Below are 60948 nucleotides of genomic sequence, written 5' to 3' on the forward strand. Positions count from 1 at the left end.
CTCACTGCATACTAGAAATACATTTAAATTCATCCATGACTCCAATAGGGTTCAAATGTGAGAGAAAAAATTACTAACTGATTAAAGGACAAATTACTACCTTTAAACCTTATGTACTATTGCTGAAAGACAGCTTACAGAATTACCTAACATTAATACTTGTTTCTGAAATTAGTAGGAATCTATAATTTAAAGACATGCTTGAAGAAAGATCTTTAAAATCACAATATAGTAATAAAACTCCCCCCACCCCCTCCAACCCCCTTTGAGCTGTGTCTTAGTTGTGGCACTCACAATTTTCATTGCAGCATACAGGGTTGTTTTTTTTTTTTTTTTTTAGTTTAGGCATGTAGTGTCTATTTCCCTGAGCAGGTATCAAACTCAGTTTCTCTGTGTTGTGGAATTTAAACTGCTGGACCACCAGGGAAGCTCCTGTAAACTTCTTTAACACTGACTCCTCAGTAGTTGTAGCATAGGGGTTTAGTTGCCCGGCGGCATGTGGCATCTTAGTATCCCAAATAAAGGGACTGGGACTGGGGCTGGAAGGCAGTCCCCCACCACTGGAAGGCAGATTCTTTTTTTTTTTTTTTTCAGTGTAAACTCATGTTCAATTTAACATAGGCACAGATGTGTAAACTTAGAAATCTATGCAGTTATATGTATATAAGTTTAGAGTACATACATACATACAACTCTGCTGTGTCAGTTGACCTAAAAGATATTACCCCTTCCAGTAGCAATGAGCACATTAGTGCCCTGTGATTTCTAATACCATTATCCAATGAAAGGGCTCCTTGGAGCAATTCTAGTATTGAGGAAGGAAATATGCTGGATGGATCTGGAGCATCTTACAGTGCCAGATAATAAGGAAGTGCTTAAAAACAAAGCAAAATGAAACATAACAATGATACTGATATGCCTGAAGGACATAGGAACCAACTGAAAGCACTTCCAGTGGCCAAATCTGTAACAGTCTGAGCCGCAAAATCAATAAAAAGTAGTATTAGATTATAAGCCAAAGTGAAGCTTATAAGAAGGCGGATTCTTAACCACAGGCTGCTGCTGCTTCTTGGTTGCTCAGTTGTGTCTGATTCTGTGTGACCCAATGGGGTGTAGCCCACCAGGCTCCTCTGTTCATGGAGATTCTCCAGGCAAGAATACTGGAGTTGGTTGCCATGCCTTCCTCCAGGGGATCATCCCAATCCAGGGATCGAACCTGGGTCTCCTGCATTATAGGCAGATTCTTTACCACTGAGCCACCCAGAAAGCCCTTAACCACTGGACCACCAGGGAAGTCCCAGTCCCAGTCCCTGTAAACTTTAAAAACAACTCAGAAAAAAAATAAAAACAACTCAGGACGACGCTTGCTAACCAGTGGTTTAGACTCCAAGCTTCCACTGCAGTGGGCATGGGTTTAATCCCTGCTCAGGGAATTAAGAACCCTCATGCCACACAGCATGGCCAGAAAATAAATAATTATCATTATAAATAAAAACAAAATCTTTCATGTTGAAGGTTTTCTTCAACATTATGCATGGATTGCTTTCCATCAAGTTTCTCATGTTACTTACATTTCCTCTCCGTGGGAGTTTTCACATGTATTAATGGCCACCTGAATTGTTTCCCTGGCTGTTTACAAAGGTTTATCTAGTAAATCCTTTTATGGTTTCATACACTACTAAGATCAGAAAAGTACTTCCTACATTTTTCACACTTTATATGATTTCTGTCTGGTGAGTACTTTGTCTTTGGATGATTGAGAGGAAAAAAGGAAGATTTCCCACATTCCTGTCATTCATAGTGTCTCTATCCAGTGTGAATTCTTTCATCTACTTGAACATAAGTGGAAGATTTTCCCACACATTTTACATTCTTAAGGTTTTTCTCTACTATGGATTCTTTCGTGAACTTTCAAGACATTTGGAGTTCTAAAAGTTTTACCATACTGGTGACATTCATATGGTTTCTCTACAGTGTGACTACTTTCATGTATTTTAAGAGAACTGGGATTAATGATGTTCTCTCACATTCTTTATATTTATAAGGTCCACCTCTAGTGTATGTTATCATGTGTTGCTGAAGAGTTATATTCACTGTAAAGAATTTCTCACATTTATAGGGTTTTTCTCCAGTATGGATTCTTTCATGGTTTTTAAGAGAGCAGGCACTACTCAATACTTTAGAACATGTTTTACATACATATGGTGTCTCTCCTGTATGATGTCTTTTGTGGACCTGGGAGTCATTGAAATAATTGAAGACTTTACCACATCACTTACGTTCATAGCATTTATCGCCTCTGTGAATTCTTTCATGTATTCGGACACTTTTAGGACATTTAAAGGTTTTTCCACATTGTTTACACTGATAGGGCTTCTCTCCATTGTGAATACTTTCATGCATTCAGAGATGACTGGGATAAAAAAATGCTTTCTCACATTTCTGACATTTATTTGCTAAATATCCAGAGTGCGTTACCATGTTTTCAAAAAGCTGAATATTACAGGAAGCTTTTCCCACATTCTTTACATTCATACGGTTTCTTTCCAGTGTGACTCCTTTCATGTATTCAAAGAAAACTGGGATAAAGAAATGCTTTCTCACATTTCTGACATTTATAAGGTAGATCTCCAGTGTGTGTTACCATGGATTTTTGAAGTTATATGCCAAGTGAAGGTTTTCCCACATTCTTTACATTCATAGGGTTTCTCAGCTATATGCATTCTTTTGTGTTGTTGGAAGGATTTTTGATATCAAAAGACTTTTCCACACTGTTCACATTCATAGGGTTTCTCTCCAGTGTGACTCTTTCATGTATTTTAAGAAAACTGCGATCAATGAAAACTCTCTTACGTTCTTTACATTTATAAGGTCCATCTCCAGTGTGTGTGTTATCACGTGTTGCTTAAGGGTTTTTTTCAATGTGAAGGCTTTCCCACATTCCTACACTTGTAGGGTTTTACTCCAGTGTGAATTCGTTGATGATCTTTAAGAGACCAGGCATTATCGAATACTTTAGAACATGTTTTACATACATACCCTGTGTATGCATGATACATACCCTCTCCTGTGTGATGTCTTTTCTGTCCCTGGAAGGACCTGAAATGTTTGAAGGCTTTACCACATTGTTTACATTCATAGGGTTTCTTCTCTTGAATTCTTTCAGGTATTTCAACAGTTTCAAGACTTTCAAAGCTTCTTCTATTTTGTTTACATTGATAGGGTTTATCTCCCTTATGAGTGCTTTCATGCATCTGAAGATAACTGGAATAAATGAATACTTTCTCACATATCTGACATTCATAGGTTTTCTCCCCCGCATGTCTCCTTTCATGTGTTTTAAGAGAACTAGGATGAATGAATGCTAACCCACATTCTTGACATTTATATACCTTCTCGTGGTACTTTTGATGCTCTCCTGGTCTGTTTTCAGCATGATATTTCATGTATCTAGTAAGGGATGAATAATACATGAAGACTTTCCACATGCTCTGCATTCCCATGGTTTTAAATCAAGAGTTCTCTTTACATTGGGAGTTAGAAGAAGTTTGGTGCTTTCTCCACAGGAATTAATATCTTTCTTTTCAGAGATTCTATCATAGGACTTCTGTAAATCATGAGAAAACATTGTTAATTATTTCTTTATTATTTTCCATTTACTGAATTTATAGGAATAGTGAAATTTTCTATCTTGTGTGACTTGGTACAAGTTGAATATACTGAATGCTGTACAATGGAAATTCAACCAACCTTTCAATTAAAAAGTGATAATCAAATATAGGCTTTATGAATACTGATTGCACATGAACTATATTGCAAACACTGAATATTACTATTACTTTTAAGAAAACATTTTTGGTAGATATTTTCAAAAAATAACTATATTTGAAAATGGGACTATTTGTTTTGCTTGCCTCTTTTAAAATTTTCACAGTAGACCACAATTCTCATATGAGAAATGCTTTTAATTTTGAGTATGACTCACCTTAATTTACTCCCCTGGTTTCTGGACTGACTTTCAATGCCATGATGTTTCCATTCTGCTTCTGAAATGCAAACCCAGAATAATGATCCCAAAGTATTAGAAATTACAGAACAATTACTGAATTTTAGGTCCATGATGAGCTCTGACACAGGCCAGTTTCTGTTTCTTTCTTGCTTTATTTTTATTTTCCTCTGTGCTGTGCAGTTTTTTGGGTATTAATTCTCTGACCAGGTACTGAAGCTGAGGAATGGCACTGAATACTCCGAGTCCTAACCACTGAACCATTGAGAATGCCCTTCCCCTTACCCCCACATTCTTAACCAGTGTCCTTCCTTTCCACATTCTACATCTTTGAACAGCACAGACAGGTAAAAACACTTGTTCTCTAACTGACGAATGGAGGTAATTTCTTCATTCTTACCTACCGAGACAATGTTTCTGAAGTTTTCCAACATAACATCTCTGTAGAGTTTCTTCTGTGAGGAATCTAGTGAAACCCACTCCTCCCAGGTGAAGTTCACAGCTACATCCTCAAAGACCAGTGGGTCCTAAAACACCCAAAATGTGTGCCAAATAAGATGCCTGAGACTGACAGCACAGACAATCACACATTACTAGTAGGAATATTATATATGATTCTGTTGGCAATTTGGGACCTTATGTAACCAGGTGGCTCACTGGTAAAGAATTTGCCTGCCAATGCAGGAGATGGGGGTTCAATCCCTGGATCAGGAAAATCCCCTGGGGAAGGCAATGGCAAGCTACTCCAGTGTCCTTGCCTGAAAAAATTCCCATGGACAGAAGAGTCTGGTGGGGTATAGTCCATGGGGTGGCAAAGAACCAGATATGACTGAGCACACACATTTTATGACTTGATCATGAGAATCTTACTCTCCACACTTCCTCTATAAGGTAATAGTATCATTAAGAAACAAAAATTATGTATACATCATTTCTGTGGTCACAGTATCACTTATAGCACAATCATGGCAGAGCCCCAAGAATGTAGGGAAATAACAAAAATGTTTTACAAATGAAACAAATACCATTTAAGGAACATCGAGTTCTTGTAAAAAAAAACTCTTTCATCTTCTTCCTTATGATTCACAATTTGCAGTACACTGTAAGGCAGAGAATTGAGATTGCATGAGGTTTCAATGAACAGACAGTGAAGAACTGGAAACTTTCTTCTACTCCTATCCTCTAACATCAGAGGCCGGGTGACCTGTAGAAATCAAACTTTTAACAAAACTCAGAAAGCCCCACAGTCCCAAGGTCCTTCTGTCTTCTAGAAGAAATCACATGCAGTTCCCTGAATATACATATTCTTCTTCAAGAGCACTGCCTTTCAATTGTGTAATAATTACCAGAGATTCTGCTTTTTTTTCTCTCTGTATATGTAATTAGATGCAGTTAGAAAATTAATTCAAACTTAGACCTTAGACTGAGGAAGAGGCAATAATATTTTAGACCACAAAATTCCTGTACTTGGGTGACTTGGGGCTGCTTTCAGCCAAATTTTAGAAGACATTGTGCAATTACGTGCTACAAAAGCTCTTTCTCATCACACCCTAACAGTACACCCTGGGCCTTTACTGCCCTTAAGGGAGAGGTTAAGAGCACAGTTTACAAGAAAGTTCACCACATCCATAAAACTCCGATGGTGATTCTTCCCAGATTATAAAATACGTGAGGGTTTCATCACTGGCTTCCTCCAAAAAAAAAATAAAGTCTCCATCCTGCAATTTCAGTAGTAAGTCTTCCAAGTAACCACTATGGTTACTGACAGGCGAAAACTTAGTCTGTGATTTATGAATCTAGAGCTTGTGATTCTCGATCTCACAAGAACAAAAATACTCAAAATAAACAAATCTCCAAAACCATCAGAGCAGAACTTCAAAGGGCAAACTGGTCTTAAAACTGGGAAAGAGAAAAGAGAGATGTTTTAAAAACATGACTGACTAACAAACACATGAAAAGATGCTCAACATCACTCATTATCAGAGAAATGCAAATTAAAATCGCAATGATGTACTATCTCATGCTAGTCAGAATGGCTGCTATCAAAAAGTCTACAAACAATAAATGCTGGAGAGCATTCAGAGAAAAAGGAACCATCTTACACTGTTGGTGAGAATGCAAACTAGTACAGCCACTATGGAGAACACTGTGGAGATTCCTTAAAAAGCTGGAAAGAGAATTGCCATATGACCCAACAATCCCATTCCTGGGCATACACACCAAGGAAACCAGAAATGAAAGAGACACATGTACTCCAGTGTTCATCACCTCACTGTTTACAATAGCCAGGACATGGAAGCAACCTAGATGTCCATCTGCAGACGAATGGATAAGAAAGCTGTGGTACATATACACCATGGAGTATTACTAAGCTATTAAAAAGAATTCATTTGAATCAGTTCTAATGAGGTGGATGAAACTGGAGCCTATTATACAGAGCAAAGTAAGTCAGAAAGAAAAGCACCAATACAGTATATTAATGCATATATATGGAATTTAGAAAGATGGTAACGATGACCCTATATGTGAGACAGTGAAAGAGACACAGATGTAAAGAACAGACTTTTGGACTCTGTGGGAGAAGGCGAAGGTGGGATGAATTGAGAGAATAGCATTGAAACATGTATATTATCATATGTGAAATAGATTGCCAGTCCAGGTTCGATGCATGAGACAGGGTGCCCAGGGCTGGTGCACTTGGATGACCCAGAGGGATGGGATGGGGAGGGAAGTGGGAGGGAGGTTCAGGATGGGGAACACATGTACATCCATGGCTAATTCATGTCACTGGATGGCAAAAACCATCACAATATTGTAAAGTAATTAGCCTCCAACTAAAATTAAAAAAAAATAAAAACAAGCCTGAATATGATGTTCTTAACTCCTGTACCAAAAACACTCTGTTTCACCAGAGTCTTTTTTTTTTTCCATTTATTTTTATTAGTTGGAGGCTAATTACTCTACATCATTACAGTAGTTTTTGTCATACATTGAAATGAATTAGCCATGGATTTACATGTATTCCCCATCCCGGTCCCCCCTCCCACCTCCCTCTCCACCCGGTCCCTCTGGGTCTTCCCAGTGCACCAGGCCCGAGCACTTGTCTCATGCACCCAACCTGCGCTGGTGATCTGTTTCACCCTAGGTAATATACATGTTTCAATGCTGTTCTCTTGAAACGTCCCACCCTCGCCTTCTCCCAGAGTCCACAAGTCAGTTCTATACATCTGAGTCTCTTTTTCTGTTTTGCATATAGGGTTATCGTTACCATCTTTCTAAATTCCATATATATGTGTTAGTATACTGTAATGGTCTTTATCTTTCTGGCTTACTTCGCTCTGTATAATGGGCTCCAGTTTCATCCATCTCATTAGAACTGATTTAAATGAATTCTTTTTAATGGCTGAGTAATATTCCATGGTGTATATGTACCACAGCTTCCTCATCCATTCATCTGCTGATGGGCATCTTCACCAGAGTCTAACATGACAAAAAAAGATAAAAAAACACAACAAAATCCATGAATCCTGGCATGACCTTCTTTAACAGGAAATTTCAAGTATATACAACGAAAATAAATGACAGAAAACAGAGATAGAAATACCAAATGGTCTAAAATACTTAAAGTTTTGAAATTAAAAAGAAACAACTTTCCTAGAACTTTATATTAATAGCGAGCATGTGTGCTTAGTCGCTCAGTTGTGTTCGACTCTTTGCAGCCCTATGGACTATAGCCTGCCAGGCTCCTCTGTCCAAGGGGATTCTCCAGGCAAGAATACTGGAGTGGGTTGCCATGCCCTCCTTAAGGAGATCTTCCCAACCCAGGGATTGAACCCATGTCTCTTGCATTGCAGGCAAATTCCTTACCCTCTGAGCCACCAGGGAAGCCCAAGAATACTGGAGTGTGTAGCCTATTCCTTCTCCAGGGGATCTGCGGATTCTTTACCAGCTGAGCTACCAAGGAAGCCCTAATACCAAGCATAGAAATTCCTTCCATTTTTGTCTCAGAATGGCCTCATTTTTTCTTAATTTTTAATAGCAAGTGTAATGATCCTTAAAACTTAAGAAAAAATAAGGCCATTCTGCCATCTATGGGGTCTCACAGAGTCAGACACGACTGAAGCGATGTAGCAGCTGAGACAAAAATGGAAGAAATTTGTCACTAGTATACCAACTTTGAAAGACCTGTTAAAAAATTCACCAGTAAGTAGTGACCTACATGAGAAAAGAATCTAAAGAGAAGTATACATGTATAACTTACTCACTTTGCTGTGTACATTTGAAACTAACATAACACTGTAAATCAACTGTACTCCAATTGTTTTTGTTATTTTTGTTGTTCAGTCGCCAAGATGTGTCCAATTCTTTGCAACCCCATGAACTGCAGTATGCCAGACTTCTCTTGACAGTACAGCCTTGACATACTCCTTTTCCAATTTTTTCTTAATATGGAATGCTTCACGAATTTGCGTGTCATCCTTGCACAAGGGCCATGCTAATCTTCTCTGTATTGTTCCAATTTTAGTATATGTGCTGCCAAAGCGAGCACTCCTTTCCCAATTTTGAACCAGTCTGTTGTTCCATGTCTGATTCTAATTGTGGCTTCTTGTCCTGCATTCGGGTTTCTCACAAGATAGTTACCTATCTTGTGATCTGGTATTCCTAACTCTTTAAGAATTTTTCAGTTTGTTATGATCTACACAGTCAAATGTTTTCATGTAGTTAATGAAGTAGAAGTAGATATTTTTTGAATTTCCCATACTTTTTCTATGATCCAATGCATGTTGTCAATTTGATCTCTGGTTCAAAAATCCTACTTGTACATCTGGAAGAGTTCTTGGTTCAGGTACTGTTGAAGCCTAGCTTGAAGGATTTGGAGCAGTACCTTGCTAGCATATGAAATGAGTGCAACTATACAGTAGATTGAACATTCTTTGGCATTGCCTTTCTTTGGGATTGGAATGAAAACTGACCTTTTCCAGTCCTGTGGCCCCTGCTGAATTTTCCAAATTTGCAGGCATACTGAATGCAGCACTTTAACAGCATCATCTTCTAGGATTTGAAATAGTTCAGCTGGAATTCCATTACCTCCACTAGCTTTGTAGGAATGAAAAGTGGTGTGTCCACTTTAGAAAGCAGTGTGAATATTCCCCAACCAACTAGACTTGCGATATGATCCAGCAATCTTACTCCTGGGTATGTATCCAGAGAGAACTCTAATTTGAAATGATACAGGCACCCAGTGTTCATAGTAGCACTGTTTACAAGAGCCGAGACTTGGAAACAACCTACACGTCCATCAACAAATAAATGGAAAAAGATGTAGTACAGATACACAATGGAATATTACTCAGCCATAAAAATTGAAATAATGCCATTTGCATTATTTCAGCAAAATAGATAGACCTACTACTATTCATACTAAGTGAGGTAAGTTACTCTGAGAAAGACAAATACTGTATGGTCACTGACTTACATGTGGTATCTCAAGTATATCACAAATAAACTTATTTTCAAAATAGAAACAGACTCACAAAGATATGAATAAATTACTGGTATTCAAAATAGCCAAGAACTATTAAAACCCAACAGTAGGAAGACAATCCAATTAACAATGGGCAAAAGATCTCAAAGAACCATTGACCAAAAATGATAGGCAGAGGGAAACTGGAAATATGAAAACATGCTAAACATCAAATGTCAATGGGAAATTGCAAAGAAAACAAAGAGCTAACACCACACAATTATTTAAAGACTGAAAAGCAAAACACTCAGAACACCATATAGAGGTGAAGATCATCTTCATTCACTGCTGCTGCTGCTGTTGTTCAGACACTGGGTCCTGTCTGACTCTTCATGACCCCATGGACTGTAGCCCAACAGGCTATAGCCCCCCAGGTCGGTAGGTGTCCATCCAATATGCTATTAGGGAAGAGAAGAGAAATAGGTCCAGAAAGAATGAAGAGGCTGGGCCAGAGCAGAAATGATGCCCAATTGTGGATGTGTCTGGTGGTAAACATAAAGTCTGATGCTGTAAAGAACAATGTTGCATGGGAACCTAGATTGTTAGGTAAATTGGACAAGGTTAGGTAGGAGATGGAAAGAGTCAACATTGATGTTTTAGGAATCAGCGAACTAAAATGGATGGGAATGGGTAAATTTAATTCAGATGACCATTATATGTACTACTGTGGGCAAGAATCACTTAGAAGAAATGGATTGGCCCTTATAGTTAACAAAAGAGTCCGAAATGCAGTACTTGGGTGCAGACTCAAAAATGGCAGAATGATCTCAGTTCATTTCCAAGGCAAAACACTCAACATCATAGTAATTCAAGTCTATTCTCTAACTGCTAACACTGAAGAAGCTGAAATTGAGCAGTTCTATAAAGACCTACGAGACCTTCTGGAACTAATACCCCAAAAAGATGTACTTTCATCAGAGTGGACTGGAATATGAAAGTAGGAAGTCAAGAGATACCTGGAGCAAGTTTGGCCTTGGAGTACAAAATGAAGCCGGGCAAAGGCTACAGGTCATAGCAAACACCCTCTTCCAACAACACAAGAGACAACCCTACACATGACATCACTGGATGATCAATACTGAAATCAGCTTGATTATATTCCTTGCAAACAAAGATGGAGAAGCTCTACACAGTCAGCAAAAACAAGACCTGGAGCTTACTATGGCTCAGATCATGAACTCCTCATTGCCAAATTCAGGCTTAAATTCAAGAAAGTAGAGAAAACCACTAGACCATTCAGGTATGACCTAAATCAAATTCCTTATTCCACCATCCAGTGGAGGTGACCAACAGATTCAAGAGATTAGATCTGGTAGACAGAGTATCTGAAGAGCTATAGACAGAGGTTGGAAACACTGCACAGGAGGTGGTGACCAAAGCAACCCAGTAAAGAGAAATGCAAGAAGGCAAAATGGTTGTCTGAGGAGGCTTTACAAATAGCTAGGAAAAGAAAAGTGAAAGGCAAAGGAGAAAGGGAAAGATGTACCCAACTGAACGCAGTTTCAGAGAATAGCAAGGAGAGATAAGAAAGCCTTCTTAAGTGAACAATGCAAAGAAATAGAGGAAAGCAATAGAATGGGAAAGACTAGAGGTTTCTTCAACAATACTGGAGATACCAAAGGACATTTTATGCAAAGATGGGCACAATAAAGGACAGAAATGGCATGGACCTAATAGAAGCTGAAGATATTAAGAAGAGGTGGCAAGAATACACAGAACTATACAGAAAGGTCTTAATGACTGGAATAACCACGATGGTGTGGTCACTCACTTAGAGCCAGACATACTGGAGTGTGAAGTCAAGTGGGCCTTAGGAAGCATTACTACGAACAAAGCTAGTGGAGGTGATGGAATTACAGTTGAGTTATTTCAAATCCTAAAAGATGATGCTGTTGGTGATGCAATCAATAGGTCAGCAAATTTGGAAAACTCAGCAGGGACCACAGGACTGGAAAAGGGCTAGTTTTCATTCCAACTCCAAAGAAAGGCAATGCTAAAGGATGTTGAAACTACCATATGATTGCCCTCATTTCATGTGCTAGAAAGTTTATGTTCAAAACCCTTCAAGCTAGGCTTCGGCAGTAGGTGAACCAAGAACTTACAGATGTCCAAGCTGGATTTAGAAAAGGCAGAGTAACCAAAGATCAAACTGCCAACATCTGTTGGATCATAGAAAAAGCAAGGGAATTCTAAAAAAACATCTACTGCTTCATTGACTATGCTAGAGCCTTTGACTGTGTGGATCACAACAAAGTGTGGAAATTCTTCAAGAGATGGGAATAGCAGACCACCTACCAATCTCCTGAGAAACCTGTATGCAGTTCAAAAGGCAACAGTTAGAACTGGATATGAAACAAGGACTGGTTCAAAATTAGGAAAGGAGTACGTCAAGGCTGTATATTGTCACCTGCTCATCTAAATTATATGCAGAGTACATCATGAAAAGTGTTGGACTGGATGAATTACAAACTGGAATCAAGACTGCTGGGAGAAATATTATATCAACAACCTCAGATATGCAGATAATAGCACTCTAATGGCAGAAAGTGAAGAGGAACTAAAGAGCTTCTTGATGAGGGTGAAAGAGGAGGGTGAAAAGCTGGCTTAAAACTCAACAACCAAAAAACTAAGATCATGGCATCTGGTCCCATCACTTCATCGCAAATATAAGGAGAAAGAGTGGAAGCAGTGACAGACTCTATTTTCTTGGGCTCAAAAATCACTGTGGATGGTGACTGCAGCCATGAAATTAAAAGATGCTTGCTCCTTGGAAGGAAAGTTATGACAAACCTAGACAGCATACTAAAAAGAAGAGACATTACTTTGCTGACAAAGGTCCATATAGTCAAAGCTGTGGTTTTTCCAGTAGTCATGTTCGGATGTGAGAGCTGGACATAAAGAAGGCTGAGCGCCAAAGAATTGATGCTTTCGGATTCTGCTGGAGAAACTCTTGAGAGTCCCTTGGACAGCAAGAAAATCAAACCAGTCATTCCTAAAGAAAATCAACCCTGAATAATCATTGGATGGGTTGATGCTAAAGCTGAGCTCCAGGACTCTGGCCACCTGATGGGAAGATCAGACTCACTGGAAAAGACCCTGATGTTGCAAAACATTGAGGGCAGGAGGAAATGGGGGCAACAAAGGATGAGATGGTTGGATAGCATCATTGACTCAACAGACATGAGTTCGAGACTACTCTGGGAGATAGTAAAGGACAGGGAAGTCTGGCAAGCTGCAATCCAAGGGGTCACAAAGAGTCGAACTTAGTGACTGAATAACAACAACAAATGTATATTAAGACCCAGCAATACCACTCTGTGTTATTTGTCCAAATGAGGGCAACTCTTGTAGTCACGCAAAACTCATACAAATACTTGTATGGAGTTAATCCACAACTACCATTAGTTAACAGGTAAGCAACAAACCTGACTCAAACAATCAGTGTTAAATCCCTCCATAAGATCAAATACAGTTCACAGTAAAAAGAAATGAAGTATCAAGCTATGAAAACACATGACGGAAAGCATAAAAGTGTATTGCTATGTGAAAGAAACCAATCTGACAAAGCTACAAACCATATGATTCCAAGTACATGAGGGCCTTCAAGTACTTCTCCTCCCTTCCCCTAAACTCCAAGGCAGCCTTTGCCTGAAGACTCTGAAGGTGCTCTTGACCATCACTGAAATTTTAAATACACAAATCCTGTTTGATCAGTTCAGGAAAATCACTCAAATCCAGTGTTTCCGTGGAAATGAAAGAAGAAAATTATAAGCCACTTCTACTAGTTCTCTCAGAAAACCCCTCATATCTATTCCTTTCAGAAAAAATGTCAATCATTATTTCCAGGGCAAGTTTCTTACTACACAATTAATCATACTAGAATACTTCTTGTCTGCAGGTCTAAATCCTGGAATACCAAAACAAGTTTCCAGAAGAACTCTTCATATTCACTCAGGGAATGAAAAGAGGTGAAACAAAAATTTTTCACAGCACAAAAATGTAATACTTCATATTTTTTTCCTGTGAAATTCACCTCTCTTACCTCTTGGCAAATATTATATACGGTATTTCAAGCTCTAGTAATTAAATACATCTTACAGTGTTGAATAAACTTAAATAAGTGAGTAAATCTTTTGAAGGGGACTAACGTAGGAACGGGCAGGGTAGATTGTCAGGAATAAGTTTAAAAAAAAAACCTCCACAAAAAGATTTCCTATGGAATATCTGTTCCCACTAAAATATCGAGAGGATAAACGATTTCATACAACCTACTTCTAAGGGGTTAATCCCGGCTTTCCGGACAGGTTAGGTATCTACGGTTGCCCATCCCCCTACCCCCCAATCTGCGCCCCGGAAAAATGCCATCCAGGACTCTGCGCAAATAGGATAAAAAATCAAAATATTGAGTTTCTTTGAAAAGCACTCCAGAGATGAACAGCTGATAGATAATTTGAATCGGAGAGGCGAAACTGATTTTGGGAATGAGGGGAGAGATCTGGGAATTTAATTATTTATGGCCAGTCCTACAAATGGCTTCTCGGTGGCTAAGCAGTAAAGAATCCGCTTGCCAATGCAGGCGCTGCGGGTTCGATCCCAATCTCGGAATATCCCCTGGAGAAGGAAATGGCATCCCACTCCAGTATTCCTGCCTGGGAAACCCCACGGACAGAGGTGCCTGGCGGGCTGTCCATGGCGTGGCAAAGACTCAGACACGACTGAGTGACGAAATAACTGGGGTGGAAACCCCCAACTAGAATACCAACCCCCATTTAGAATAACAACTTTCTGCCTTCTGCCTCTATTATCTTGCTTAAACAGCTTTTGCTCACCACCTCCACTTCTGTAGTCTTGCTTACTCATTGCATCGGCGGGAATCTAAGTTGCCTGAGGAGGGGGTATCTGAGTTGCTTGAAAGAGAAAATCCTGAAGACCGGCAAGTCTGTGCTGAATAAAAGATACCCAGAACAAAGTCCGGGCGCTCAGCCTCTGGAGGCGACTCCGCTGAGCCCGCACCGGTGCTGAATAAACCCTGTTGTTCTGCATCTTCCAGTGCCCTTGTCTCTTTCTGGAGCCACGGTTTCTACAACACGACGACAACAAAGAGCTACTAATGGGGGCTAAGGTCTTCGATTTGAGATTCCGCTTCCCTAAATCTTTGGAAAACTCAGGAAACCAGGTGCCCGCGGCATAGAAATGACAGGCTGGGACCCCTCAACCGACACCTAATCTCACCGCTGGACCCTCTGGAACGAGTCTCGATTGTCTACCGAAAACAAGTGAACGTGGTCAGGACACAATCTGGGGGAGAAGAGGGGCTGTGGGAGCAGAGCCGCCGGGAGAGGCTCTGGGGAGGAGGTTCCTGCGCGAAGTGAGCAGACCGGACGCCCAGGGTCCCGGCTGCCCGGCCAACACCCCTGCTGCAAGCCAGCGGGGACTGAAGTCCTAGCGGCGCCCCAGACCCTGGGTATCCCTAGACTCCGGGGATGACCGCGATGCTGGGTCAAAAAGTGGCTGGTTTCCGCTAGTTCCGATCAGTCCCTCTCCGGCGTCCGTAACCTGGGTCAGTAAATTCATCATTTGGAGTTCCCTCCCAAGAACTCCAACGACCAGTGCAGATCACAGGGCTACTGAACGTTGAGAGTAACCAGGCTACGGAATCAGGAAAAACACTAGACCTTCCGCTCAGTGGGAAAAAGGAAGTCCACGCCAGGGGGTGTTGCCCCGCCCACCTGCCTCACCGGACTCCTGGTTGGACAAACTCCAATGCCCCGCCCCTCGCGCCTGAGGGACAACCTGTGGTAGGTGGGATGGGTCTTGTCCCTGCCTGGCACTTTTGCTGCTGCTGCTAAGTCACTTCAGTCGTGTCCGACTCTGTGCGACCCCATAGACGGCAGCTCACCAGGCTCCCCCGTCCCTGGGATTCTCCAGGCAAGAACACTGGAATGGGTTGCCATTTCCTTCTCCAATACATGAAAGTGAAAGGTGAAAGTGAAGTCGCTCAGTCGTGTCCGACTCTTAGCGACCCCATGGACTGCAGCCTACCAGGCTCCTCCGTCCATGGGATTTCCCAGGCAAGAGTACTGGAGTGGGGTGCCATTGCCTTCTCCAGGTACTTTTGCTAGGTTAAGACAATTGTCTCCTGGCCTGAGATCGACTCTGCAGCTCTGCAGTAGTTTGTTTCTTCACACCACTGAACTTTACTTCCATCACCAGTCACATCCACAACTGGGCGTTGTTTTCGCTTTGGCTCCATCTCTTCGTTCTTTCTGGTGTTATTTCTCCACTCTTCTCCAGTAGCATACCTGGCACCTACCAACCCGGGGAGTTCATCTTTCAGTGTCCTATCTTTTTGCTTTTTCAAACTGTTCATGGGGTTCTCAAGGCAAAAATACTTAAGTGGTTGCCATCTCCTTCTCCAGTGGACCACATTTTGCTTGTTTAACTTATATACAGAGTGTATCACAACGAAATACCAGGCTGGATGAAGCACAAGCTGGAATCAAGATTGCCAGCAGACATATCAATAACCTCAGATATGCAGATGACACCACCCTTATGGCAAAAAGTGAAGAACTAAAGAGACTCTTGATGAAAGTGAAAGAGGAGAGTGAAAAAGCTGGCTTAAAACTCAACCTTCAGAAAACCAAGATCATGACATCCAGTCCCATCACGTCATGGCAAATAGATGGGGAAACAATGGAAAAAGTGACAGACTTTATTTTGGGGGGCTCTAAAATCACTGAAGATGGTGACTGCAGTCGTGAAATTAAAACATGCTTGCTCCTTGGAAGAAAAGCTACGACCAACCTAGACAGAATATTAAAAAGCAGAGATTACTTTGCCAACAAAGTTTCATCTAATCAAAGCTACGGTTTTTCCAGTAGTCATGTATGGATGTGAAAGTTGGGCTATAAAGAAAGCTGAGCACCAAATAATTGGTATTTTTGAACTGTGGTGTTGGAGAAGAGTCTTGAGAGTCCCTTGGACTGCAAGATCCAACCAGTCCATCCTAAAGGAAATCAGTCCTGAATTCAAAGGACTGATGCTGAAGCTCAAACTCCAATACTTTGGCCACCTCATGAGAAGAACTGACTCATTAGAAAGACCCTGATGCTGGGAAAGATTGAAGGCAAAAGGGGACAGCAGAGGATGAGATGGTTGGATGGCATCACCAACTTGATGGACAATGAGTTTGATGAGGAAGCTCTAGGAGTTGGTGATGGACAGGGAAGCCTGGCGTGCTGCAGTCCATGCGGTTGCAAAGAATTGGACATGACTGAGCAACTGAACAGAGTTTGTTTCTTCTAAGGAACTTTTGCATTTCCTCTAACTTATCTTTTAAAATATAATTTATTTATATCTGGCTGTGCTGGGTCTTTGTTGCTGCACAGACTTTTTTCTAGTTGCAGGGAGCAGGGGCAACTGCTACTTGTGGTATGCAGGCTCTCCTTGCAGTGGTTTCTCATTGCTGAGCAAGGGCTCTAGGGTACTCGGGCTCAGTAGTTGTGGCCCATGACCTTAGTTGCTCCAAGGCAAGTGGGATTTTTCCTGACCAGGGATTGAACCCGTATCTCCTGTATTGGTAGGTGAATTACCACTGAGCCACCAGAGAAGTCCTATCATCACTTTTTTTTACCCTGTAATTCTACTTTTTAAAAACATTTAATTGAAGGACAATTGATTTACAGAATTTTGTTTTCTGTCAAACCTCAACATGAATCAGCCATAGGTATACATATGTCCCCACCCTCTTGAACCTATCTCCCAACCCCACTCCTCCAGGTTGATACAGACCTCCTGTCTGAGTTTACTAAGACATACAGCAATTCCCATTGTCTATTTTACATAGGTAATGTAAGTTTCCATGTTACTCTTAATAGAATTTATTAATAGAATTTACTTCACCCTAGAATCTGACTACAGCTATGATCTTAGAGGTCACAGGCAAGATGGCGCTGCCACAACTTTTAACTTCTGCAGATAAGAAGAAATGAGGGACTGCCTTGGTGGTCCAGTGGTTGGGAATCTGCCTGTCAATGCAGAGGACACAGGTTCTGTCCCTGGTTGGGTAGGATTCCACACGCCAAGGGGCAACTGGAACTGTGTGTCACAAATACTGAAGCCCACGCACCCTAGAGCCTGTGCTCCACAAGAGAAACCACCACGATGAGATGTGCGCACACCACAACTAGACAGTAGCCCCAGCTCACTGCAACTAGAGAAAGCCCAGGTGCAACAACAAAGACCCAGCACAGCCAAAAATAAAATAAATAAAACTTAAAAAAAAAAAAGAGTAAGAAATTAGTTTCATGAGGAAAACTGTAACTAAAAGCAAGAAAATGGCCCAAAGATAAAGTAGCTGACTTTGCACTTACTCACAGGATAAAACTGACAAGACTGTATAATGATTTAATGAAGAATAATGCACAGTTTTTCTGAATGGATACTTTAATATATTCTCTGAGGACATGAAAAGCAAACTTGTTGGCTAATGAACAGTTCAGAACATTGGTAAAACATTTGATACGACAAAACCTTCTGTTTCACAACAAATTCAAAGTTTTAATCATATAACAGAAAATACAATAAAAAAACACATTGAAGGATTATGTTCAGCTACAAGTATCAGGCACAGCCTTCCTGACAGAAGGAAGGTGATTCTTCTCACATGGAAACAATGGGTCAAGGACAGCAGTGCACAGTGCATCAGAGAAGCAGCAAACTGACATGTAGGAGAGGAAACAAAGATATAATCCAGAGAAGAGTGGAATCAGGATATTCCCAACCACAAAACCCTGAAATACTTTCCTTGTGGACACAGGAAGCCTAACAGAAAAAATCCAAACTCTGCTGGATCTTCGATGTGGAAGCTATGAAGACATTGGGGGAAACTATACATCTATAAAAATGGAAATCAAACACTGGTTGCTGGTGGTGATGACACTCTTCACTACAAGTTCACGGAGTTTGGAAAATATGCTAGATGATGCTGTCCTTGAAGCTCCTGTGTAACTGTCTGTCTCCCAGGGTGGAGGCTCTAATATCTGAACAATGTCTTTTTTACATCTGCTTTTAAGTCATACACAGGTGAGCTACTGGTGAATGCTAACAACGAACTACAAAGAGGATGGATTCTAGAAAGTCTGGGTCCTACCTCTAACTTGACATCCTTAGGATTAACACAAGTCTCATAGTCTATTCAGGCTTCCCAGGTGGCGCAGTGGCAAAGAATCCACCTGCCAATGCAGGAGACGGGTTCAATCTCTGGTTCAGAAAGATCCCCTGGAATAGGAAATAGCAACCCACTCCAGTATTCTTTCCGGGAAGAATTCCATGGACAGAGGAACCTGGTGGGCTACAATCCAAAGGGTTGCAAAGAGATATGACTGAGCAACCACACACACATGCAAACAAGCAGTCTGTTCAATTAGCCAGAAATAGAAAAAACAAATAGGAAAAATCATAATTTAGCTAGCAGTATACTGTTTGACATCCTAGCCATACATAATATTAATTCCAAGTGATTAATGGAATGGAAATGGAAAAAGGCTCCTATACTCACCACCACCAACTGGAGAGGGTTGCCACGCCCTCCTCCAGGGGATCACCCCAACCTAGGGATGGAACCCTGGTCTCCTGCATTGCAGGCGGATTCTTTACCATCTGAGCCACCAGGGAAGCCCACGAATACTGGAGTGGATAGCTTATCCTTTCTCCAGGGGATCTTCCTGACCCAGGAATTGAACAGGGGTCTCCTGCATTGCAGGCAGATTCTTTATAAGTTGAGCTACCAAGGAAGCCCATAAAACAGGGTACAATATATATAATAGGTTATACATCTAGGAACTGCCACACTGATACTGAGCCGGACCCTGCGGGGCTCCTGGGGACACGGCCTTTCTGTGTCCTTCTCTTTGATTACAGGAAACAGCCTTCACTCTGCTTCCATGAACTTCCCTGAGTTCCAGTGGGCTGAGGCAAGCAGCTGTTAATCAGGGAAGGGAGGGGGTGCAAGACCAGGGATAAAGAGTCAAGAGCAGCCTTGGGGCAAGGTCCTGATTCCCCATCAATGAACACACACAACATCTTTGAGTTATTTTGCAGAAACTGAAACTCCCTCAGGTGGGAGAAGTTAATGATTAAGGAGGGTATGCTGTCCACAAACAGGTAGACCCCAGAGCAGCTGGACCTCAGGTTGATGATGCTGATTCCAACTTGCCTCACCACCCACCCATCAGAAGAATGTCCATGAAGTGAACCTCTCTGAACAATTATTATAAAACTTTCGCACTCTCTTCCCCAAGTGGGAACACATGGTTTTGAGGGCATTAGCCCACTGTGGCCCCCTTTGCCTAGCAAAGAAACAAAGTTATCCTTTTCTATTACATCCAAAGAGGAAAAAAAAATCACTATCTGAGTAAAGGAAAAATGACTACCTTTAAACCTTATGTACTGTGGTTGAAAGATAACTTACAGAAACAAGTGACATTAACATTCCTTTCTGAAATGAGTAGAAATCCACCATTTAAGGTTAAACTTGAAGGAAGATCTTTAGAAAACACAATGCATTTATAAATTAAAAAAAAATTTTAAAACAATTCCTTTGGGACTTCCCCAGCGGTCCAGTGGTTAAGACAACATGCCTCCACTGCAGGGGCATGGCTTCCATCACTGGTTGGGGAACTAAGATCCTACATGTCCCAAGTTGAGGTCAAAAGAAAATACTAATAAATAGAAATAAAACAACTCTTTCATGCTGAAGGTTTTCTGGAACATTAAGCATGGATTACTTTCCATCAATTTATCTCATGTTATTTACATTTACACATCTTCTCCATGGGAGTTTTTCCATATAATGATGTCAGCCAATTGAAGTATTTCTGAGGCTGTTTACAAACAAGGTTTTACCTAGTAAATCCTTTTATGGTTTCAGAAACTACTAAGATCGGAAAAGCCTTTTCCACATTCTTCACATTTTATATGATTTCCTGTCCAGTGTGTAGTCTCATGGGTCTCTGAATGACTGAGACACAAATGGAAGATTCCCGACATTTCCATCAAATTGACAGGTTTCTGTCCAGTGTGAATTCTTTCATGCATGTCAACGTAAGTGGAACAGAACGTTTCCCTTTCATTTCCCATTCCCATACGTTTCATTCTCATTTTATTCCCATACATTCAAAGTGTCCCCCTTGTCAACTATGGGTCCTTCGATGTATTTTTAAAAATGATGGATACCGGTACCATTTACCACACTGGTCACATTGATATGGTTTCTCTCCAGTGTGACTCCTTTCATGTACTTTAAAAGAACTGGGATGAATGAATACTCTCTCACATTCTTTGCATTTATAAGGTCCATCCCCAGTGTGTGTTATCATGTGTTTCTGAAGGGTTACATTTAATAAGAAGGCTTTCCCACATTCCTTACACTTATATGGTTTTTCTCCAGTGTGGATTCTTTCATGATTTCGTAGCGACCAGGCAGTATTCAATACTTTAGAGCATGTTTTACATACAAACGGTGTCTCTCCTATGTGATGTCTTTTGTGTGCCTGGAAGGACCTCAAACGTTTGAAAGCTTTACCACACTGCTTACATTCATAAGGTTTCTCTCCCCTGTGAATCCTTTCATGTATTTCAATAGTTTCAGGACTTTCAAAGGTTTTCCCACATTCTGTACATTTATAAGGTTTATGTCCTTTATGAGTGCTTTCATGCATTCGTAGGTGACTGGGATAAATGAATGCTTTCTCACATTTCTGACACTTGTAAGGTAAGTCTCCAGTGTGTGTTCCCATGTGTTTTCGAAAAGTTGTGTGCCACGTGAAGGCTTTGCCACATTCCTTACATTCATAGGGTTTCTCTCCTGTGTGACTCCTTTCATGGGTCTTCAGAGCACTAGGAAAAATGAATGCTATTCCACATTCTTTACATTTATATACCTTCTCCCGGTACTTTCGGCGATCTCCTGATCTGTTTTCAATGTGACATTTCATGTGTCTAGTAAGGGATGAATGATACATGAAGACTTTCCCACATGCTCTGCATTCCCATGGTTTTATATCACGAGTTCTCTTCACATTGGGAGTTGGAATAAGGTTGAAGCTTTCTTCAGAGGAATTAATGTCTCTCTTTTCAGAGTGTCTCTCTGCTTTGGGATTTCTGTAAATCATGAGAATACTATTAATGATTTTTTTCCCCTTAATTACATTATATTTACTGTCTTTATTATGATTTATAGCAATAGTGAGGTTTTCTATCTTGTGTGACTTGGTAGAAGTCAAACAAACTGAACACTGTTAACAGGACTTTCCCTTTTCTACTAAAAAGTGATATTCAAATATAGGCTTTATGAATACTGACTGCACACAAACTATATTTCAAACACAGAACATTTATATCACATTTAAGAAAATTTAAGGGAGACATTTTCTAAAAACAACTAAATTTGAAGATAGAGCTATTTATTTTGTTTGCTTCCTTTAAGGTTTTCATAAGATTCTCATATGAGACATGCTTTGTACTATACAAATGGCTCACCGTAATTTTCTCTCCTGGTTTTTGTCCTGATCTTCAATGTCATGGTCTTCCTGTTTTGCTTCTGAAATGCAGACCCAGAAAAAAGATCCCAAAGTATTAGACATTACAGAATGTTATGTCCATAATGAACTCGACACTGCCCAGTTTCTTTTTTTTCTTTTCACCTCCCTGTACATTTTGTGGGATCTTAGTTCCTTGAACAGGGATTGAACCAGGGCCACAGCAGTGAAAGTGCTGATACTTAACCTCTGGACTGCCAGGGAATTCCTTTTTTTTTTTTTCCTACTTTATCACTGTCCTCCCTTTCCACATTCCACATCTCTGAACAGCATAGATGGATAAGAAACACTTGCTCTCTAATTGACAAAGGGAAGGAATTCTTCATTCTTACCTACTGAGACTACATTCCTGAAGTTTTCCCGCATCACATCTCTGTAGAGTTTCCTCTGTGAGGAATCCAGTAAAACCCACTCATCCAGGGTGAAGTTTACAGCCACATCCTCAAAGGCCAATGAGTCCTAAAACACCCAAAATATGTACACAGTAAGATGCATGAGACTGACAGCACTAGATACCCACACTCCATTTATAGGAGGGTGATGTACTATTTTGTTTATAAAGAGTTATTCTATGACTTGATCATGAAAAACTTATTCTCTACATCTCCTCAATAATTTGACAGGATCATGAAGAAATGAAACCATTTACACATCATTCCTGTGGTCATAGTGTCACTCATATCACGATCATGGCAGAACCAGAGAATGTAGGGAAACATTAGAAATCCTATGCAGATGAAATAAATACCATTTTAGGAACCATTTAGTTCTTGTGAAAAAATTCTTTCATATTCTTCCTTATGGTCTACAATTTACAGTACCCCTTGGGGCAGAGGATCCAGACTGCATGAGGTTTCAATGAATAAAAATGCAGCAAAAAATTGGATGGTATTTTCTAGTCCTATCACCTAACATCAATGCCCAGGTAGCCTGCAGAACTCACACTTTTAACAAAGCCCAGCTGCCCACACTGTGCCAAGGTCCTCCAAGTATTTAGAAGAAATCACATGCAGTTGCCTGAATATACTCTTCTGCAGAAGCACTGCCTTTAAGTTGTGTAATAATTATCACAGAGTCTGTTTTTCCTTTTTTTCTATAAAAAAACTTGATGCATGTAGGAAGCGATTTCAAACTTAGACCTCAGTTATGGAGAAGAAGCAGTAACACATTAGGGACATTCCTGGTTTCTAAATTATATATATTTTTAAAAAGTGATATTCCAATACAGGGTTTATGAATACTGGTGGTTCAGTATTTAGGAATCCACCTGCCAACGCAGGAGTGCTATTCGCTCAGTCGTGTCTGACTCTTTGCGACCCCTTGGACTGTAGCCCACCACACTCCTCTGTCCATGGAATTCTCCAGGCAAGAATACTGGAGTGGGTTGCCACTTCCGTCTCCAGGGTTCCTTCCTGACCCAGAGATTGAACCCACATCTCCTGCATTGCAGGCAGACTCTTTAGTGTCTCAGCTACCAGGGAAGCCCCCAGGGCAGGAGACAAAAGTTCAATCCCTGGTCAGAGAAGATCTCACACGCCCCAGGGCAACTAAGCCCGTGGGCCACAACTACTGAGCCTGTTTTCTAGAGTCCCGTGCTCTCTGCAACAAGAGAACTAAACACTACAGCAAGAAGCCACAGAGAAAATCTGTGCGCAGAGCGAAAATCCAGTAAGTTAATAAAATAAGAAATCTAGACCACAAAATTCCTATACTCAGGTGCCTCAGGGCTGCTTCCAGCCAAATTTTAGAACATATAGGGCAATTATGTGCTGGAAAATCTCTTTTTCATCACACTCTTTAACAGTACACCCTGAACCTCACTGCCCTTAAGTAATAAGATTATGAGCTACAGTTTACAAGAGAGTTCATCAATGTCCATAATACTCTGATGGTGAATTTTCTCATAATTAGAAAAGATATAAGACTTTCATCATTGGCTTCCTTCAAAAGGACATGAAGTCTCCAACCTGCAATTTCAGGAACAAGTGTTTCCCAAGCAGCCACTACAGCCACTGCCAGAATGAAAATCTAGTCTGGGATTTGTGAATTTAGAAGTTATGATTCTCCATGTCACAAGAAGAGAATAAAAAACTTGAAATAAACAAGTCCTCCCAGAGTCATGAAAGCACTGATTCACAGGGCAAACTGGTGTCCTGAAAACGGAAAAGAGAAAAGAAAAGACTTTTAAAAAATGCCCCAAATATTCTGTTCTTAGGGCCTGTTACCAAAAAACTCTGTTTCACCAGAGTCTCACATAAACACACAAAAAAATATAGAACACAATATCCATGACCCTCACATGACCTTCTTTAACAGAAGACTTAGATACACATGATGAAAATAACTGAAGAAGAGAGACAAAAGTAAGTAATAACTGGTAAGATTTTCCTAATACTAATGATGAAGAATCTCAGTTGAACAAGAAATGAAAACACCTAAAATGGAGATGAAAGTGTATTATAATCAAATAGAGGGAAAAACAAACAAACAAAAAAAACAAAAAACAAAGGCAAAGAGACTATACTGTCAGAAGGTAGAAATATACTTTTGATATAGAGAAACAACGACTAGAATCAACTTGGAGTTCTTTTCAGGAAAACAAAAAAATACAAGCAAGAAGCAAATGGACTGAAGTATTTAAAGACCAACAGACACACAGAGGTTAGAAGGAACCTGACAAAACGATAAAAAGGTCCATTCTCCAAAAAAGTGTCTTTCACATGTACATACATAGCAACAAAGTGGCAAACTATATAAGGCAAGAGATGAAAAATGCAAGGAGGACTCCTGGGCATATATAACTGGAGAAAAACATGATCAGAAAAGATACATGTGCCCCAATGTTTACTGCAGCACTGTTTAACAACAGCCAAGACATGGAAGCAACCTAAATGTTCATTGACAGAGGAACGGATAAAGAAGATGTGGTACATACATACAATGGAATATTACTCAGCCATTAAAAAGAATGAAATACTGTCATCTGCAGCAACATGGAGTGTCATACTGAGTGAAGTCAGACAGAGGAGAAATATCTTATGATATCCCTTACATGTATAATCTAAAAAGAGATGATAGAAATGAACTTACTTACAGAACAGAAATAGACTCTCAGAATGAGTTTATGGTTGAGGGTGGGAGGAGGAGACAGAGAGTTAAGAGAGGAACATGTACACACTGCTATATTTAAAATGGATAACCAACAAAGACCTACTGTACAGCACATAAAACTCTGCTCAAGGTTATGGAGCAGCCTGGATGGGAGGGGAGTTTAGAAGAGAATAGGTACATGTATATGTATGACTCAGCCCCTTCCTTGTTCGCCTGGAACTATCACAACATTGTTAATTGGCTATATCCCAGTACAAAATAAAAAACTAAAAAAAAAAAAGAACTGAACAGCACCATGAAACAACTCAATTCAATGGGAATCTAAGAAATGATCAATGCAACGAAAGCAAAATTGACATTCTTTTCAAATACACATGGAACATTCAACAAGACAGAACACTTTCTGAAACATAAAACTAACTTAAGGGGCTTCCCTGATGGTCTAGTGGTTGAGAAACCACCTGTCAATGAAGAGGACGCAGGTTTGATCCCTGGTGCAGGAAGATCCCACATGATGATGGGGCAACTCAGCCTGTGCACCACTATAACTACTAAAACTCACCCACACCTACAGCCTGAGCTCCGCAAGAGAAGACACCGCAATGAGAAGCCTGCACACCGCAACTGGAGAGTAGCTGCTCACTGCAAGTAGAGAAAGTCCATGCTGCAAGGAAGACCCAGCACAGCCAAAAATAAATAACTAATATTAAAAGAGAAAAATTACCTTAACAAATCTGAAAGAACAAAAATCATATAAACTATGTTCTTAGAACTCAAAGGCATTCCTCTAGCAATCAATACAAGCAAGAGTCGGAAACTCCCCTAACACACAGAGATTCAACAACATATCTCTAAACAATAAATGGAATGAAAGAAGTCTCAAGAGAAATTAAAATTTACGTTGAGCTAAACTGTGGGATGCTGCAAAAGCAGTATCTACAGAGAAAATTATGCCATCATCAAATACATTCAGAAGAAACAAAGATCTGTAAACAATAATGCAAGCATTTATCTTAGGGAACAACAAAGAGAAGAGCATAAAATCACAAAGAAAGCAGAATAAATTATAAGAATCAGAAAGGAAATGAATATAATTGAAGAAGAAAAAAATTTAAGCCAGATCTTTGACAAGATTAATAACACTGATAAACATCTAATCAATAGGACTACAAGGGTAGATATAAATTATCAGTATCAGAAAGGAACAGAGAGGGAAATGAAAATTTAAAAGGATTTTGTAAAATCCAGCACTCACTTATAATCACAAATAAGTAACAGAGGGAGTTCTTTCAAACTCCTGTTGAAAGAAGATATTCATGAATCCTGTAGGTAAAAGCAAATATTTATTCTCTAGGACATAATTGGGCTTCCCAGGCGGCTCAGATGGTAAAAAAATCAGCCAGCCAATGCAGGAGATGTGGGTTCAATCCCGGGGTCAGGAAGATTCCCCTGAAAAAGGAAATGGTTACCCTCTCCAATATTCTTACCTGGGGAATCCCATGGACAGAGGAACCCGGCGGGCTACAGTCACAAACAGCTGGACACGACTGAGTGACTAACATTTGCTTTCTACAGTTCTAGGACAATTATCTCTGTGAAACAACTGAAAGTTTCTCCAAAAATAGATAATTGGAGTTCCCAAGACTGAAAGAAAATCAGTTGTTTTCCTATAGATCCACAGTGAACTCGGACAAGGAAGGAAAGGCAATTCAAACAAAATCTTTTAAACAAATATGGATGGAAATAATGGATATTCATAAAAACACACACACAAACAAAACAAATGTAGACACAGGACTTAATACATCTCACCAAAAGACCCTGAAAACATATCATGGATCTAAATGTAAAATGCATAAGTGGGACTTCCCTCGTGGTCCAGTGACTAAGACTTCATGTTCCCAAATGCAGAGGGCTCAAATTCAATTCCTGGTCAGGGAACAGGATTCCACATGTCAAAACTAAGACTTGGCACAGCCAAATAATACGTAAAGAAATGAGAAAACGTTTTTTAAGATGCAAAAGTAACAAACTTCTGGAACATATCATAGGATGAAATGTATGTCACCTTGGGTTTGGTGATGAATTTTCAAATATAACAACACAATTTTCAAATATAACAACAACAAACACAAGGTGTGTAAAAGAAAAAAAGTGTAATTTCACACCATTAAAATAAAAAAAATAAGTCTCTTCTATGGAGGTGATATATGTGCACATATAGCTGATTCATGTTGTTGAACAGCAGAATTGTAACATTGAAAAGCAATTATGAAAGTGAAAGTGCAGTCACTCAAGTGAGTCCAACTCTTTGTGACCCCACGGACTGTAGCCCTCCAGGCTCCTCTGTCCATGGAATTCTCTAGGCAAGAATACTGGAGAGCATTGCCATTTCCTACTCCAAGGGATCTTCCTGACCCAGGGATTGAACCTGGGTCCCCTGCATTGGCAGGTGGGTTCTTTACCACTGAACCACCAGGGACGCCCTAAGATGGGGGGAACGGAATTTGGTACCCTTACCATGGAAGACAGGAGCTTTCTTTCAAAACAAAATATACTCTTACTATGTATGGGAAATAGAGGGAGAAACAGTGGAAACAGTGTCAGACTTTATTTTTGGGGGGCTCCCAAATCACTGCAGATGGTGATTGCAGCCATGAAATTAAAAGACGCTTACTCCTTGGAAGGAAAATTATGACCAACCTAGATAGCATATTAAAAAGCAGAGACATTACTTAGCCAACAAAGGTCCATCTGGTCAAGGCTATGGTTTTTCCAGTGGTCATGTATGGATGTGAGAGTTGGACTGTCACGAAAGCTGAGCGCCGACAAATTGATGCTTTTGAACTGTGGTGTTGGAGAAGACCCTTGAGAGTCCCTTGGACTGCAAGGAGATCCAACCAGTCCATCCTGAAGGAGATCAGTCCTGGGTGTTCATTGGAAGGACTGATGCTGAAGCTGAAACTCCAATACTATGGCCACCTCATGTGAAGGGTTGACTCACTGGAGAAGACCCTGATGCTGGGAGAGATTGGGAGCAGGAGGAGAAGAGGACGACAGAGGATGAGATGGCTGGATGGCATCACCGACATGATGGACATGAGTTTGAGTAAACTCCGGGAGCTGGTGATGGTCAGGGAGGCCTGGGGTGCTGCGATTCATGGGGTAGCAGAGTCGGACACGACTGAGCGACTGAACTGAACTGATGTATATTAAGGCCCACAATCACACTGTTATTTGTCCAAATAAGGTCGAATCATAGTCACACAGAACCTGCACATAAATACCTGAAGGGCTTTATTCACAATTGTCATGAATTGAGGTAAGCAAGATATCTTGCAAGAGTCAAATTATCAGCGGTATATCCACATGATGAAATTGTTGTTCGATTGCTCAGTCGTGTCAGACTCTTTGTGACCCCATGGACTGCAGCACACCAGACTTCCCTGTCCTTCACCATCTCCTCCTCAGTCGTCCTCTTCTCCTCCCGCCTTCAGTCTTTGGCAGGTGGATTCTTTACCACTGAGCCACCAGGGAAGAAATCAAGCTATGAAAACACACCAAGAAAGCTCAAAAGTATATACAGCTAACTGAAAGAAGTTAATATGACAAAGCTATAAACTGTATGATTCCAAGTATATGAGTGCCTTCAAGTACTTCCCCTTGAAGGCTCCAAGGGGGCCGTAGTCTGACAACACTGACCTCAGGCTCTGCTCTCCATTTAAAGGGCTCTCTACCACCACTGAAATTTTAAGTACACAAACCCTGTCTGCCTAATTCAGGAAAATCACTCAAATCCAATGTTTATATGGAAATGAGAGAAGAAAATTACAAGTAACTTTTACTACTCTACCCAGAAAACCCCAAGTATCTATTCCTTTCAGAAAATATATATCAATTAATATTTCCAGGGCAAGTTTATTTTCTACATAATTAATCATACTTGAATACTTTTAGTCTGCAAGTCTAAATCCTATAATGCCATTTGAAATCAACCAATAGTACAGTCCAAAATAAATCACCATACTCATTCAGGGAATAAAAAATAGTCAAACAAAAATTCTTCACAAATGGAATGTAATACTAGAATTTATTCCCCCCCTGAAATTAACCTCTCTTAGCACTTACCAGGTTCTATTAATTAAATACATTTCACACTACTGAAAAAAAAAAACTTAAATTAAGGAGTAAATCTTTTGAAGGGGAGTAACATAGTGACTGGCAGGGCAGATCCAGAAAAGTTTTCAAAAAATCCTCTAGGTGGGCTCCCCGGTGGCTCAGTGGTAAAGACAGGAGACATGGGTTCCATTCCTATTCTGGGACGATTCCACATGCGAGGGAGCTACTAAGACAGTGCTCTAGAGACCGGAGGCAACTACTGAGCTCACCTGCCCTGGGACCCCTGCTCCGAGGCGGCAGGGGAGACCACTGCAGTGAGAAGCTCGAGCAATTCAGCCAAGAAAGGCCCCCGCTTTCCGCGACTGGAGAAGGGTCCGCGCAGAGGCAAAGGCCCAGCACAGCCAAAAGTAATATATAGATTAATTAAAAAAAAATCCTCCACGAAAGAACTTCTTCTAGGATATCTGTTCTCAGTTAAATAAAAAAAAAAAAAAATCGGGAACGGAAAGGATTTCATACAACCTACTTCCCAGTGGTTATTTTCGCGGCTTGGCGCTCAGGTAAAATATTCACAGACCGCCCCCCGCCGCCCCGCCCCTTGCAAATATGCCATCCACGACTCCGCGCCAAGACTGTGCAAACAGGATGAACAGTTAGAGCATTGCTTGTGTTTAAATGCACCGCAGAGACAAACAGCTGATAAGTAATTTTAATCGGAGAGGCGAAATCGACTTTGAGAATAAAGGGAGCAATCTGGAAATTTAATGATTCACTGCCAGTCCTACATAGGTGCTCTTGAGGGCTAAGGTGTTCAGTTTTAAGAGTCCACTTCCCAAATATTCAGAAAACTCAGAGGAAGCCCGGCGCTCCCCCTCTCCTTCCTGCAGAACAGATGGTCTGGGAACCCTCAGACAACAGTTAATCCCACGACAGAACCCTGGACAAGTCCCGATTGTCCCCTGAAGACCGTGCACGTGGTCAGCGCACAATCTAGGGGAGAAGAGGGGCTGCAGGCGCAGAGCCAGCGGGCAGACTTCGCGACGGAAGTTCCTTCCTGAAGTGACAAGATTGGACGCCCGGGGACCCGGCTGCCGGCCAACAACCCCGCTGAGAACCCGAGGGGACTAAGATCCGAGCGGAGCCCCAGACAACGCGTATCTGCGCACTCCGGGGGTGAACACGAGGGGCCAGGTCAAAATGGCGGGTTTCCGCCGATCCCCACTAGTCCCACCGCGGCGTCCGATGCCCTGGTCAGCACACTCACCATTTCCAGGTCTCCTGGGACTGTCTGAGTCCCTCCCAGAGACGACCACCAGAGCGACAGAAGATGCAGGAGAATGTCCAGGCCAGTGAACCAGACAGAACCCGAAACCTACGCAATGCGAAAAAGAAAGGAAGTCCACGTAGCGGCACATCGCCCCGCCCATCTGCCTCAGCGTCCTCCTGGTTGGACGGATCCCAAAGCCCCGCCCCTTGTGCCTAAGTGACAGCTTGCGGGAGGTGAGGTGGGACAAGACCCCCGAGCCAGTCACTTTCGCCGCGCTGTTGTTGTGGTTATTCACTCAGTCGTGTCCGACTCTTTGCGACCCCATGATAGAAGACTTTTTCCTGGCTAAGACTGCTTTTAGTGTCTTCTGCAGCTCCTCCTGCACTGGGATTCCTGATTCAGTTTCAAGAAGGAGCAAGTACAAACAAGAGGATGGCCCAGGCCAGACCTGCCAGGAACAAGGTTTTTGACTCCACCAGGGGTCAAGGGCTTGGTGTAAGGCTGTGTGGCCAGGCATGGAATGTGCTTCCTTTTAAGAAAAGCAGACACTTAAATGTGAACTCCTCTCTGCGGTAAAGGGGCCTGGTGCATTTTCATCTTTGGTCCTTGACTGCTCTGAGCCTTCTATCCATCCCTGCACTACCCCCACTCATTAGGTACTTAAGCTGAAGAATCCTAGAGCACTTGGCTCTCTGTTAGGAGGTCTGAATCACTCAACCTTTGCTGGTGCCAATGTTGCAGGAGAAACCAATTCTGACTCCATGTTAAAACTGTTTCTTTGACTTGCTTTTCATTGCTTGTGTTATTATGGTCATACATAATGACAAGCCCTTGACTCCTGGTGGACTCAAAAACCTTGTTCCTGACAGGTCTGGCCTGAGCCATCCTCATATCTGTACTTGCTCTTTCTTCAAACTGATACATACGCTTCCCTGATGGCTCACTTGGTAAATAGTCTGCCTGCAATGTCAGAGACCCAGGTTCGATCCTTGGGTAGGGAAGATCCCCTGGAGAAGGAAATGGCAACCTACTCCAGTATTCTTGCTTGGAGAATTCCATGGACAGAGGAGCCTGGTTGGCTGCAGTCCATGGGGTGACAAAGAGCTGGACACTGAGTGACTAACACTTTCACTTTCAATGACCTGCCTCAGAGGACCCTGCCAAAGGGTGTTTGTTCAGATCACAGGGAGATAATCTGACTCTGCCCCTTGTGAAAAGAAGAGATTGATACATCTCTTCCAAAGGCTAGCCATTCCCTGAGATGTTTTGCAAGACTGATGGCCCTTTTTGCTCTACTTCCTCATTGCCTCTCTTGCTCTATTCTGGCCTTTTGTTGTTTTTTTTGAAACTTTAATTGGAGGATAATTGCTTTACAATATTGTGTTGGTTTCTGCCACACATCAACATGAATCAGCCACAGGCATACATATGTGCCCTCCCTCTTGAACCTTCCTCCCATCTCTCACCCCCATCTCACCCCTCTAGGTTGTCACAGGACACTGGATTGAGCTCCCTGTATCACACAGCAAATTCCCACTGGCTATCTATTTTACATACTGTTGTTCAGTTACTAAATCGTGTCCAACTCTTTGCGAACCCATGGGCTGCAGCACAGCCAGGCTTCCCTGTCCTTCACTATCTGCCGGAGTTTGCTCACACTCATGTTCATTGAGTCAGTGATGCCATCCAACCATCTCATCCTTTATCACCCCCTTCTCCTCTTGCCCTCACTCTTTCCCAGCACCAGGATCTTTTCCAATGAGTCCAGTCTTTGCATCAGGTGGCCAAAGTATTGGAGCTTTAGCTTCAGCATCAGTCCTTCCACTGAATATTCAGGGTTGATTTCCTTTAGGATTGACTGGTTTGATCTCTTTGCTGTCCAAGAGACTCTCAAGAGGCATTTTCAGCGGGCCGGTTGTGGGCTGTCTGGGGGTGAGGGGCTCCTGGGCTGGCGGCCGGCCTGGGAGCATCCCGGCGGTGGCAGCGGCGGGGCCCGGGTGGCCTGAGCGCCTGAGCCTTCCTCGCCTGCCGGGGCCTGCCCCTGACCCGCCTCTCCCCTTGCCCCTTCCTTCCCCCGCCCTGTCTCCCCCGTCACCCCCCACCGCAACGGAGGGCGGAGCAGCCGTGTTCCCGTGCCGCCTCCGGGGTCTGTCCCTCTCCCCCGGACCCGCCGGTGACGTTTCTTACAAGTGCGTGGAGGACGCGCTTGTGACTGGGGAGGCGGCGGCGGCGGGGGCGGCGGGAGGAGGCGCTGGAGGGGCAGCGGGGGCGCCAACTTCATCCTGCTCGCCGGCTCCCTGGCCTGAGGCCGTCCCGGCATCCTCGCAACCGCCCCCGGCGCTGCCACCCTCCCTCTCCTCTCCCCAGCACCCCCGCCCCGCTCCGCGGGCGCCGGTCCTCGCCCGGCGCCGCAGGTCCGCTCGGCCCTCCAGGCCACCTCTCCAGCCGGCACCTCCCACCTCCCCACCGGAGCCAGGCTGGTTTCAGAAACGCCCTTACAGCAGCGGGCACAGCGCAGGCTGGAGCTAGAAGAAAGTGGTCAGCAGTACTCTCACATGGTTAAAAAACCCCCAAGGGCCAAGGAAGAGCTGCACCCCGAAGTCCAGGTAGCCCCCAAACTCCAAAATCTCCCTCAGAAAAAACACGGCATGATACATCCCTTGGTCTGCTCACCAAGGAGTTCATTCAACTACTGAGCCGATCACCTGATGGGGTCTCAGATTTGAACAGGGCAGCAGAGGTGCTGAAGGTGCGAAAGAGAAGGATTTATGACATCACCAACGTCCTGGAAGGCATCCACCTCATTAAGAAGTCTAAAAACAACATGCAGTGGATGGGCTGCGTCTATCTGAGAACATGGGCATACTGGCCCAGTGTCAAGGCCTGTCAAAAGTGACCAAGCTAGTCAGGAAGAGAGGAAATTAGATGAACTGATTGATCCAAGCTGCTTCCTGGACCTCAAACTGTTAAACGAGGATTCAGAGAATCAAAGGTTAGCTTATGTTACATATCAAGATATTCGAAAAATTAGTGGCCTTAAAGACCAAACTGTTAATAGTTGTGAAAGCCCCTCCAGAAACATGACTTGAAGTGCCTGACCCAATAGAGAGCCTATAAATACATTTGGCAGGTACCCAAGGATGCATTGAGGTTTATTTGTGTCCAGAAGAGACTGAAACATGCAGTCCAATGAAAGCAAACAACCAGGACCACAAAGGGAATATCCCTAAGCCCACTTCCAAAGACTTGGCTTCAACCAACTCAGGACATAGTGAATGCTTGATATCTATGACAAACCTTTCTTCTCTGGCCTCCCCGGCCAACCTTTTACAGCAGACTGAGGACCAAATTCCTTCCAACCTAGAAGGACCATTTGTGAACTTACTTCCTCCCTTGCTCCAAGAAGACTGTCTCCTTATCCTCAGGGAGGAAGAAGGCACGAACGATCTCTTTGATGCTTACTATTTGAAAAGCTTCTGCTGGTGGAAGACTTTATGTGTAGTTGATTATCCTTTGTCTGAACTCCCTTTATAAACTAATGCTTTTTTATTATGAAACCAGGACATGTGTCATGCAGCAATGTCCCTCCTTTCTTCCTCCAAGATAGTATCTTGAAGTAACTACAGACTTCAGAACAAAGCTGATGTTTTAATGAATTAAACAACAACAACAACAACAACAAACAAAACTGCCTTATCACCTTACAGTTACAGGCTCCCTTGGGAAAGCCCTGCCTTGCCCTAGGCTCCAAAATCTCCTGGATGAGTCAACAAGTGAGAAAATGTGCAGTCAGGTGTCTCTCACCTGTCCTCTGCCTCCTTCCAGCCCTCCCTCCTGGATTGAGTTGCTGTGTCTGAGGCATGATGGGCTGTAGAATGGGGTCTGGCCACCTGGCCCATTCAAAAACAGCAATTTTCCTTAATAGCATTTCAGGTCGTGCCTTCTCCGCAGAATGCATGTCTTTGGGGTCTGCTAATTTGGGATGGAAACTGCAGGAACTGTAAACTTTAAGTCATGCAAAAGTATGAAATGGATTTCTTCAGCTCTTCTTCGGAATATTTAAATTACTCTCATACTCAGTTTAAGCCATGGACTGCGTGTACCACTCCGAGGCCAAGGGATCTTCCACATCCTTTCAGATGAAGAAACTGTTCTCAAATATTCCTTGCATATACAGAGTTCTGCCCCTCTAAACTGTTGTGCAGTTTCCTGTCTCCATAAACCCCTCCCACTCTCTTGCCCCTGTCTGGGGAGTTTGTTATTTCCTGGGGTCTGTCTTGTCACAACAAAAATTTGAAGCAACAGAGGGCCCAGTGTTACAGCTCCATATTACAATTCAGTTTTATGTTACAACTCAGTTTTATTTAGAAAGTAAAGGAAAATACATCCTTCAGTCATGAGGGCATGCCAACCCAAAAGACCCGAAGAGAAGAGAGGCCCCCTGGCCCAATTTTGGCTTCCCTTTTTATATGTTTTTTTCTCCTCTCCCTGAGCCTGCCCTATGTAAATTGGTCTAGCCTGGAAGGCTGTTTGTTTTAGCTGAGGTTTTCTCTCTGATCTTCCAACCTTGCTTTCTTCTATTTTAGCAAGCTTTTCCCTCCATTGTCTTTTAGCCACCGCCATTCTGACTCCTTTTTCCTATTCTGACTACCTAACACCCCTAATGTATTTGTAAATTTGAAGTTTGTAGCAAACGCCTACTTAGGAGTTCTTTGTGGATTGTTTTAGTTTTTTTTCTCTTTTTTTTTTAGCTGCCATTTAAGCATTCCTGTGGTATCCATCAACCGTTTCAATTTAATGGTTTACCTTGAAGCGGTTTTTGCTAATTCAAATTATTTTAAGCTGAGGTAGAGAACCTCTGCTGATCAGAGCATGTGTGATCTAAGGCTTAACAGCCTTGGGGAGAATCTTCACCCCATCTCGCTTTCTTCCCCAGGAGGGGGTGCTCAGAGTGAGTGGAGCTTGCTGACAGGGGGGCGGCCCATTGGAGACAACCAATGGGCAGCCCCTAGGAACAGCAGGTGTGGAGGGATCCCTTCATCTCTTGGGCTTCCCAGGCCCCCTTTGGCCAGGGAAAGGGCTCTTGAACTGCACTCAGGGAGACCGCTTCTCAGGATGGAGTCAGATGGAGAGGTCTTTGGGGAGAAGGACATCCCCCGTCATGCTATCAGTGGCACTTCGCCTCAGCCCTTGAGAGGAGGGAGCTCCCACTGTGAAGGGGGCTACAGGAGCCCTGGCCAGAACTCCCTGTTCCCCCTTCTACTGTGAAGGAGCAGGTTGGACCAAGGAAAGCTGGGGCTGTAGAGAAAAACGCAGGGCAGGATGCCAGGGCATCTCCCACTTAACTCTCCAGGAATGGCATCCCAAGTTGGAGGCGTCCTGACGGCAGCAAAATCCTGCCAGTTGAGTCCAAGAATGGCTTTCCCATTGGCCAGAGGGGAGATCGCAGAGCACCTCACATCCATTCCTTGGATGCTAACGACTGTGGGAATGAGGGAGTCATCTAAACAATAAATAAATAAACCTCAACACAAAGAACAGTTGAGTTGAATCACTGTTGTGCCCAACACAGTGTGAGGTGCATGGTAGGCACTCGATTCAACAGGATGGGAAAAAAAAAATTCTGGGTTGGCCGAAACATTCATTTGGGCTTTTCCATACCATCTTACGGAATATCCTTTACTTATAAACCCTTAGGAAAATTACAAAACAAACCCACGAAAGCCCAAGCCGATGACAGGTACTCCCCTTGGTGCCATCAGAGCCTGAGTCACAGTAGAGGCTTCAGGGACCTCCGCTCCTGCTTCTGGAGTTTCCCGTCAGGCCTGAAGCTGTCCACAGGCTTCTAACCAAGGTCCTGCCCTGGCCCTGCACTGTCCGCCACTCGAGCTGCAATTATGCCTCCTGACAGAGATGTGCTGAAAACAGATAGCCCTGAACATAGGACCCCCACATTCAGATTCCCGTTATGATTTGGAGCCTGGAAGCAGCACTCCAAGAGCTCAGCACAGCTGTGGAGACCCCTCTGAGACAAGATACAGATGATTCTGGGACCCCCGCCATAACCTACTTAAAGGAGGGGGGCCTCCCCTCTCCTGGATTCCTTGCCAGGTGCCAGGTGATGAAGGAGGTCACCCCTTCCCAGACCGCTAGGCTCCCTGTGGGCTTCTTAGGGTTCCCTGAGTGAAGAGCAAGGAGAGTTCATAGACTTCAGAATGATTATCTCCACATTCATGCGTGATCCAGCTCTTCACGCCTTAGTTGGGACATCCTGCTGAAGGAGGGGACTCAAGGGTTCACAACAGACCCAACATCAGCCTGTCGTCTTAGCCCTGACCAGCAGTTGGCTTGGACAGCATGTGTTTACAAGCCCCTGGGCGATCGATCATCTAAGAGTTGATGGCAAAAGAATTTTGGAAATCTCTTCCCTACCAGATACCCACGATGTACATCAAGGTAACACTTATTTGTATATATACTGAGGCCTTGCCAGGACGCTCTTATCCACATCACAACCCCAGGTACTGCTGATAGTAACCAAGGCACTCATTTCACTTCTCAGGACATCTGGTGGAACACGGCATTCAGTGCAGTTTTACCCTCTCTTCCAAGTCTCAGAGTTCAGGCCTCATAAGAGCACCATAATGGCTCATTGAAATAAATTCAAATCAGTTGAATGAAAGATGACCTTTTCCAGTTATCAGTCATCATCTGAGATGAATATTAATACATCCGTCTTTATCTTTTTTTCCTAATAGACTTATTTATGGCAGTTTTAGGTTTGCAGAAAACTTGATGAGAAATTAAACAGAATTCCCACATAACCCCTGTGCCTCTGGATAGTTTGCCCTGTTTTTAATAATTTGTATGACTGTGGTATGTTTGTTACATTCAATGAGCTAATATTGATGCATTAAAATCTACATGTAAAAATTGCTTTGATTCTGTGTGTTATGGGGCTGGCCAAAAAGTTCCTTTGGGTTTGTCTATAAGATGTCACAAAAAATCCAAATGAACTTTTGACCCACCCAATAAACTGTCTGGACTTTGATGTTAGGAAATAATGTGTCTTTCATTTTTGTATCTTGTACTTTTTCTGTTTTAAAAATCCCTTGTGCTCCACCTCTTATTTTCTCCTTCCCACTCCAAATCACTGGCAACCAAAGATCTTTCACTTTCTCATAGTTTTGTCATTTTCAGAAAGATATAATCACTTAGCAATCTTATTTTAGGGTTTCTCCATGTCTTTTTGGCTTGATACCTCATATCCTTTTATTACTGAACAATATTTCATTGAGTGGATATTCTCATGATTATTTTCTCTATTGTTTATGGGAGGATATCTTGGTTACTTGTGAGGCTTGGCAGTCATGAATAAAACTCTTATAAAAATTCATAATTAGGTCTTTTATGAACCTAAGCTTCAGCTCATTTGGAGAAATAGAAGGGGACATGATGGAGTAGGTGGAAAGAATGGGTTTAGTTTTAAGGAACCGCCTGTTTTCCAAACTAGGCATCAGTTCAGTTCAGTCACTCAGTCGTGTCCAACTCTTTGCAACATCATGGACTGCAGCATGCCAGGCCTCCCTGTCCATCCCAACTCCTGGAGTTTACTCAAACTCATGTCCATGGAGTCGGTGATGCCATCCAACCTCATCCCCTGTCGTCCCCTTCTCCTCCCACCTTCAATCTTTCCCAGCAATCTTTCCCAATCAGGGTCTTTTCAAATGAGTCAGTTCTCTCATCAGGTGGCCAAAGTATTGGAATTTCAACTTCAACACCAGTCCTTCCAATGAATATTCAAGACTAATTTCCTTTAGGATGGACTGGTTGGATCTCCTTGCAGTCCAAGGGACTCTCAAGAGTGTTCTCCAACACCACAGTTCAGAAGCATCAATTCTTTGGTGCTCAGCTTTCTTTATAGTCCAACTCTCACATCCATACATGACCACTGGAAAAACCATAGCCTTGACTAGACGGACCTTTGTTGGCCAAGAAATGTCTCTGCTTTTTAAAATGCTGTCTCGGTTGGTCATAACTTTTCTTCCAAGGAGTAAGCATCTTTTAATTTCATGGCTGAAATTAGGCATGTCATTTTACATTTCCATCAGTAGTGAGTAAGGGTTCCTGTTACTGTACATTACATGTACAGATGTACTGTACAATACATCTCTACTGTTCGGTGTTTGTTCTTGATAATTTGATTTGAGCCATAATAGTAAGTATCTAGTCATATCTTATTCTTCTTTTATTTTCCTTTCTCTCACTTCTTTTCATCCGATATCTTCCATCGGGATGTATTTCAATGATCAGTTTTCCATTTTTTTTGTTGATATTATTTGTTTAATAAAATTTCTTCCAATGATTTCAGACTATGTTTCTTTAATACTTTGACTCTATGCGTCACAGGCCCAAGATTTTCATAAGAAGTTCAAACATTCAATTTTTTCTCTTTCTTTGATGCACTGCTCTTCGATAAATTGACACCAAAACCAAGCCTACTAGACGACTTTTTCCTATATCAGAAACATTACTTTGAGTATATTTGTTTGGACCTATAGCAAAACATAGACTTTTGTATATTAACTGTTTATGATTTGTGGGAAAGAATTGACTTTTGTGTAACCATTTATCCTTCAACCTTAATCTACCATCATTTTAGTTCAAAGAGTTTTCTTTGTTATTGTTTATTCTTTGAGTTTTTCTTCCATAATCATGTTGTATGTGACAAAAGACAGTCTTATTTACTACTTCACATTCTGTACACTTTTTATTTCCTTTCTTTGTATTTCCTTTTATTGGATTAGCTTAGACTTGTGGTACAGGGTTGACTAGGCCTGGAGAGAAAGGGGACATCATTGCCTTCTTCCTGATCTTACCAGGGAAGTATTTAGTTTCTCACCATTACACTTAATGTTGACAGTTTCTTGTAGGTAGTCTTTCCCAGGAAGAAGAACTTCCCTTCTGCTTGTAGTTTGCTGTTATGAATATATTTTGTTAAGTGCTTTTACAGTTGTATTTTTTCCCTTTTTATTCCTGATATTAATAGTCTCTATTTTCCCCTCAACTTGCATTGATGTACCTCAATTTTATTAATATTCTTAAAGAGTTAGTTTTTGGTTTTGTTGATTTTTTTCTCCATTGGCTTCCTGTAATTGCATTGATTTCTTCTTCAATTTTTATTATTTTTCTCCTTGTGCTTAGTTTTGGTGTAATTTGTTCTTCTTTTTCTAGTTTTGTAATATTGAGGCTTCGATAATTGATTACAGATCTCTTTTCAAGTGTATGCCTTCAGTGTTATAAATTTCCTGTAAGCACTGTTTTTGCTAGCTCCCACAAATTTGATAAGTTGTATTTTCAATTTTGTTTAGTTTTTGTTTAGTTCAAAATAACTTTTAATTGCTCTTGAGTCTCTTTTGATCCATGAATTATTTAGAAGAGTGTTGTTGGGACTTCTCTGGTGGTCCAGTGGCAAAGACTCTGCACTCTCAAAGCAGGGAGCCCAGGTTCAATCCCTAGTCAGGGAACTAGTTCCCATATGCTGCAGCTAAGACCTGACACAGCCAAATAAATTAACACATTTAAAAAAAAAGTGTTGTTTAATCTCCAAAAATCTCAGATATGCAGATGACACCACCCTTATGGCAGAAAGTGAAGAGGAACTAAAGAGCCTCTTAATGAAAGTGAAAGAGGAGAGTGAAAAATTTGGCTTAAAGCTTAACATTCAGAAAACTAAGATCATGGCATCTGGTCCCATCACCTCATGGGAAATAGATGGGGAGACAGTGCAAACAGTGTCAGACTTTATTTTTTTGGGCTCCAAAATCACTGCAGATGGTGATTGCAGCCATGAAATTAAAAGACGCTTACTCCTTGGAAGGAAAGTTATGACCAACCTAGATAGCATATTAAAAAGCAGAGACATTACTTTGCCAACAAAAGTCCATCTGGTCAAGGCTATGGTTTTTCCAGTGGTCATGTATGGGTGTGAGAGTTGGACTGTGAAGAAAGCTGAACGCTGAAGAATTGATGCTTTTGAACTGTGGTGTTGGAGAAGACTCTTGAGAGTCCCTTGGACTGCAACGAGATCCAACTAGTCCATCCTAAAGGAGATCAGTCCTGGGTGTTCATTGGAAGGACTGATGCTGAAGCTGCAACTCCAGTACTTTGGCCACCTTATGCGAAGAGTTGACTAATTGGAAAAGACCCTGATGCTGGGAGGGATTGGGGGCAGGAGGAGAAGGGGACGACAGAGGATGAGATGTCTGGATGGCATCACCGACTCGATGGCCATGAGTTTGAGTAAACTCCGGGAGTTAGTGATGGAGAGCGAGGCCTGGCGTGCTGTGATTCATGGGGTCGCAAAGAGTCGGAGACGACTGAGTAACTGAACTGAGCTGAGCTGAACTGAATCTCCAAATATTTGAGGAGTTCCCAAGGCCTATTATTTATTTCTAGGTTAATTACTTTTTTGTCTGAAAACATATATAATTTCTCTTCCTTCAGATTTGTTAAACTGTGTTTTATGTTCAACAATGTGTATTGTCTTCATGAATTTTCTTTATGTACTTGGGAAGAATGTATAGTCTGTTGTTTTTTAATGGAGTTATTCCATTAAATTAAATGGTTTTCAGTTAAATCCAGTTGTTTGAGAATGCTGTACAATTCAACTGAGGCTTTCCTGATTTTCTCCCTGCTGTTTCTCATAATTATTGATAGAGGAGTGTTTAAGTCTGAAGTAATAATAGTGGAGCCATCTGTTTCTCCTTGCAGTTCTATCTATTTTCCCCTAATGTATTTTGCCACTTTATTGTGTACAAAAGCACAGGGATTGCCTTGTCTCCTTAGAGATGTGACACCTTTATCATTATGTAGTGCCTCATTTTATCCCTGTGCTTTATCTGAAATTAGATATTTGAACTATTTATTAATGTTAACATGATATATCTTTCCATATCTTAGTCTTATTCCACCTGTCTTTGATGCTAATGTTGGTTTGTTACAGACAACACACAATTTTGGATGTTGTTTTTTGATTCACTTTGACAGTATCTGTCTTTCAGTTGTATTTAGACCATTGACTTTTTTTTCAGGATGTATTTTATATGCTGCTTTTTTAAAATTTATTTTTAATTGGAGGATAATTGCCTTACAATACTGCGTTGGTCTCTGCCGTACATCAACATCAATCAGCAATGTTGTGCTTAATCTCTCAATCGTGTCCAACTCTTTGAGACTCCATGGACTGTATCTCACCAGGCTCCTCTGTCCATGGGGATTCTCCAGGCAAGAATACTGGAGTGGGTAGCCTATCCCTTCTCCTGGTGATCTTCCTGACCCAGGAATCAACCCGGGGTCTCCTGCATTGCTGGGGGAATCTTTACCAACTGAGCTACTAGGGAAGCCATTAGGTGTACTTATGTCCCCTCTCTCTTGAACCTCCATCCCACCTCCCACCCCTTCCCACCCCTCTACATTGTCACAGAGCACCCCTTGCATCATACAAAAAGTGTCCACTGGCTATCTTTTTGCATATGGTAATATATACGTTCTGAATATACGTTGGAAGGACTGAGGCTGAAGCCTAAGCTCCAATACTTTGGCCACCTGAGGCAAAGAGCAGACTCATTGGAGAAGACCCTGATGCTGGGAAACAGTGAGGGCAAGAGAAGAAGGGGACGACAGAGGATGGTGGGATGGCATCAGTGACTCAGTGGATATGAGTTTGAGGAGACTCAAGGAGATAGTGAATGACAGAGAAGCCTGGCTGCTGCAGATTATGGGGTCACAGGGAGTTGAGTGGCTGAACAACAACAGGAACAATGTATAGGTCTCCTTGCTACTTTCTCAACTGGTCCCACCCTCTCCTTTCCCAACTGTGTCTACAAGTCTGTTTTCTATGTCTGCGTCTCCACTGCTGCCATAGATCATTGGCTTTCAAGATGATTGTTGATACAGTTGCATTAATATCTATCATAATTTTTTGACTCATTTTTTAAAATGTGGCCCACTTTTAAAGTCTTTATTGAATTTGTTTCTGTTTTATGTTTTGTTTTTTTGGCCAAGAGGCATGTGGGATCTTAGCTCCCAGATGAGGGATTGAACCCATACTCCCTGCATTGGAAGGTGAAGTCTTAACCACTGGAACAGCAGGGAAGTCCCCCTATCATAATTTTTGTGGTTTTTATTTGTTGCCTTTTTTTTTTAAATCCCCTTTTGTGTTCTGCCTCCCTGCCCCCCACCCCTGCCCCATCTTCTCTAGCTTTGAGAATCTTATCTGATCTTATTTTTTCTTCTCCTAGCATATCAGTTGTCCTCTATCTACTTTATCATTGGTTGCTCTTGAATTTGTAGTATACATTTACAGTTAACCCAAGTTGACCTTCAAGTATCACTAAACTACTTCACTGGTTGTATAAATTCCTCCTGACAGAGTATTCCCAGTTTCTCTCTCCCTGTGCCTTTCAATGTTGCTGTCATTCATTTTACTTCTGCATAAGTTATAATTACCAAATGAATTATTTCTGTTATTATTTTGAACCAGTGTTATCTTGTCAGATTATTTAAGAACTTTAAAAAGTGATATTTTCGCTTCATTTTTTCTCCAAAGCTCTCCCTTTATCATTTGCCTCCCTTTGGAAGAATTTCCTTTAATATTTCTTGCAAAGCCAGTGTACTGGTGACAAATTCCCTAATGCATTTGTCTCAAAGTCTTTATCTCTCCTCTACCTTGGAAGGATAATTTTGCTCAACACAGAATTCTAGTTAGATCCTTTTTTTAAAAAAATCAACACTTTAAATATTTGATTCACAAATAGTGCAGCCACTTGGTCAACTGTCCAGCATTTTCTAAAAAATTAAGCATAGTTATCATATGACCCCGCAGTTCCTTTCTCAGCTATATGCCTATGAAAAATGAAAACATATGGTCGAACAGAAATTTGTAGGTGAAAGTTACAACAATGTTACTCACAGCAGCCAAAAAATGAAGATAATGTCTGTTAACAGATGAGAGATAAGAGGATAAACAAAACATCTTATCCATCTGGTGAAGTATTATTTGGCCATAAAATGAAGTATTGATCAATGCTACCACATGGATGTCCCTTGGAAAAATAATAAATGAAACCAATCACAAAAACCATATGTTACATAATTTTATTCATTTGCAAGCCCTGAATAAGGACATCTATAGAGACAGATAGTAGATTAAGATTTTCTAAGGCTGGGCACTGAAGGATGAAGATGGGATATTTAGAGTGAAAAAGTATAGAGACATTTCTTTTTGAGATGGTGAAAATCTTCAAACAAGGACTGTGGGAGTCATTGCATATATCTGGGAATATACTGAAACCTTTGAATTGTTTAATGTGATGCATTGTATGGTATGTATGTTATGTCTCAATAAAGGTGTTCATATAAATTAAATACAGAAGAGTTCTGTGATTCAATCTTGTAGGGATCTTAGAGTTTCCAGATTAATTAACATATCCATCACCACACATGGTTACTTTTTGTGTCTGTGGTGATATCAATTAATCCAGTGGTCCCCAACCCTTTAGGCACCAAGGATACACTTAATTTCTATTATTATTACCATCAGCTCCAGCTCAGATCATCAGGCATTAGATCCTGCAGGTTGGGGATTGATTAAGTGTTACTCTACTGTTTTGGCTGATTTCAAGTATACAATGTAGAATTCCATATATTAAACCACCACATTGTAATCTTTAAATACAGACAGTTTTATTAGTCATATCTCAGTAAAGCTGGTGGGGGCAGATTTCCAGATATTTCCTATTTACATAAAGTCTGTTTTTCTTCTATCAGAGAAAATCAGAATTAGTTGCCTTAGGTACATTAGAGTCATTTATGTTTTGAAGTTTTCTAGAAATGCAGGCAAAATCTGATCTAAAATAGATTTCTTTCCATGGGAAGGGAGTTTGGGGGAGACTGGATACACATATGTGTGGCTGAGTCCCTTTGCTGTCCACCTGAAACCATCACAGCATTGTTAATTGGCTATATTTGTGTTAGTCGCTCAGTCATGTCCGACTCTTTGTGACTCCATGGACTATAGCCCATCAGGCTTCTCTGTCCATGGGATTCTCCAGGCAAGAATACTGGCGTGGGTAACCATTCCCTTCTCCAGGGGATCTTCCCGACCCAGGGATCAAATCAAGGTCTCCTGCACTGTAGGCTGATTCTTTACTGTCTGAGCCACCAGGGAAGCCTGTTCCAATATAAAATAAGAAGTTAAAAAAATAAAATTCCCTTCCCATGTTAAGTGTGATTTTAGTGAAACCTGTGTTGATGAAAAAAATTCATCTAAGAAAGAAATGGATAATTTTATTTGAGCCACATTTAGGATTATAATCTGGGAACAGCCCCTCAGAAAGCTCCAAGGACATAATATAAGCTTATTAGATGTCAAAGCACAGTTATATAAGATTTTGAGACAGAGGACTGTACATTAAATGATGGATTATTGACAGTTTGCACAGTCCAGGTCTACATGCACAAGCTAAGTACTAATATGGATCATGGGTATTCGTGGCCCCTTACAAGATTAAGCAAGAAGGCTAGCTCTTATGGAGTTATCTGGAGACTAGGAGGATATTGCTCTATGATTGATCAGGTATTTCTGCCGGAGGGGAGGTTTGGCTGATGCATAATGCTGATACACAGTACAGAGTAGAGGGGAGAGAGGAGGCCAAAGGGCAGAGAAAAATTTTTATGTTTACGTTCTCCTTGACTTACCTTAGAATACAAATTTTTATTTCATCACCTGACAGTTTAATGAAACATCTCACACTCTGTGCTTAGACTGAGCCCTTGCACCCAGGTTGAGGCTTCCTGGGTTCAGACTTCCTGAAGATCCAAATGCCCCGGGGTTTCTTTCATTTAAGTACCAAATAAGTGGGGGGTGCATTGGAAGGACTGATGCTGAAGCTGAAAGTCCAATACTTTGACCACCTGATTCGAAGAACTGACTCATTGGAACAGACCCTGAAGCTGGGAAAGATTGAAGGCAGGAGGAATTGGGGGGGAGGGGGCGACAGAGGATGAGATAGTTGGATGGCATCATCGACTCAATGGACATGAGTTTGAGTAAGCTCTGGGAGATGGTGAAGGACAGGGTGTGCTGCAGTCCCTGGGTTCTCTAAGAGCCAAACCAGACTGAGGGACCGAATAACAACAGATGGAGGTGGGAAACGGATGGGTGGAAAGCTCAACCCTTGCAAGGATCAAAGATCAAATGCAGCCGGGTTCTTTCTTATAAACAGTGAGGTCACATTTAGTGTCTCGTGTTCCGGAACAAGGCTCACAGTTCCCTGAGTGGCCTGACAGCCCTGTGGAAGCCTTTGACCCCTAGAGACATAAGATTCTCTCCTTCCAGTGTAGTCTGGGCCATCCTCATTGCTGCGTGCTTGTTTCGCAGAAACTCAGTCAAGAATTCCCTGTAGGGACTTCCTTGGGGGTCCAGCGGTTAAGACTCCGCAAGACCAGTGCAGGGGACCTGAGTTCCATCCCTGGTCAGGGAACTAGGCTCCCATGTGCCGCAGGACAAGGTCAAAAAGTAAAGTAATTTAAAAAGAGTCCCTGTAAACTGTGCCCACATGTTCGCAAAGAGCTGGCAGAAAACTGTAAAGGCTCAATGCAAATAATCGTGTCTCGGTCGTGTTCCTACCGACTGGAAGAAGTTGGTTTACCTAAGCCTGGCTTCCTTCCTCCAACTGTCACTCAAGCTGAGGGGCTTGCCCTCCGAACTATCCAATCAGAGGGCGCCGCTGTGCAGGTGGGTGGAGCGACACACCACTCAGGTGAAGACCACCCCACCTTCGCCCGCCTCACTGGGGAATCGTGTGTCTGTGGTTCATGCTTCCTGATGGAGTCGGCCCTGGTGTGTGTTGCGCTCTGACTCAGCACTGGTCGTGGGAGCTGTGGGAAGGCCTCAGGGGGACCCGGGAAGCCTAAAAATGGTGAGTGTGCTGCCCCTCGGTACGGAATCGGGGCGGAGCTCTCGGATCTCAGTCGCCTCTGGCGAGCAGCTTGGGCGGTGGACCAGCGACTGGACCCGCGACTGGACCCCGGGCGTCCAGTCCATCACTTCGCGCGGCTTTTAGCCCCGGCCCCGGAGCTTCCCTGGGCCGCGCTGAGCCGGCCTTCCCGCGTATCCCCAGGTTGTGCGATAACCAGGGGGCGGGTCATTTAGTGACAGTCAGGCCTGGGTTGCTGGGGTTCGTGAGTGGGAGGAACTGTAGACTGTGGTATGCCCTGTCCTTCCTTTCAACCAGGGGTTCATCTGTTTTCTCCAGAGTTTTCCAGATTTTCCAGATATTGGGGAAGCAGAGTCTCAAATCCATGCTCCTGTCCCCTTCACTTCCTGGGATGATAGTAGATCCCTAAATGTTCAGATCCCTCACCTCCTCCCCCCTGCCAACTTCTCTCCAATTCACAGCGCTATAATCAATTAACTATTTGCGTTCCGGCTGCATGTCAAACAGACCCAATATTTTTCATCTTCTTTTGCCAGAGCCATGGAATGCTGTTTTTAAAAGATTTATATTTGTCTGTTTTCATGGGAGGAAAGTGAGAATAACCACTTAGAATTAGGTTGCATCAAATCTCTAGCCTCTCCCCCTAATCTTTCCTGGATACAACATCCTACGGGAAGTGCTTTGGGTGGAGGGTCTTTTTGGAAATTTTCCTGGGCGTTTTGTATTGTCAGCATGGCCCCTCCCTGGATTTGTCACCTTGGAAAGATTTTTTTCACTTATTTGTCTCGGTTTTTCAATAGAGGTAAAATGTAGTTAATCAATAGAGCTTGAAAGACAGTATAAACTAGTTTCCAAAGAGGCAAGCCAGAAGGTGCATTTTAGAAGAAAATAATATATTCCAGTATTTCACATTCTGTTTGTATAGGATTCTTTCACTCTTTATTCCTGAGCGTGTACAGGAAGTTTTTGAGGTCTGTTTTGTACTTTGGGATGTTTCTAGTAAATTTCCAGGGCTTAGATTTTGCAGAGCAGAAGTGAGTGTTCCAGTATGATTAATTATTTATGAACCAATTTCTTTACTGGAAACAATTACCTGACACCTTTTTCTGAAAGGAATAGATATTTGGGGTTTTCTGTTTGAACTCATCAAGTAAAAGTTGCTCAGTCGCGTTCAACTCTTTGTGACCCCATGACTACACAGTCCATGGAATTCTCCCGGCCAAAATACTGGAATGGGTATCCTTTCCCTTTTCCAGGGGATCTTCCCAACCCAGGGATAGAACCCAGGTCTCCCACATTGCAGGCAGATTCTTTACCAGCTGAGCCACAAGGGAAGCCTGTCAAATGCCTTAAAATTTTTTCCCCTCCTTTCTATGTAAATGCTGGGTTTGAGTGACCTTCTGGACTGTTCACACACTGGGTTTGTGACATTTAAAGTAATATCAACCCTTTTCCAAAGCAACTGCAGCAAGGAGCAGAGGCCTGTGGTTGCTGAGCCAAGCTATGGCTCCCTTTGCCTGCACATGGAAGTACTTCAAGGCCTGTTGGATCCTCCCTAGAGAACCTCCTTCTGCTGGTGTCCACACCCAGCGCAGGACTTTATGCTGAGAAAAGCTATGGAGCCCTGGAACGCTGGGGACATGTGAGCACACGGATTGGAGGTGGGTGGGGCATGGTGGAGTTCCTGAGTTTGTAGTTGTGCCTCCTGAGGTCTAGACATTTTTGAGTTCTATGTTGAAGTTTTGCAAAGTTTTGCGTTCAGAATGTAACTGATGCATGTTAAGAAAGTCTGAAGGTCAGGTGTTCTGTCTCCTGGACAAAGGGTTGATGAATTTGGGAGTTCATTTGTGTGAGAACCTTAAACAGAATCAGGCTCACCGTTTCCTCACTTGTGAGAATAAAAGCCTGAGGGAAGGGGACCCTCCATGCTTCCGGGGAAGGAGAGGGCGTGTGGCCGCTCAGCTGTCCCTGCCCTTCTCCACCAGGGACTGACGCGCTGTAGATGTGACACATGCATTTCAACCAAGAGTGTTTAGAACCTTTCTGAATGTAGGGTGCGGTGTTTTTTTTAAGTTTTTTTTTTTTAATAATATGGACCATAAAAATCTTTATTGAATTTATTACAATATTGCTTCTGTTTTAGGTTTTTTTTTAATTTTTAGCCCTGGCATGGGGGATCTTAGCTGCCTGACCAGGAATTGAACCCACACCCCCTGCATTGGAAGATGAAGCCAGTGGACCACCAGGGGAGTCCTGGGGGGGATGGTGTGGTTTTTGTTTTTTTCTTTCTGAATTGTAGGAAAGCATGCTACATATCTGTGTTGATTCCAGTATTTGTGTTTCTTTCCTTTTGATTCCTTTATCATTGAATTTTGCAGCTTTTGAAATGACTTTGTATTGGCTTTTGGGGTTATACAATGTAAGTTGATTGACACTTACAGTGTAAGATAAGAAAATTGTGGAACCAAATAGAATTTTGGTTCCATTTAGGCAAGAGAACCTCAAGATGTGAGAGATATGGGTGTTTTAGAGTTCTCAGGTGCTTTTTCCATTTTTAGGTCAGTGTTTATCCTTGTCTCTGGAGAACTTTGACTTCTAAGAGGCTGTACTATTCCTAAGGCAAATGAATTCCTATTTTAATGGATGTGGGGAAAAGGCAGTTGAATTTCTGTTTTCACTGATACGAGGAAAACACCTCAGAACTTATGGAAATCTTTGAAATTCCTAATATATTTCAGGGCTTAATTGAAACCCCTAATGTATTATAATATACTTCTCATTCTGTAAAATATTTGTGTTAAATATAGTGGAAGGAAGGCTTCCTTGGTGGTGCAGTGGTAAAGAATCCACCTGCCAATCCAGGAGACTTGGGGTCGATCCCTGGCTGGAAATACTCCCTGGAGGAGGAAACCCACTGCAATATTCTTGCCTGGAAAATCCTATAGACAGAGGAGGAGCCTGGCAGGCTACAGGTCATGCAGGGTGTCAGACACAACTGAGCAACTGAGTACGCATCATAAAACATATTGCTCTCCTTGGAAAAGATCAAAATTCAAACTTTAAAGTATGATTTCTACTTAATTCATATTGTTTTCATACCATTGTAAAGTTGAAAAATTACAAGTTGAAGTATCATTAGTTGGGGGCAGTTGATAGAAGCCTCCCCCCCCACCCCTTGCTTTTGTTAGCAAGGAATTTGTAAATTTTTTTATGGTCTGTGGTTTTATATCTGTTAAATGTTTAAAGGGTTAAATCTTGAAGTGATTTCCTATGTAGAAAAGTTTAATTTCAAAAAGCAAAAACTAGGGACTTCCCTAGTAATCCAGGGGCTTTGAGTTCCCATTGCAGGGGGCCTCGGTTCGAGCCCAGGTTGGGGAACTAGATCGCACATGCCACAGCTAAGACCCAGTGCAGCCAAATAAATAAATAAATATTTTTAAAAATTAAAATAAAAAGCAAAAGCTAATTAAAAATAATGATTAATCATAGGAAAATATAGCATATGTAAATTTCTCTTATTTTCACTAAGTAATGCATGGGAAGGTTGAATAAAAAAAAATTTTATTTTTAATTCCTAAGATAGGAAACTTGTGGTGTTGGAGAAGACTCTCGAGAGTCCCTTGGACTGCAAGGAGATTCAACCAGTCCATCCTAAAGGAAATCAGTCTTGAATATTCATTGGAAAGACTGATGCTGAAGCTGAAACTCCAATACTCTGGCTACCTGATGTGAAGAAATTGACTCATTTGAAAAGAGCCTGATGTTGGGAAAGACTGAAGGCAGGAGAAGGGGATGACAGAGGATGAGATGGTTGGATGGCATCACCGACTCAATGGACATAAGTAAACTCCAGGAGTTGGTGATGGACAGGGAGGCCTGGCATGCTGCAGTCCATGCAAAGAGTCAGACAGGACTGAACTGAGCTGAACTGAAGATAGGAAACTAACCTACATATCCTGCTCTACTTTGCTCTTATTCCAGCCATCCTGGAGTAGGAAATGGCAACCCACTCCAGTCTTCTTGCCTGGAGAATTCCACGGACAGAGGATCCTGGTGGGCTACAGTCCATGGGGTCGCAGAGAGTTGGAGACGACTGAGTGAATAAACCTTTGAAATAAGCAGTTTTGATTACTTCCTGATTTCATTTTGTTAGTGTTTCTTTGTATAAAAACAAACCAATGTGAATGCTTACAGGGTTTGTTCTTATAATGGGCTGTCAGGGGTTCAAGTATTTGATGTTTGCCTAGTGCTAAAAGTTAAGCCTCATCCCTCCCTTTTACCCTAGTGCTTCTTACCTGGACAGGCTCATAAGAAAGCCTGGAGGCTCTTGCTTTGTGACCTGCTGTTTGCTGGGTAGCTTCTCCTATCCTCTGTGCTGGCTGCCCCCATGTAGCATGGTTGATCCCACCAAGCCTGAGTTCTATATACAGAGGACCCCGAGTTGGAAGTTTTGGTAATTCTGTATCTTTTCTGAGTAGGATTATGGGAATTAAGCCTTTGTTAACACGGTGCTCAGTTGATGTGTTGGCTGGAACCTGCCTGTGTCTTTAAGTAAAAATGTAACTGAGGCTGGGATTGCCTGCTGTTAGGAGAGGAAAATCCCGATTACACTCTGAATGAGGTGAGCCCTTCAGATGGTCACTGCTTAAAGAGCAGTTATTTCAGAGAAAAAGCAATTGGAAAAGGTGGCCACTAGGTGGCAGGCTGAGTCCACGCCTAATAGCAGAGGGCTCAGTCAATCAGTCACCGTCACTGTCGTGTCCGACTCTGTGACTTCATAGACTGTAGCCCACTAGGCTCCTCTGTCCATGAGATTCTCCAGACAAGAATACTGGAGTGGGTTGCCATTCCTGCTCCAGGGAATCTTCCTGAGCCAGGAATCGTACCTGCATCTCCCGTGTCTCCTGCTTTGCAGGCAGATTCTTTACCTTTGAGCCACTGGGGAAGCCCTTCACCAGGACTTTTAGGTACCTCTGCTGCTGCCCCTGACTCCACTGCAACAAAGCTCCTGACCCTCTGAGTTAGGGGGACAAGACACATACACAGCAAAGGGATTAGTTCAAACCAGTTTAAGCCTGGGGTGCTTAAACTCTGTAAAATAACCAGTTACCGTGGAGGAGGTCTCTGATCCTGATGACACTAATGTGCACCTCTCTGGAAGCAAACATTTAGGAATGCCAGGGTAGAGAGGACACACTCTTTTCTAAGTATATCTTGGGATTTAACACATTATTGAGGCTTCCCTGGTACCTCAGCTGGTAAAGAATCTGCCTGCATTGCGGGAGACCTGGGTTCGATCCCTGGGTTGGGAAGATCCCCTGGAGGAGGGCATGGGAACCCACTCTAGTATTCTTGCTTGGAGAATCCCCATGGACAGGGGAGCCCAGCAGGCTGTAGTCCATTGGGTCGCAAAGCGTCAGACATGACTGAGCAACTAAGTACGGCTGCACATACAGCACAACACATTATTGACCAGGGTATTCTTGCAGAAACCAACACTTGTGGCTTTAATACTTCTCCAGTCAATAATGTGTTAAAATGTAATCTAGGGAAGAATAGGAGAGAAGGAACAAAAGGAAAAAGATATTTAAAAAGGTCCACAATTTTCCAGTTGGAAATACAAAATGCACTAAAAGAATTTACAGGAGTTTCCTTGGTGGCACAGTGGTTAAGACCGTGCTCCCAGTATGTGTGTGTGTACTGGGGAGGGGTGGGCTGGGTTTGACCCCTGGTCAGAGAACTAGATCCTGCATGCCACAACCAGGACTCTGCATAGCCAAACAGATTTTTTTTTTTTTTAATAAGAATTTACATAGCTAAAAAGATTAAAAGGACAGTCCTTGCCCTTTGGACCTCTAGAATGTAGGGGTTTTTTTGTTTGTTTTTTTTTTCTTTGTTTGGTTTTATTATGTTTTTTAGCTGCAGCCTGCAGGATCTTAGTTCCCCAACCAGGGATCAAACCCATACCGCTGCATTGGGATCGCAGTCTTAACCACTGGACCACCGGGCAAATCCCTATAGCTTAGATTTAAAATCAGTGTTACTGTCTCCTCCTCTAATGAAAGAATTTACAAACCTTCCTACAGTTACTCACTGCAAGGTCTTGTATTTGTTGTACTTAAATTTACTCTTAAGCAAGATACTGCATGATCTTGGAGGAATTGCTAAATATAATATAGAGGACATATTGGTATACTTCAGAACTCTGCTTGTCCTTATGATCACAGCGCCCACTGTTGTAAAATATCCAGTAGTGAGCAGGAGAGCTCTGAACCAGTAAATCGTACAAATTAAGTTCTTGCTACTTCCAAATTGCCTTCACAAAATGAAATTCCATGGACCTTATGCCTTAGTTAAATTAGTGGTATGGTCCAGTACAAGTTAAAAAGGGCCTTTGAGGATTGAAGACTGTTGTTAGAAACCTTTAATTTTAGGATTATATAAATTTGCAATTATCCCCAGTGCTTCTACTTAGAACAGCTTAATTTGACCTGTTCTTAAGCCTAGAAAGAGTTACAGACACCTCACAGTGGAATGCCACAGTCTTGAGGCTGTTGTCCTACCAAGTAAAGCCCTTATTCCCAGTCTCCAATGTTGTGGAAATGACTCAGCAGCTGCTGAACATTCTGCTTTCACAGATTTGCCTAAGTCTGTTCTGTTCAATGCCTATTTCAGCAGCCCCTCATCTGCATTTGGCCTTCTCCTCTGAAGGGATATAGATAGCTTTACCTGGTTACCCTGGGGGAACCTCAGCACCATTGCCACTGCACTCAGTCTCAGCAGGCAGGGTCTGTCCTGCATCCACTTTGTGCCATGAGCAGAGGGGTGACGTGGCATTAATGACATCTCTTCTGAGGAAGTTCATTTGACATTTAGGACATACGATATTGAAAAAGGGGGATTTGTAAAAAGTGGATGGGCATTGCTCCAAACATATGAGGCCTGGACATCCTTTAATGGATGCATTAAAAAAAATAATAAAAAGAAGGCCACCCCCTTCCTGATACCATGAGAAATAGCAGTAGTTTCTCTCAGCACCCACATCATTGTCTAAATTTCCTCAATGTTTTGGAGGCAACAAATCCCTTGTTTACAAGTTAATTGGAGAGCATTTATACTGTTACTTGCTGGGCCACCTTGAACCGAAATCCCCTACTACAGAAGGCTCTAGACTGTTTAATTTGCCTTACAAAAGGCACACCACAGGGCCTTCAGTACCTACCTCATATGCCTCCTGGTTACCCTTGATGCCTTACGTTGTAATTCCCGTCTCTCTCTTTTTTAAATCTTATGTATTTATTTTTGGCTGCACTGGGTCTTCACTGCTGCATGCACTCTAGTTGCAGTGGTCAGGTTTCTCACTGCAGTGCCTTCTCTTGTTGTGGAGCACAGGCTCTAGGGTGCGTGGGCTTCAGAAATTGTGGTGCAGGAGCTTAGCTACTCTGTGGCATGTGGAATCTTCCCAAACCAGGGATCGAACCTGTGTCCCTTGCATTGGCAGGCAGACTCTTAACCTACTGGACCACCCGAGAAGTCCTCTCTCTTATCTTAGTAATGATCACAAGATATGTATCAGTTTCATTAATCATGTCAGAGTACCGGAGAACCAACTCTCTAATTGCAATGCACAGGCTTCTCATTGTGGTGGCTTCTCTTGTTGCAGAGCGTGGGATCTAGGTGTGTGGGCTTCAGTAGTTGTGGCTCACGGGCTTCGTTACTCCATAGTATGTGGAGATTCCCGTTTTGGAGGAGTAAAGCTTTTCACAGTCTATTGGGAACGTGTGATGTCATCAGCTGAGGGATTCCTGTGCTCAGGGATTCAGCTGCAGTGCTGCACTTAGTCACTCAACGTCCAACTCTTTGTGACCCAGTGGACTGTAGCCTGCCAGGCTCCTCTGTCCATGGGATTTCTAGGCAAGAATCCTGGAGTGGGTTGCCATTTCCTTCTCCAGGGGATTTTCCTGACCCAGGGATTGAATCCCTGGATTCAATTTGTGTCTCCTGCATTGCAGGTGGATCCTTTACCACTGAGCCATCAGGGAAACCCAGGGATTGAGCTGTCATGCTCCTTTACTCTCTAGGGGAGCTTGGATGCAACTGTAGGTAGGAGGGCAGCCTCTAGAGTGCCTACTCAGGAAACAACTCCCTCCTGATTGGAAAATGATTTTTTGTTCTTTTGGAGGAAAGTACTGCTGACACCTTTATATAATGTATCATGGACAAATCCACCATCTGACCATTATGGACTAGAAGCTCTCTTGCAATCTTCAGCTTCTTAACTTTAAAAAAAAATTTGGCTGCATCGGGTCTCAGATGCAGCATGCGAGACCCTCATTGAGTCATGCAGGACGCTTCGTTGCTGTGCATGGGCTCTCTTGTGGCGTTTGGGCTCCAGAGCTCACAGGTTCATAATTACAGTGAGCCCAGTTGCTTCGCAGCATGTGGGATCCTAGTTCCCTGACCAGGGATTGAACCCTCATCCCTTGCATTGCAAGATGGGCTCTCAATCACTGGATCACCAGGGGAGTCTCATTAACTTTTGAAAAAGTGTCAGCAAGGCCCAGGAGAGATTATTGTGGTTCTGTGGGAAAACACTTTTTTAGTATGTTATTATCTGTGTGTGTGTGTGTGTGTGTGTGTGTGTGTGTGTGTACACCAAAAATTGGCTGAAAACAGTCTTGATGTACACAAACATAGGGAATTTATAATCTTAAGTTTTTATGTCTTCTTCCTCATGTCTGAGCTCTAAGTTATAAATAACTTTCCAACCTGTCAAATTGAACAGAGAGAAAAAGAAAGAACTGGGTTTGTGATAAATACTACACAAAGTGGAAGCTGTGCTTTTCTGCAAGAATATTTTCATTCTAAGTTAGCAGCATCTGATTACTTCTAACGGCTTGGAATACTTTAGGACAAAATGGCCATCTGAACCTTGTTAAAAATTGGATGCTACAGGCCTCCTGAACTCTCGTTTTCGGTGATGGGAATAGAACGCTATGTTTTTATTCATTTTACCCTCATGAGCCTCTCTCATGGAATGTGTAAATGGTGGGTAGTAAAGAAGGAGAGGAAGGAGTTTTTCTCTCAAGTGGGTGATCTTGAATTGATAATATTTGTTTCATTTGTAGAGCATTTCTGCCATTTCTCAACATACTGTGGACCCTGCCACTAGATAGCGGGGCTTCCCTGGTGGCTCAGTGGTAAAGAATCCGGCTGCCAAAGCAGGAGACATAAGTTTGATCTCTGATGCAGGAAGATCCCACATGCCTTGGAGCAGCTAAGCCCATGTGCCACCACTGCTGAGCCCATGTGCAGCAACTACTGAAGCCATGGCCCTAGAACCTGTGCTCCACAACAAGAGAAACCACCGCAGTGAGAGGCCCGAGCACTGCAACTAGACAGTAGCCCCCACTTGCCACAACTAGAGAAAAGCCCACATAGCAACGAAGACCTAGTGTAGGCAAAAATAAATAAAACAGACTTGTAATGTGATCACAGTAAAACTATGTAAGTAATTTTCACATGTTTATGATGCTGTTAAATTTATGAGGAAGGAAGCATGGACAGAGAGTTTCTGATGAACAAGTCAAAAAATAAGTAAATGGGAAATAACAGAGTCATAAGTAACCCTCCTATAAGTGGAGTATGGATGTACAGAGCTGTCAGTCTCACTCATCCTACTGTACACATATTTGGGATGTTTTAGGACTCAGTGGTCTTTGAGGATGTGACTGTGAACTTCACCCTGGAAGAGTGGGCTTTACTGGATTTTTCACAGAGGAAACTCTACAGAGATGTGATGTGGGAAATCTTCAGGAACCTGGCCTCAGTAGGTAAGGATGACAACTGACCTTCACCTTGTCAAAGGACAAGTTTTTCTGCCCATCAGTATTTTTCTAAGAGGTGGAATGTATAAAGGGAGGACATTGGTAAATAAATAAATTAGATACTGTCACAGCTCATTTTAGAACTAGAGTCTACTGATTTTTCTATAACTTCTAATACTTTGGGATCATTTTTATGTGTATTTTAGGAACAACATGGGAAGATCATGATATTGAAGATCAGTACAGAAACCAGGGGAGAAAACTAAGGTGAGTGGCATTCACAGTAGAAAGCAGTATTTCACATGAGAATTATGCTATTGTACCAGATTTTAAAAAGAAACAAGGTAACCCATGCTTCAAATATATTGCTTCTCAAAATTTTCACCAAATTACTTTCTTATATATGACATAATGTTCAGTGTTTGCAAAATAGTTCACATGGAAGCAGTATTAATAAGCCCTGTATATAAATATCACCATTTTGGTGAGTCCTCTTGTGGAGTACTTGGTATATTGAATTTCGAACAATTCACACGTGATAGAAAAAAACAAACCTATGCTTTTGCTATAAATTGTAAAAGTGTTCAGTTCAGTTCCGTTCAGTCGCTCAGTCGTGTCCGACTCTTTGCGACCCCATGGATCGCAGCACGCCAGGCCTCCCTGTCCATCACCAACTCCCGGAGTTTACTCAAACTCATCTCCATCGAGTCGGTGATGCCATCCAGCCATCTCATCCTCTGTCGTCCCATTCTCCTCCTGCCCCCAATCCCTCCCAGCATCAGGGTCTTTCCCAGCGAGTCAACTCTTCGCATGAGGTGGCCAAAGTATTGGAGTTTCAGCTTCAGCATCAGTCCTTCCAATGAACACCCAGGACTGATTTCCTTTAGGATGGACTGGTTGGATCTCCTTGCAGTCCAAGGGACTCTCAAGAGTCTTCTCCAACACCACAGTTCAAAAGCATCAATTCTTTGGCGCACAGCTTTCTTCACAGTCCAACTCTAACATCCACACATGACCACTGGAAAAACCATAGCCTTGACTAGATGGACCTTTGTTGGCAAAGTAATGTCTCTGCTTTTTAATATGCTATCTAGGTGTCATAACTTTCCTTCTGAGGAGTAAGCGTCTTTTAATTTCATGGCCGCAATCACCATCTGCAGTGATTTTGGAGCCCCCAAAAATAAAGTCTGACACTGTTTCCACTGTTTCCCCATCTATTTCCCATGACGTGATGGGACAAGATGCCATGATCTTGGTTTTCTGAATGTTGAGCTTTAAGCTAACTTTTTCACTCTCCTCTTTCACTTTTATCAAGGCTTTTTAGTTCCTCTTCACTTTCTGCCATAAGGGTGATGTCATCTGCATATCTGAGGTTATTGATATTTCTCCCGACAATCTTGATTCCAGCTTGTGCTTCTTCCAGCCCAGAGTTTCTCATGATGTACTCTGCATTTAAGTTAAGTAAGCAGGGTGACAATATACAGCCTTGAGGTACTCCTTTTCCTATTTGGAACCAGTCTGTTGTTCTATGTCCAGTTCTAGTTGCTTCCTGACCTGCATATAGGTTTCTCAAGAGTGTAGCTGAAGCATTTTTAATAAATATGAAATCATTAACAAAGAGATCATTAATACTCCCTTTTTGTTTTTTTGCAGAAGTCATAGGCAGAGAGATTCTGTGAAGGTAAAGAGGATAGTCCTTGAGGAGAAAACGTCAACCTTATTCCAAATCACAATCTGAAGAAGAAAACTCTTCTCAGAGTAAGACCATGGGGACACAAAGTATGTGGAAAAGACCTCATGCTTCATTCCTCCCATAATAGGTCCACCAGGAGTCACATTGGACACAAGCCATAAGTATCAGGCAAATGGAGAGAATAAATGCAAAGTATGCGGGAAAGCCTTTAGTTACCTGCAGTGTTTTGAAAAACATAAAAGAAATCACAGTGGAGAAAAAAACCTATAAATGTAAGAAATGTGGGAAAGCCTTCATATGGCTCAAAACTTTGCATAGGCACAGGCTAACACATAGTGGGGGTGCCTCTTTATAAGTGTAAAGGCTGTGGGAAAACTTATAGTTCTTCAGCTTCACTTCAGATACATGAAAGAACCCACACTGGGGAGAAATCTTATAAGTGTAAACATTGTGGAAAAGCCTACAGATATAATCAACCTTTCCGAACACAAAAGAGGACTCACACAAGAGAAAAATTCTGTGAACATAGAAAATGTTGTAAAACATTCAGTTGTCCCAGGTCACTCTGGACACATGAAAAGACTCATGCCAGAAAGAAACCTTATGACTGTAAACAATGTGGTAAAACCTTCAGATATTACCTCTCCTTCAAAACACAAAAGAGTTTACACTGGAGAGAAACCCTATGAATGTAAGTCATGTGTTAAGACTTTCAGTTCTAACATATGTTTCTAAATACATAAAAGAAATCACAATGGAGAAAAACCCTACCAATGCAAAAAATGTGGTAAAGGCTTCAGTTGTCCCAGTTCTTTTCGGAAACATCAAAGAATTCATACTGGGGAAAAACCTTATGAATGTAAGGAATATGGAAAAGCCTTTAGAGGTCTTGCAAGCCTTCACATGCACATGATCACTCACACTAGAGTTGAACCTTGTAAGTGTAAGCAGTGTGGGAAAGTGTTGAGTTCCCCCAGTTCATTTCAAACACACCAGAGAAGTCACACTGGAGAGACACCCTATGAATGTAAACAGTGTGGCAAAACCTTCAGGTATTACCCCTCCTTTCAAAAACATGAAAGAACCCACACTGGAGAGAAACCCTATGAATATAGGAAATGTAGAGGAACTTTTAGTTATTCAACCTCACTTCGAATTCATGAAAGAACACACACTGGAGAGAAACTCTATGAATGTAACCAGTGTGGAAAAACCTGCAGAAATTATACTTCCTTAGAAACACACAGAAGAATTCATATTGGAGAGAAACCCTACGAATGTAAACAATGTGGAAAATCCCTCAGATGTTGTCAAAGTTTTCGAAGACATGAGAGAAATCACACTGGAGAAAAACCCTGAGAGTATAAAAAATGTCATAAAGTGTTCAGATGTCTCAGTTATCTTCAGACACATGAAAGAACTCACACTAGAGAAAAACCCTATGAATGTAAACAATGTGGTAAAGCCTACAGAGGATACAGTTCCTTACAAACCCATGAAAGGACTCACACAGGAGAGAAACCTTATGCATGTACGGAATGTGGAAAAACTTTCAGGTGGTATCAGAGTTTTCAAAGACATGAGAGAACTCACACAGGAGAGAAACCCTATGAATGTAAAGAATGCAGGAAAGCCTTCAATCATCCCACTTCCTTCCGAAGGCATGAAAGGACTGACCTCATGGGGTAAAACCTTTTGACTGTAAAGAGTGTGGGAAAGACTTCAGCTGGTCTTCATCATTAAATGTTAAAACTCCCACCAGAAATAATTACAAATGTGAGTAACATGAGAACTCATAGCTTGATGAAAATTAATCTGGGTATAATGTTCCAGAAAACTTTCAACCACAAAATAATTTTTTTTAACAGGTTGTAAATATATTGGGTTTATCAAGCCTCTTTCTTTTTTTTTTCCATTTAGTTTTACTAGTTGGAGGCTAATTACTTTACAATATTGTAGTGGTTTTTGCCATACATTGACGTGAATCAGCCATGGATTTACATGTATTCCCCATCCCGATCCCCTCTCCCACATCCCTCTCTACCCAATCCCTCTGGGTCTTCCCAGTGCACCAGGCCCGAGCACTTGTCTCATACACCCAACCTGGGCTGGTAATCTGTTTAACCCTTGATAATATACATGTTTTGATGCTGTTCTCTCAAAACATCCCACCCTCGCCTTCTCCCACAGAGTCCAAAAGTCTATTCTGTACATCTGTGTCTCTTTTTCTGTTTTGCATATAGGGTTATCATTACCATCTTTCTAAATTCCATATATATGCATTAGTATACTGTATTGATCTTTATCTTTCTGGCTTACTTCACTCTGTATAATGGGCTCCAGTTTCATCCATCTCATTAGAACTGATTCAAATGAATTCTTTTTAATGGCTGAGTAATATTCCATGGTGTATATGTACCACAGCTTCCTTATCCATTCGTCTGCTGATGGACATCTAGGTTGCTTCCATGTCCTGGCTATTATAAACAGTGCTGCGATGAACATTGGGGTGCACGTGTCTCTTTCAGATCTGGATTCCTCGGTGTGTATGCCCAGAAGTGGGATTGCTGGGTCATATGGCAGTTCTATTTCCAGTTTTTAAAGAAATCTCCACACTGTTCTCCATAGCGGCTGTACTAGTTTGCATTCCCACCAACAGTGTAAGAGGGTTCCCCTTTCTCCACACCCTCTCCAGCATTTATTGCTTGTAGACTTTTGGATAGCAGCCATCCTGACTGGCGTGTAATGGTACCTCATTGTGGTTTTGATTTGCATTTCTCTGATAATGAGTGATGTTG

At 42.1% G+C, this 60948-nt stretch overlaps 1 protein-coding gene, 2 long non-coding RNA genes, 1 other non-coding gene and 2 pseudogenes across 7 annotated transcripts in view; 3 read left to right on the top strand and 3 right to left on the bottom strand.

Moving 5' to 3' along the window:
• Positions 1-4399, bottom strand: part of LOC110147433 (uncharacterized) — a 7621-nt gene extending 3222 nt beyond the window's left edge. The window contains exons 1-2 of the long non-coding RNA XR_002316841.2: positions 3986-4399; positions 1-3607 (exon numbers count right to left, since the gene is read on the bottom strand). The exon at positions 1-3607 is cut by the window's left edge and continues 3222 nt beyond it. This is a non-coding gene — a long non-coding RNA (uncharacterized lncRNA). The remainder of the gene's footprint in view (positions 3608-3985) is intronic.
• A 4049-nt stretch (positions 4400-8448) lies between these two features.
• LOC139034502 (U6 spliceosomal RNA) lies at positions 8449-8555 on the bottom strand. Its single transcript, XR_011487048.1, has one exon. It is a non-coding gene; the product is annotated as a U6 spliceosomal RNA (small nuclear RNA).
• Positions 8556-18066: 9511 nt separating this feature from the next.
• Positions 18067-30782, bottom strand: LOC110147432 (zinc finger protein 709-like). Of its 3 annotated transcripts, none has more exons than XM_070463719.1 (5): positions 30627-30782; positions 24100-24285; positions 22465-22591; positions 22074-22134; positions 18067-21695 (listed from the first exon to the last, which is right to left on the bottom strand). In XM_070463719.1, exons 3-5 carry the CDS (start codon positions 22496-22498, stop codon positions 20726-20728), a joined length of 1065 nt encoding a protein of 354 aa, XP_070319820.1. In that variant the 5' UTR covers positions 22499-22591; positions 24100-24285; positions 30627-30782; the 3' UTR covers positions 18067-20725. The 3 variants fall into 3 exon arrangements, with proteins under 3 accessions (XP_070319820.1, XP_070319802.1, XP_020764568.2); XM_070463701.1 differs by lacking the exon at positions 24100-24285 and adding an exon at positions 28531-28790; XM_020908909.2 differs by lacking the exon at positions 24100-24285.
• LOC110147424 (transcription factor E2F3 pseudogene) lies at positions 30742-34209 on the top strand (annotated as a pseudogene).
• Positions 34210-46419: 12210 nt separating this feature from the next.
• LOC139032146 (uncharacterized) lies at positions 46420-50780 on the top strand. 2 transcript variants are annotated; one of them, XR_011484671.1, is made up of 3 exons: positions 46420-46612; positions 48090-48291; positions 50210-50780. It is a non-coding gene; the product is annotated as an uncharacterized lncRNA (long non-coding RNA). The 2 variants fall into 2 exon arrangements; XR_011484672.1 differs by having other exon boundaries at positions 50214-50780.
• Positions 50781-56242: 5462 nt separating this feature from the next.
• LOC139033860 (zinc finger protein 709-like) lies at positions 56243-60627 on the top strand (annotated as a pseudogene).
• Positions 60628-60948: the final 321 nt, after the last annotated feature.

Source organism: Odocoileus virginianus, chromosome 3 (genome assembly GCF_023699985.2).
Source record: "Odocoileus virginianus isolate 20LAN1187 ecotype Illinois chromosome 3, Ovbor_1.2, whole genome shotgun sequence".
Classification (NCBI taxonomy): Eukaryota; Metazoa; Chordata; class Mammalia; order Artiodactyla; family Cervidae; genus Odocoileus; species Odocoileus virginianus.

What these genes read in the sequence shown, in the direction of transcription:
- LOC110147432 (XM_070463701.1), bottom strand. Translation starts at nt 28,557, where the DNA reads ATGACAATTGTGAATAAAGCCCTTCAG. An exon ending in TTGTGAATAAAGCCCTTCAG is followed by an intron (nt 22,592 to 28,530) that starts GTATTTATGTGC and finishes TGGGTGTTTTAG; the next exon opens with GACTCATTGGCCTTTGAGGA. An exon ending in AACCAGGAGAGAAAATTACG is followed by an intron (nt 21,696 to 22,073) that starts GTGAGCCATTTG and finishes CATGATTTACAG; the next exon opens with AAATCCCAAAGCAGAGAGAC.